General features: G+C 43.9%; 2 long non-coding RNA genes across 2 annotated transcripts; one reads left to right on the top strand and one right to left on the bottom strand.

Annotated features, from left to right (window-relative positions):
- Window positions 1–26,090: 26,090 nt before the first annotated feature.
- LOC144772050 (uncharacterized) lies at window positions 26,091–26,852 on the bottom strand. The gene is made up of 4 exons (XR_013599619.1): window positions 26,747–26,852; window positions 26,443–26,522; window positions 26,284–26,354; window positions 26,091–26,104 (listed from the first exon to the last, which is right to left on the bottom strand). It is a non-coding gene; the product is annotated as an uncharacterized LOC144772050 (long non-coding RNA).
- Window positions 26,853–32,535: 5,683 nt separating this feature from the next.
- Window positions 32,536–33,274, top strand: LOC144772049 (uncharacterized). The gene is made up of 4 exons (XR_013599618.1): window positions 32,536–32,600; window positions 32,689–32,754; window positions 32,849–32,970; window positions 33,195–33,274. It is a non-coding gene; the product is annotated as an uncharacterized LOC144772049 (long non-coding RNA).
- The last annotated feature ends 38,815 nt before the right edge of the window (window positions 33,275–72,089 follow it).

The raw sequence follows: 72,089 nt of genomic DNA, 5'->3' as shown, positions 1-72,089 counted from the left end.
ATATATCCTTATATCGTGTTAAGTTAGCATAGGTACATTTGAGATTTAAACGCCATTTTTCCTTTCTTGCAACTTCTGCACACGACCCTTAATTGTTGACTTAGCTTTCAACCTAGTGGTTTGCCGTGGTGTATGTGAGAATAATATGTTATTGCTCTGATATCAGTTTTGTTTAATAAAACATGTCTGCACGGAGAGTGCTGAAGTTTCAGGAGCAACACGATATGGAATTGTTATGAGGTCTGATCTCCACGCCTTCATAGTCATAACACAAGTGCAGGCTTTGCCAACTTGGGCTTGAGGCGGGATTGATATTGCTTTGCACGAGAATTGTTAACACACTTGATGCGGTGCACATGCAGAGAGAGCTGGTGTATGCTGATGTGATTCCTTCATGCTAGGACACTAAGGTATGGGCCCGCCCTAAAACAACCCAAAGAGACCTTCTTAGCTAATAATATAATATATGTGTTAGGGAGGGTGAGATATAAGTGTTGTTAACTCTTATTCATTACAGCATGTTAACATGCTGTCACCATTCGCTTTTTATGTCTTAGTAACTATGCTGATAATTTTGATACTGATAATAAGTATACTTGTATTATCTAAGATACTGCGCCTGAGAAGACGGCATTAGTAAATAAACATTTCAAATGCACATGTGTCTTCTTTACTCCATGTTCTGGTTTGTAATGATAATATAACGAAAGAGTGTTCATGAGTCCCACGTACCCTGAGGTACTGTAAGTTCATGTTCTGGTTTGTCTAAACATTGGGAGTTTGATATGTCCAATGAGACACTGTAGCTAGCTCGGTAAGGGGTGAGTTGGTTGCTAAGGTAAGTTTTGGGACACCCTAATTTGCCGAGGTTCCACTCCTCTGTGCACAGTTCTGTGTGAGTACAGAAACCCTGCAACACTTTGTATGAGATTGTGCTATGAGATGATTCTGTAGTGGATTGTAATGCACTGGGTTGAGTTGTCCCAGTCGCATTTAGGAGGGAAGTTGAATTGGGCCTGGATCATAGTTTATAATCAATCAATAGATTGAGCTTCCAGTGTCAAGGCAGAGTCGCTGCTCTTGGAAATGGAATGGCTGATTTGGGTAGCTGAGTCAGTGGCTCTACTCCTGGGGTGTGATACTGCTGGAAGCAGGCTGCAAAGTGTTTCAAAATGCAGGCACGTTTGGGGCTGCGTAGTCTTATACTATTATAGGTTAGAGCAATAGCGAATCCACAATTACTTTTTATAATCAATAAATGGTGGCTTGTATTAGCGTCTGGGAATTAGGCAGAATCAACTTACAATGGCCGCTCTTCTTGGAGATAGAGTGCCTGATTCGGGTTGCTGAGTCAGTGACTCTGCTCTTTGTATGAGATTGTGCTATAAGATGATTCTGCAGTGGATTGTAATGCACTGGGTTGAATAGTCCCAGTCGCATTTAGTAGGGAAGTTGAATTGGGCCTGGATCATAGTTTATAATCAATCAATAGATTGAGCTTCCAGTGTCAAGGCAGAGTCGCTGCTCTTGGAAATGGAGGTGCTGATTGTGGTTCTGAAAATTCTGGACTCGTGAAATAAACTTTGTCGTAGTATGACGATTTTGGTATCAAAAGACCGAGAATGGCTAGTACTTTATGTACAAGCATTTTCGCCATATTCCAGCAACGATTTCACCTCGAAATCGTCATTTTCGTCCTGAACCCTTGGCTTCCATTTTGTGTACGGCAGCCATTTTGTGAGTTGCCCTCACATATGCTTATAATACAGCTAAATTAGATTCCAAATGACACGTACACCTTAATTGACTTCTCTCTGACCTGGGCAAGCTGAAACCATTGCCCCAGGCCGAACCTGCCCGGCCAGTTCCTTTCCCAGGGGCCGAGCAAGATAGCATCAAGGCACAACATGCCATAAACCTTTTCATCGCACACACACCCTACCTAAACTTGCTCACACCTGTCCCTGTTTCTCTACATATGTCTTGCTTTACGAGGAGGAGGTGCCCGTTTTTATTGGGGGTATACCGATATCTGATGAAAATGTTGGGCATTGCCGGGTAATTTGTTGTGGGCTGGACGAACTGAAATGTGGGCTTGTCATCATGACTCTGCTTTTTCTTTGTAGTGAAAACATGTGAATGGTCTAATGAAATGTAAAGAATGTTTGCCTAAAGCTTAATATTTTGTATAAAAAGAGAAGCCTGGCTTTGTAAGATTGAGCAGTCTCCTGAGAATATACATACGTTGTACTTCTAGGACGCCTGTTACTTGGTTGCAGCCAATAAATTCGATCTTTGACTTCACCTAGAAGACTCTGAGTTTCTGTGTCTGAATCAGGAAAGTACTAGAGGTCTTTGGGTGTTGTCCCTGGCACCGCTGGGTTACCGGTTCAGTACCGGTTCTGAAAAACCCAGTACCTCAGCTGGCGCCCAACGTTGGGCGATACCAACGGTACCGGTCCAAGCCAGAGGTTCGTGAGAAGCTTCGTGTGAAAATTCTGGAGGAAGGCCGCCACTTCATCGACCCCTGCATGTCGACGTGGTCCGAAAGTCTTTGCTGCGATGTTCCCCGCTTCCCGACGGCTACGAAGGACTGCTGCCCTGGCTATCGCCCTGATTTGGACCCTTGATGTTTGGTAGAGCGAAATGATAGACGAGTCTTCTGGTGACGTCATCGATATCTCAGTTAAGTATAAGTGGAGCGTCTCCCAGTCCTTAGTTGGTTCTTAGTTTTGGGTATCCCTTCGGGATCTTTGATTTGGAACTTGCAAGTACCAAAGCCGAAGGACTCGTGTATTCACGAGAATATCGTAATCGATAATCCTTTGAAGTTTGAAGCTAGACTAGTGAGCGAAGATGCCTGGTCTTAGCAGACTTGGAAATTTGTTTTGTCTTGGTTGTAATAGGGATTCCCGATTGGAGGACTCGTGTCCGGTTCCTCCGATTGGAACTCCAACTTATGAATTGTATGTGAAACATGGAATAGGCCCCATCACATATAATGAAGTGTGGATCAGATACACCAGAAAAGATGGTGTTTTAAAATGGCCCCAATATGGTAGCTTTAACACGGAAATCCTAGATAATCTAGAAGTTAAACTCTTCAAGAAGAAAGCTCGGCCGGCGATGTTTGACTCTTTCCGCCTATGGCGTAAGGAAGCCAAACAGAAAGAAATTGAATTAGCGAAGAAAAATAAGAGAGAAAGGGGTATTTCGATAATGCAAGCTGCTATGCAGTATAAAGATAATGAAGAAGAACAGATGAGTGAGCAGTTGCACAGGCAACGTAAAATGGTAATCGATAAATGTTATCCAGTTTTGCTGCCTCTTCAGCAAGATGCAGCAAAAGACCTTAAAAAAGATCCCCTAATGTCGCATTTGTTGAGTTCGCCACCCCCTTATGCGCAGAATGCTACGGCACCTCTGCAACCTTTAGCTGCACAACCTTTGGTTGTATTGCCTCCTCCTCCTCCACAGCCACCAGCTGTTCTCCAGCTGGTTCCTACTCTTCTGGTGCAGCCTCCTCAAGGGCCACCGGCTTTTACATCTGCTCTGCCTTTACTTCCTACAACTTTGACCACTATATCGACTACCACTCCTGGTACTCCTTCTGACACTGCCTCTGCATCTGCCTTGCCTCCCCCTGCTTTTCCCGCTTGTCTTTTCATCGAATTCTCCCTCTGTTCAACAAAGAGTGACTAGCACAGTCACTAGTCTTCTATATCCTCTCTTTGGAGCAACAAGGGCTACCCCTATCACAGAGCGTAAGCAGTTGCGTAGCCAACTGCCTGATTCTAGGGAGAAGGAAACGTTGAATTATTTAGCACATAAATGGGTTACCGACCCAACGAGGTATGGGCTAGAGTCTGTTATGGATGTCTTCCATCAGTGGGAAGAACCGAAGCAGAGATACGTTTTTGACAAAATGTGTACTTTCCTTTGTGAGGATAGAGAGGAAAATGATTTGGAGCCCAATCCGCCTGAGTTGTGTCATGTACGGTTCGAATTTTGAAAAGGCGCAATTGTGGGTTCAGATGTTAAGAAAGCAGTTGCAACATTGTTGTCATTAAGGACTGAAGGTGTTTCTAGGTCATTGTTTGAGTCTGATTCCTCTGTTAAAAAGAAGGGAAGACAATATTCCATGAGAGAAGTTCCTCCAGTATGGAAGGAAGAAGTAGCGGCTGGTCCTGGTAATGTTCCACCAGCTATACCAGCACATTTTCAGCGTGTTTGGGTACATGTGCCATGGAAGCGAGCTGAAGTATTGGCCCTTAAACAGACATTGCCTGATCCCCGTAAAAATCCTGCAGGGTATTACAAGGAATTGTCACAGACTGCAGGTTCTTGCATTATGAATTTAGCCGACATAGACATGTTGTTTGGAAATGTTGTTCCACAGCCTTTATGGGGAAAGATTCGTCATGCAGATCATGATCAGGAGTTAGGTGACACATGGGCTAATATTACTGCTGCAGATGCCCGACAAGTTGGTGGTGCTAAACCCGAGCCTTTAGTAGCAGAACTCCCTGATAAGATCATTAATTATATGAAAACTTTAATGCCCGCGATGCATGTGAATTGGGATAAATTGTCTGCGTGTAAGCAGAAGAAAGATGAAACGGTATCAGATTTCTTCACCAGGTTTGAAGAAACGTTTGTTGACCACAGTGGTCAAGATATGAGTACAGAAGGTGGTCAACGGTTGTTCGTCGATAAATTTGTGCACAATCTGCTTCCCGAGTTGTGTAAAAAGTTAAAAGATTCAGAAAGTTCTTGGGCAGTTTCCTCTTCAGCACAGATATTGGCTACTGCACAGTACTACGAAAATCGAGACAAAGATGAGAAAGATAGAGCAGAGAAGAAAACTAAAGAGTTGAAAACGAAGGTTCTGTTACAGCAAGCGTACCCGCCACGTGGTGGTCAAAATAGTGGTGCTCAGAGTAACTATCAGAATAACTATCAGCAGCCTCAACAGTTTCAGAGGAACTCGCAAAGAGTCAAGTATACTCAACCACGTGTCCCTGTAGGTCCCAATCAGTGTTCATATTGTAAGGAAGAGGGTCATTTTAAGTATAGTTGTCCTGCTTTATTACAGCGCATGAATGGTGTTTCCAGTGCAAGAGGTCGAGGTATTTCACAAGCACCTAGAGGTAGAGGACGTGGAAATTTTCCCCAGAACGCACGTTCCTTTCCGCCTCAAAATTCAATGAATAGTTTTGACCAGCAGAATAATGCGTCTGGTAGGACGGCTCAGTACTATGCTGATGATTACTATGCAGAAGATGAGCATATGGAAGGTAATGATTGCTTTCCATATGCTCATCTTCTGCATAGTAATCATCAGCATAGTACTGAGCCGTCCTACCAGACGCATTATTCGCATTAGGTAATGATTGCTGATAGCACACACTTGTGGATGGACCCAAGATGGCGGAGTGAGGGTCCGAGCTGGTTGACTCACCTGGAGGATCCGTTCTCCTCTCCTCTCCTCTTCAGGAGTCTATTGTGAAACAAGACGACATGAAGCTTAACAAAGCCTAACGGAATCGCATCGCTCTGAGAAGTGCGTGTCAAAGAAATAAATTACACTCACTAGGACTGCCGACCAAATTTCTTTAGGAAATTTGGCTCGTGCTGCTCGTCTCCCTTGCAGCAAGCGGATGCTCCCTCTTACCGACTCAGCTTGGCTGTTCAGGCGGCTGCTACTTGGACGGATCAGCAACTCCGGGATCGGCTGGTTTGGTCCTACCCTCAGCCGGCGTGTGATTGCCGGCGTACTGTGGCTCAGGGGGATGTCTCCGAAAAAACCGAACCCGACCCAGCTGCGCCAAACAAGGAACAGCAAACAAGCGGTGGTGATGGCGGCCCCCCCCCGTTGCTCCTGCAGTTGCCGTCACCATGCTCACAACAACAGCATTTACCACGGCAGCAGGGGCCTCTTCTTTGTCAAGCGTGGAAGCGTTCACCGAGGATGTTTTACCAGAGAGCAGCGGGGGCCCTGTTCCATCAGAGAAAAAGAAAAACACAGCGGCCACAGCGGCCAAACAGGTACTGAGACCTCCTATTTTTCCAGCGGGGTCACAAACCAAGGGCTCGAATCTTAAGACAGTTAAAACAGGGGGGAGGTCCAGGAGAAAATGTTCCACAACCTCTGAAAGAGCCCATTACTAATCCCAGTGCGATACAGGAGGGGGGAGAAGCAATAATGAGCCCGAGCAGCCGAGATGTCGATACCAGTGTCAAAATCGGTATTGGTGCTGAAAAACCCCTTAATGATCCTCTGAGCGCACAGCTTATGTCGAATGTCAATAAAGGTGACAGTAATGCCGAAACGACAAAGTTATTGTCTAAAGGGAGTAACCTCTCTGTTATTCCTCATGAACCACGGCAAGACTCTGATAATGCTACTCGGACTTGCGAATCAATCCCAAACAGGCTAGAGGGGACACTGGAAACCCAGCCAGAGGGTATCGAATGCACAACGCCAAACGAAACCGCGCTATTTACAACAGCCTCTGCAGATATGGAGATGGACTCATATGAGGACTGCGAGGCTGAAACCGAGCTTGAAGATGACCCGCCCGCTATCCACTGTATGGGGGGGAGCCTCTCTAAGACTAAGACTAAAAATAAGCTAAAACTAAAGAAAAGCAACAAGACTGGCGCTATCCCTAAACGGCCAAAGCCAAAGCCAAACAACAACTTAGCTTTAAGGAAGAGTGTCCCAGACAAGAGCCCGCTTAGAAAATGGATCGAAGCAAAAGGCTTGGTTAAAACCATGACATTAAGGTTATCAGGAGCGAGCCCCACAGATTCCACATTAACACTGATCTCCCCCGACAAGAGCATTCTGATTGACCCGGATAGTACACCCCCTGTAGATCAGATAGAAGAAGTGCTATCTCAATCTCACGTTCAAGAGCTGGATAATGGTTCGCCTGATGTTCCGGAGTTAACATTGACGCACGAAAATTTTGTTATACTCCCAACTACTCAATCGCCCGGCCACGCAATGGTTAGCCCTCCCTCTCTGGCGGAGCTTCCCCCTTGCCCTGTTTTAGTTTCTCCTTCATCTCTAACGCCCAAAAACAGGGGAAACCCATCGGACGAGGAATTATTGACTTCAGACTCAGGCCTAAGAAGGGAAGGAACTAATACCTCCTCTTTGGATGAAATACTAATGATTCTGAGTAAGCAACTGAGCAACCAGCGGGCGGAAGCGCAAGAATATTATCTCCAACTCAGGGAGGATAATAACAAGATGCAATCCTCTTTATCCGACCTCACTACTAGAATTGGGGGGATCTCACAGGAAACCATGGAACTACAGCAACGAGTGGTGCAGGTGGAGGAGTCAAGCACTAATACAGCAGGAGCAGTGGAAAAACATGACGACCAGCTGAAGGAATTACAACTAAAGGTCGAGGACTTGGAGAACAGGCAGAGGCGATCAAACCTAAGACTTTTTGGCATTCCAGAAAGATCAGAGGGCTCAGATCCTAGGGCATACATTGTAGGGGTACTCCAGAAGGCCTTCCCCGATCTGGCAGACTGGGACTGGGATTCGCAAATCCAGCGGGCTCATCGTCTGCCTCTGTTTCAAAGGAATAGAGAAAATCAGCTCCCACGTCCCTTTCTAATTTATTTTGGAAACTTCCTTCTGCGTCAAGCTGTCTGGCAGAGAGCCCGCCCTAACTCTCCAATAGCTGTAGGAGAGTTCTCATTCTTTGCACGATCTGACCTTAGTAGGGATACTATGGATAGGAGGTGGCAGCTCCGTAAATTGATGGATCCCATTAAAGCCTGTGGAGGGCAGGTTTTCCTTCAAGAACCTGCTCGCCTTAAGGTTATGAGGAACGGGCGGACCCACATTTTCAACGATGTTAATGAAGCAGAGTCTTATGTTTCTAGCATCAGCTCTAGCCAGAACCAGAGTCAGACTTAAAACAATTAATACTTAACTTAAGGGTGGTTAATAAGCTATATAAGCTATATAAGGGGTGGTCGGGGAGCACAAGTACACAGAAGTACACAGAAGGGGAAGGCAAAGGTAGGGAAAAAAAAAAAAAAAGGTTAAAAATAAGAAAAAAGAAGAGAAAGAATATTATGTCACACTTCATCTATTGTCCGGTATGCACAACGTTGTTTGTTAAAAGGGGGGGGAGGGCAGGAGTTTTTCAGGGTATGTCACCTCACGTGCTGCCACACCAACGGCAGCTGTCACTGGAAGGTGGTTCTTCCCCGGCTGGGGTGAGAGCCAGGGGGGTGGGAGGAGGGTGGGACTCCCTCTCCGCAAGTTGAGAGCAAGTAGAGTTAGGGGGGTGGGGAAATTCATAAAAAAATGTTTGCTAGCCGACCGGGGTAAATCCGGCAAAGATTCTGATAAAGATTTTAAATCACTGTTTTTTTAATGTTTCATCGATTGTTTTAGATACCCGAGAGACCAAGATTTATTATTTGATTATATGATGAGGGGCCCAGTATTTCTACAAACATTTAAATGCATGTAATAAAATGCCTAGCATGGAACGTAGCAGGTCTTAACAGTAAAAACAAAAGATCTCTGGTGTCTGAAGAGCTGAAACTTCATAATCCTCACTTCTGTTTATTATCAGAAACCCACATCATATGGAAGGATAGGAAATTATTAAGTCAAATGGGGTATGATACCTTGGTTTGTTCTACTTTTGGGAGTCCCACAAGAGGCGTTGCTATTCTTAAAGACAAATGATTCAGGGTTGAAGTATTGCAAACTGCTCACGATAAGGATGGCAGATGGGCTATTGCACAAATTAATTACGCAAACAACAAGTATGTTCTATGTGTGGTTTATGGTTCAAACTTAGACGAACCAATTTATTTTGACCACTTAAATATGAAGCTTTTGGACTGGGAGGGGGAAATTATTATAATGGGGGATTTTAATTGCATCATGGACTACAAAATCGATACAACTAAGTTACATCCTCGTCATAGGATGCACAAGACCAGGATATCTATATTGGACCTATGTCAGACACATAATATTAAAGACGCTTGGAGATATCTGAACCCAACTATACCGGGGTATACATATTATTCAGCGCCTCATAAAATGTGCACCAGATTAGACATGGCTCTAGCTAGCGATAAGCTACTGCAGACTGGCTCCATGACTCTCTGCCCCCGAATAACCTCCGATCATAATGCTTTAATTTTGACATTTGACACATTAAGTATTAGGACACCCCCCAGACCATTCTCTTTCCCTAGACACCTGATTTCAGACCCAGGTTTTGCGATCCAACTCAAAGCCCATCTCAATGAAGTTATAAGCTTTAACAAGAACTCAACAGGCTGTTGTATGGTATGGGACTCATGCAAGGCAAGCATCAGGGGTTTTGCGCAGGCCTATGTGATTAAGCAAAATGCAGAACGAAAGCAACACAAGATCACATTACTTGCTAACATAAACAAACAAGAAGAACTACTGGCCACAGCTCTACAGTTTAACTCCCCAGCAACTATAGAAATTAATTTAAAACTTAGCGAACTGAAAAATGACATAAAATCCAACTTCATTCAAAAAAATAGTGCAAGGATCCATAAATTCAAAATTGCGCAATATGAGGGGGGGGGATAAAATAGGCAAAACTTTCGCCTATAAAGTTGCTGAGGATAGAGCAGATACCCTAATTTCTAATATTCGGGGGCAAGGGAACAAATTATATAATCAGCCGCAAGATATACTTGAGCAATTTGCTGACTATTATAGAAACCTATATTCTCCAGATACTCCAGTAGATACAGACTTAGTTCAAGAATATGTTGATGAACATCCAGTACGTATAGAGAATTTATTAGGCTTGGGCCTACTTTCTGACGACATATCATTGGCAGAACTACACCAGGCCATTAACTTCCTACCGTCTGGAAAAGCGGCAGGAGAGGATACGATACCCTTGGAACTTTATAAAATGTGTAGATCGGAATTAGAACAGCTATTACTCGAAGTCATGCAGTCAATTGGGCTAAATGGAATGGCTCCCAAATCCTGGAATAGGACAAAAATAATTTTTTCTCTAAAGAAAGGTAAGCCTAAGGAGGAGAGAGGGTCATATCGACCCATCTCCCTGATAAATACTGATGCGAAAATATTCGCTAAAATTATGGCACTCAGATTAGCTCCAATTATGCCCAAAATAGTCAATCCACAACAACACGGGTTTATCTCCGGGAGAGACACAACTACACATGTAAATATGGCTATTACGGCGTTCGATGTCGCGGAGACCGAGTCCACCCCACTCGGCATGATCTTATTAGACGCTGAAAAAGCTTTTGACCGAGTGGGGTGGGACTATCTCTGGAGTGTGCTGTCTAAAATCGGTTTTGGGGGAAACTTTTTGAAGGGTATAAAAGCACTCTATGATAAACCAATTGCATGCATTAGTTATGGGGGCCTGCCCTCATCAGATTTTCCCATCATGCGCGGGACCCGTCAAGGATGCCCCCTTTCATATTTTATTTGCCCTTTCACTAGAACCATTTCTGTTAGCCCTCCACTCTCAAATACTGATTGTGCCCTTCAGCTCCGGATCACAAGAGCTGAAAATGACCGCCTATGCGGATGACATCGCCATATACACTACTGACATAGCTAATGCGCTGAAAGGAATATCTATAGAGGCTGAGAAATTCGGGAAGGTGTCAGGCTACAAGCTTAATCGACAGAAGACTCAAGTCATAGCTAATTATTCTCCAAATAGGGCTATCCCTGAGATTTGTAAAGAGGTAACCTACTTAGGGGTCAAACTAACGGCCAGACTACAAGATATTAATAATATAAACTATAACGATTTGATTAAAAAAACCACCCTCCTACTGAAAAAATGGAACAAATTGCCCTTGAATATGATTAGCAGCATTAATCTTATTAAGATGAAGGTTATGCCAAAATTTGTTTATTTATTCCGATCTATTCCACTAGCATTAAATAATAAATTCTTTCAGCACTTAGATGGGATTCTGAGTAGCTTCATATGGAGCTACAAGAAGGCTAGAAAATCACTAAAATTGTTGAAAAATAATACAAACAAGGGAGGGCTGAACTTTCCAGATTTTAAACTTTATTTCTGGTCAGCGTTTTTTACACGTCTAAGCTCTTTAATGTATGGGGACAGAGCTCTTTTTTTTCATTTTTTCATGCTGAAACAAGACTCACAATTCTTTTTATTTAGAGCGAATGATCCGAACTACTACAAGCGGGTGAAGTTTAAGACTGCCAGAGATATTGTTAGGATTTGGGATAATGTACTAAAATTTTGTAAAACAACTTTCTTCCATCCGAAATTGCCATTATGGGGTAACCCAGGCCTTCCGGCCATTTTTACAGATACTATCACTTATAACTGGGCCTCACTAGGGATCAAGGTATTGGCGGATCTGTACGGCACACAGGGCTTTCTAGAATTCAATACGCTTAAACAGATATATGATATACCGGAAGCCACAAGGTATAAACATCTGCAATTACATAACTACTTAATCAACAACAAAAAGATCCAAAATATCACCGAATGTGACATATGGACGTGTCTTTATTCAAACAAAAATAAATCAGTTATTAGCGAAGCCTATAAAATACTTAGTACTTTTAAAACAAACCATTGCGATAAACTGGCCGCGAAGTGGGGTACTCAACTAGGTTTAAATATTACTTCAAATCAGATTGAGCATTCTTTGGCTAATATTAACAACCTTGTACGATCATCTAGCCTTCGCTTACAACAATTTAGAACGACCTGTATGCTCTACTATACACCTGAAAGAATCTCTAAATGGTCCTCCAACGCCTCCTTTAGTAATCGCACTAAGTGCCCTAAGTGTCTAACCGAGGCAGCCAACCTAGTACATATGTTGTATTCTTGCCCCAAACTTAAGACCTTCTGGGAGGATATACAGAATGTTCTTAGATTACAAAATATTACGCTACCCATCATCACGGCGGCCTCGGTCCTACTAGATTTCAATCCTTCTCCACCTCCACAATCAGCCTTAGCCACCATACTTATCTCCTGTGCCAAACTAACCTTGGCTAGGGCTTGGGTTGATTTGGAACCCCCGACGGTTTGGAAGTGGTGGACACTAGTAACAGAGATACACGCCATGGAGTTGGCCTTAGCAAATCTCAGGGGAACACGCTCACTGATCAAATTTAATAGAAACTGGGGTACTTTTCTAGAGTAAAACAACATTCAAACGTCGTTTAATTGTTAACTCGTTTTTTTTTTTTGGGGGGGGGGGTTTCTCTCCCCCCTACAAAGATGAATGTGTCTTTAGTTCGATTTTGTAATAGGAATTTTTTTACTGTCCCCATATATCAAATTATTGGCTTATAACATATACATTCTGATGTCTCTTTTGTACATGTATGAAACAATTTATGTATGTATATTCTTCTTTTTTGTCTTTTTCTGCACTTTTTGTCAGCTGGCAAACAAGAATAAAAATATTAAAAAAATAAAAAGGAAGGTAATGATTGCTAGGACAGCCATAGACAAAGAGAGGGAGTTGTTTCAGTCCCAGTAGATCAGAGTGGACCTTAGGTTGAGGTGATTACATCAGGTGTGTCAGAACCTTTTCTGTTGGATACTGGTGCTACAAAGCGTTCTATTATGCACTCCAAACTCCCTGGCGCACCTTTGTCTGGCGAAATAAATGTTTCAGTACGTTTTTCTGGCGCCCCAGTTAGAAACCCGATTTCTGACCCTTTGTCCCTTTCTGTTGGACCCTGCGAATTCGAAGCACCCCTTATTCTGACGACAGGTTGTGGTGAAAACTTGTTAGGATTGGACTTGTTGAAAAGATTGTATGCGACGTTATATTGTTCTCCTTCAGGAGTACAACTTACACTAGGTAAGAAAGTGGTTTCCTCAATGTATTTGTCGAAGGACAAACTTCCAACAGAATTGTCATTTCTCCCTAATATTCTTTGGGCTACTGGTCCTAATGATGTGGGTCTTTTGGAAACACCGCCATATGTTGTAACATTGAAAGCCAATATTAAAATGGCACGCATTCCTCAATACAAAATTTCTAGTGAAGGTGAGAAAGCTTTGCTAGCGATCATTTATGATCTGATTGAAAAAGATGTGATTGAAGAGACAAGAGGCAACATTTGCAATAGTCCTGTTCTGCCTGTTTTGAAACGAACTGACCCTTCCCAGCCACCCGTTTACCGATTTGTGATTGATCTTAGAGAGGTGAATAAAATAGTTGTGCCACAATTTCCAGTTGTTCCTGACATTACTGCCCTATTCACTATGATTCCAGCTTCCGCGACCTGGTTTTCGGTGATTGACTTGAAGAATGCTTTCTTCAGCATCCCGATTGCTGAGGAGAGTAGCTATATTTTTGGCTTCAGTTTAGGAGGTCGAAGCTTCCGCTTTAAACGCGCTCCCCAGGGCTACTGTGAAAGTCCATCAATATATAGTCAAGCTCTAAAAACACAGCTTGATACGATCGTTTTACCTGATGGTGCTACCCTTGTCCAGTATGTTGATGATTTGCTTATTGCTGCAGATACTGAGGAAATCTGTAAAGAAGCCACATTGTCATTGTAGCGTCATTTGTGTGATTTACATCACAAAGTGTCTCTCTCAAAATTGCAATATTGTCGACAAGAAGTGACCTACTTAGGTCATCTCTTAACGAAAGGAGGGAAGTAAACTGACCCCAGAAAGAATTCAGGCAATAGCGAAATTGAGTGTGCCAAGAACACAGAGAGAAGTGCGTGCTTTCTTGGGTATTACATCGTACTGTAGACAATGGATACCAAATTTTTTGTTATTGGCCAAACCTTTGGTGGCATTAACTTGTAAAGATACACCGAATCCCGTCCCATGGTCTGAAGAGTGTCAGAAAAGTTTTTCCGAATTGCGTGATGCATTATGTTCGGCTCCTGTGTTGGGTACCCCCGACTACAGTAAGACCTTTACATTGTATGTCCATGAGAAAGATGGTTGTGCATTATCAGTGTTGACACAGTTGTTCGGAGACAAGCAGCGTCCATGCGCGTATTTTTCGTCGACTTTGGATCCGGTAGCTAAAGCACTGCCAAGTTGTTTAAGAGCAACAGCGGCAGCAGCTGTTTCTATTTGACAGTCTGCTGGTTTAGTGATGAATAACAAGTTAATTGTGATGGTTCCCACATGCAGTGGACACGTTGTTAAACAGAACCAAGACACAGCACTTAACTAGTGCTTGATTGTCAGGTTACGAGTTGACATTGTTAGCGAGCCATGTGCATATGAAAAGATGCAACACACTTAACCCAGCTACGTTGTTGCCGATTGTGGAGGAATTAGATGATTCAGAACAGCATGATTGTTTTCTTAGATCAGAAGAAGAAACGAAAGGGAGAATAGACCTCCAGGATACTCCCCTTGCAAAGTGTGATGGTACATTATGGGTGGATGGTTCATGCTTCAAGCTTCCGAATGGTGATACGACTGCAGCATATGCTGTCACGACTTTGCATACAATTGTTGAAGCTGCACGTATCCCACATAATTCAGCTCAAGCAGCAGAGTTGATTGCACTTACAAGAGCATGTGTGTTGTTGAAAGTAATGAAAGTGACCATCTATACCGACAGCCAGTATGCATTTGGTGTGGCTCACAGTTTTGGACGATTGTGGAAAGAACGTGGGTTCCTGACTTCGCATGGAGCTAAGATTCTGCATGGTCAGTTGGTTAATGAGCTTCTTGAGTCACTTACTTTGCCGTTGCAAGTTGCGATTGTGAAATGTAGCGCACACAAGAAGGTGACTGATGATGTTGGTCGTGGAAATGCATTTGCTGACGAAATCGCGAAAGAAACAGCGAGGAATGTGATGAGCCGAATGTATGTTGCGGGCCCTGCAAGATGGATTGGCGACGTTGGAATGTGTGAAGACACGATAGAGAGTGTGAAATCTATTCAAGCTGAAGCTACAGAGAAAGAGTTGAGTGTGTGGAGAGAAAGTACGGGTAAAATGGATGCCAATGGTTGTTGGATTGAATTGTCAGAGCATCAGAGATGGTTGTTACCCGATGCGTATGTGCTTGCAGTGGTTACGATGGCCCATGGAATGGCTCACATCCGTGTGAAAGGGATTTGCAAGTTGTTGGCTCCGGTATGGCAAAATGCTGGAATTCCCAAGTGTGCAGAGAATGTGGTCAAGAATTGCATGGTGTGTCTGAAATACAATCCTGGTAGGGGAACCCCAACTCCAACTGGTCATTTTGCACCTCCTACGTATCCATTCGAGGTTTTGCAGCTAGATTTCATCCACATGGAGAGGTGCAACAATTTAAAATACGTACTCGTTGTTGTTTGTGCCTTTTCAAGATGGGTGGAAGCCTACCCCCTAAAGGACAATACTGCCCTATCCACAGCTAAAGCCCTTGTGAAACAGTTCTTCCCCAGATTCGGAATGCCTAGAATGGTCTGGAGTGACAATGGGAGTGAATTTGTGGGTCGAGTGATGAAGAAAGTATGTGAAGGGCTAGGCATTCATCAGAAATTTCACGCTGCAAATCACCCCCAATCAGCTGGATTAGTAGAATGTTACAATGGCACGCTAAAGTTAAAATTGGCCAAAATTCAAGCGAGCTCTGGTCTTAAATGGCCTGACGCTCTCCCTTTAGCACTCCTATCAACCAGAATGACTGTGCATTCGCGAGTGGGACTTAGTCCTTACAAGATAGTTTTTGGCCGCCCAGCCAACATATGGGGAGTGCCAAGGCCCACAAAATTTAGTGAAATCGAACACCCTGTTTTGCTTGACTACTTGTACAAATTGACGGCTAAATTGCGTGTTTTACATCAACAGGTGCATGATACACTGCCTCAGGTCTCTGAAGCTCCAGGACATCAGATCGATCCTGGATCCTGGGTTCTAGTGAAAAACTTTCAGCGAACAAAGAACGACCAGCCCTGGTGGACCGGCCCACACCTCGTCCTTCTTTCAACGAGATCAGCTGTTCGAGTGGAAGGAAAGAAGCACTGGATCCACGGTGTACATTGCAAGAGGGTGCCTTTTCTTCTGCCGTACGACCTGTGGGTCCAGGAGGGTGTCGCCGACTCAGAGACTGAAACTGTGCCTCGTTTTCTGCCTTTCAGTGATGCACGTATAAAAGGAACAATTTCTGAGAAGGAAAGTGACAAGCTCTTGCAAGCAGCTGTGCCGCCGTCAATTCGATTGAACACTACTGAGCCTGGCCTCTTGTTTCAAGATCAGACAATACCGGGAAAACAAAGATACAATCTGAGGCCGAGAACTATGAACTAATAAAATTGTCTTTCTAAGAACTATTTTTGAAAGTGCAGCTCTCCCATCTGAGAAACTTTTGTATTTTTGTTTTTCGAACCACCATCTGGGTTCCGCTGTAGGGTCGCGGTTGCCCAAAGTCTTTGGGGTGCAGCTGAAGACGTTAGGTCGACAGTTCTGGTTGGTCTAAGGGAGTTGCCCTGGACTGACAGAAGCATTCCTTAGCATAGAACACCCAACCATCGCGAGCAGCATATTATAGAGGATGGAGTTTTTCGAGATGGAGAGATCTGCCAAAGAAACGAACTTTAAAAGCAGAATATGTAAAATGATGACAAAGAAAAGCTTTTTGATATTGTGCATTTTCATGTTATTCAGTGTGATGATATTTTTAATAGGATATGTTTTATTCTCTTTTCGAGTAACATTTGCACCCACTACATCGCCTACACCTCCTCTTTCTACTGTTTCCTCTAATTCTTTTCAGCCCCTTCCTGAACACGAATCAGCTAGGAGATTACAGTTTATTAATAACTCCTTTGTTCAGCTTTTGCCCCAGCACCAACTAGTAATGAACACGACTAACTGTTGGGTGTGTGGTCTTATGCCTCACACAACGGATAAAGGTATTCCCTATCTGGTCCTGCCATTCAGCCACAATGGTTCTGTGTGGGCATACAGAACAATGTTCATCTATGCACATGAAGTCTACCCCCTACGTTCTGTAACAGACAATCCTAAGAATAGTGCTCTAGTTAAGGGTATAGTAGACATGATTAAGGAAGATATTTCCTATGAGACTATCCCGATAGATGAGACACTAGTATACATAGGATGGAACGTGACCGGATATGGAGCTACTCTGAGTGAGAAACAGCAAGCTAAGAGATCTTCCCCGATTTGGATTGTACCCCATCAGGGTCACCTGTGTCTGCAAGGTACTGGCAAGAATCCCAGAGCTCAGTTAGGGAAGAGTGTCTGTACTGAAACATATGTTTTTGCATCTCAGACTTCCCCTTCGTTCTTAGCAGCTAAGGGTACCTATTTCATCTGTGTGATAATCAAAGGAGAGAGTAAGGGTTTTTCCACAAACATCCAGTTGTGGACCAGGATTACTCCTATTCCCCTTGGGCAAGTATTTTTTGAAACAAATAAAGGAGTATCTCCTGCAGATTATAAGGTCAATAGTCTGGAGGATAGATATAATGGCATAAAAGGAAAGAAATTTCCTTTTCTTTAAAACCCCTCACTCACCAGCCTGGCGGTGACATGCTTCATCATCGGGGTCCACCCTGGTGGCCTAGCGTCACCAGGGTGTGCTTCGACACCTGAACTACAGTGGAGCGGGTTGTGACTGTAGGTGCAAAAAAGAATAAATGTTAAAAATTGTCCTGGTTTACCTCAAAAATAACTTTATTATAGAGTAACTGAACAATGTTAAAAATAATGGTGAGATGGTAGTAGGCAAGTTACGACCCACTCATCTCTATATGTGTTGGTGTGCATTGGTCGACATGTTTCTACCATAGGGACAGTGCCCGGTTTCTTCAGGACCAAAAACAGGTGGACGGGAGGTGTGGGCCCCCTAAAAGGCTCACCCTGCCCTGATCCCCTGTTGAACCCTCCGGCAAATTGCTCGGGGTGTGTGTGCTCAGCTAAATAAGTGAGCAAGCAAAAGAAAAAAGAGACCTGTAGAGAAAAAGGAATAAAAGCAAGTGTCAATTGTGGACATATTTACTCTCCTGTTACGTCGTGGAGTGTCTCTATTTAGTGAATTATCATGCCATATAGATATCGTTTTAGCCCTCCGGGTGAGAAATGGTGGCATCCGAGGATGCTGAGCATAATCGATTGATCAATATATACGTGCATCGCTGCATGCGTTATGCTTGGCGTAGTTTTTATGCCACCTTGGCGGCGTGCTTATCCGCTAGTGGTTAGCACATCAATCAGGGTGATGGGGCTGTGCTTATTGTCAGGCTGAACACCTTGGTGCGCTTAATTAATGGTGGCTATGAGTAAACAGTGCTATGGTAGCGTGCGCTTAGTACGTATTTAGTCGTTTCGTGAAAGTAACCGTAACAATCAACAAACAAGACTAACATACATATAACATTTAAAGTACACATGGGCATGGTGGCGTGAGTTCAGGCTTACTTAATTCAGAGCTCTTATGCGCTTCATCGGGCAGGGCGTAGGCTCTTCGCAACAGATGAACACATTCTGCAATTGCGGAATATATGGGAAAAGGGTTTGAGCGTGTGGCCGGGTTGCGGGAAGCGAGGCGCAATCCGAGTGAGTGTCTCGGGTGTTTCAGCGCGTCCGCTGCAAAGGGTGTGGGTGTACTTACAGTTATCCGGCATAGCGATTAGCTAGAGACCTACTGCCATGGTTCCCTGCTCGGCTAGTAGAGCCGTTCACTGCAGATTGTAATTGTAGGCGTTGGCCGCTTCCGGGGTGGGCGTGGCCGGAAGCACGTCTGGGGGCGTGGCCAAGTGACTGAGCGTGATGACGCTGCTGTTGGCAGTCACACCCCTACAAGAGGTAAACAACGCTCGTGTGAGCGGCGGAGAATGTGCACATGGGCTTTGGGAATAAAGGAGTAGCTGCCCTCTAGATACAGGGGAGGCGAGTAGAGCTGGCTGACAGGCAGTGCCCGTAGGGGGCGAAGGGGCTAAAAAAATTTGCCTAGTCAGTTCCGCTGGCACTGTGGATGTAAAATAAAGTTTTGAAATCGGTGCAAGTAGCACTGGCGATGTTGGAGGGAGATCATTGCCCTGCTCTATCAGGGGAAAGAGTAGTGCCACTTAGGGTGTAGTGCCACTATGGGAATGGGGCCATTACTGGACATAGACACTAAAGGGTACTGGGAGCTCAGATGGGCAGACTCTAAGTCTTGTGAAATGGAGCCTGTTTCAGGGTTGTGGTTGCTTGGCAGGTGGTAAGATAGCCCATACTTAGGAGCCCGGGGAGCTCGTGACTAGTGAATAGTTTATTTAAGGACGGTGGCCCAAGGAATATTATCGTTAAGGCCCGTCTTATGGCTGGAAAGTCTGTAAATCCAACGCTGTTCCTTCTCAAACAGTCGTGCTTGCACATTGGGACCTGGTTGGATTTGCTCAATGACAGTCCATCGCATGTCATTCGGGGTATGGCATGTCGTCAGAAAATGGTCCGTTAGTCTGGTGTTATTCTTCTTGCATCTCACTGTGCTTCGGTGTTCTGATATGCATAGTTTCACTTTTCGGGTTGTCATTCCTATATAAGGAATCCCACAGGTGCATCTGATCAGGTAAATAACATTGGTACTGTTACAGTTAGTGTGCGATCTCTGTACCCATGTTTTTCCTGGTTCTAGATCCAGGGTTTTTGTGTTGGCAGTAAGGTGGCAGACGCTACAGTCCCCACATCTGGAATGTCCAGTAACTGGTGGGAGGCCCCATATTGCAGTGATGGTGGGGTTGGTGTCATTGGCTGTAGTTCTCGGCCGGGTGTTGACCAAGCTGTCCTTCAGGCTGCGTGCCTTTTTGTACGAAAACAAGGGTTTTTCCCAGTTGAATTTCCCAGTGCAGAGTATGGACCAGTGTTTTCGTATGCTTTTACTCACTAGATTTGATGCTGCATTGTATGTTGTAACGCATGTGAGTGGCATGTTTTCCATAATTCTGGGTGTGTCCTCGAGTAGAGCTTCTCTCGGTTGGTTCCTTGCTCGTTTCTGACATTTGTTGATAATTGTCTGTGGGTAGCCTCGATTTGCGAGTTTGATAGTGAGATCTTGTGCCTGTTTCTTGTAATCAGATATTTTGCTGCAGTTCCTTCTTAATCGCAAGTACTGTCCATAGGGTAAGTTTTCCCTGAGTGGGCGAGGATGGAAACTGTCAAATTTCAAGAGGTTATTTTTCGCAGTGGGCTTAAAGTGTGTTTTGGTTATCAAGCTCTCATTCTCTTTTTGGATTACTATGTCCAAGAACACCATCTCGTTTGGGTCTATACTGTGTGTGAATCGTAGATTTGGATCACAGGTGTTAAGCCAAGTGATGAATGACATAAGTGTCTCTCGTGGTCCTTGCCATATGGTGAAGACATCGTCTATGTAACGCCGCCAGAATTTTATGTGACAACCGAAGGGATTGTTCACTGACAGGACGAATTTCTTCTTGAAATCGTAGACGTAGAGCCCCGCTACACTGGGGGCAAAAACACTGCCCATGGAAGTCCCCCCTGTTTGGAGGTACAGGGTGCCCTGATATTCAAAAAAGTTCCTTTTTAGGGCTAAGGTTGCGCAGTTGACAATGAATTCCCTGGGCGTGCGATAGTTCCACTCATGATTGTCAAGTGTTTGTCTCAGTACCTCTATTGTTGCATCTTGTGGAATGTTAGTATAGAGGCTTTCTATGTCTAGGCTAACCAAAATGTAATCCTCTTCTACTTTGATGTTGTTTAACAAGGTCAGTAGGCTTTTGGTGTCTCTTAAGTATGTGCTGATTCCTTGTACAATTGTTTTCAAGAAGAAGTCACAATATCTGGATAGTGGTTCTAGTAATGATCCTATTCCAGATACGATCGGCCTTCCTGGTGGTGGAAGTTTGCCTTTGTGCATCTTAGGCACCACATAGAAATAAGGGATCTTGCCCTCAGTCGTGCTCAGGTAGTCGGCTTCCTGTTTTGAGATGTCTCCAGCGGTCTCTGCTGTTTCTACCATATTGGTAATCTCAATGCGTAGATCCTCACTCGGGTCTACTGGCAGGATTTGGTAGTTGTTGGTGTCACTTAGTAGGCGTTTACACTCTGTGTCATAGTCCTTTGCATTCATAACCACCAGGCCTCCGCCTTTATCAGCCGGTTTGATAACTATGTTGTTATCGTTCGTCAAATTTGATAGTGCTTGGTTCTCAGCCTTGCTGGTGTTCTTAAATTGAGCCTTTTGTGTCATAGTTTCAATGTCATTGAACACAGCCTGTTCAAAGGTGCTGATTTCCACCGGGATACAGTGTGGTGGTGGTGTGAAGGTAGATCTCGGTCTTAGACCAGTCTCGTTGGTTGTTTCATTAGGCTCAACCGGGGTGTTCTTCTCAAAGAAAGCTTTGAGTTTGAGTTTGCGGAAGAAGCCTGCTAGTTCACAATGTAACTTGAACTTGTCAAGAGCTGCCGTCGGCACAAATCCTAGTCCTTTATTAAGGACCTCAGTTTCTGTGATGGTTAGTGTACGTGAGGATAAGTTAGTCACTAACTCCTCGCATTGCTGGGGCCTGCGCTGTTCGCTGCCGACTTGCTCCTGGTGATGCTGCCCGTTGTGTCTTCCTCCTCCCAGTGTACATTGTTCCCTCGTCTGTTGCGTCCTCTTCCGCGCCTGCCTCTGTTTTGAAAAGGAGGGCGGAATTGGTTTTGTGGAAAGGGGAATTGTTGGAAGGGTGGTTGCCATCCATACATGGGGAACTGGGGTGGTTGTTGGAACGGGTGCATTTGGGGATGCTGAAAAGGATGTTGCATCGGGTGATTGTACTGTGGCCACTGGTAGTGTCCTCTGTATTGTCCTTGTTGTCTTTGTCGTGGTGTTCCATTGTTGGATCCCGCACTGCTATTGGAGCTGTTGGAGTTGTTACTTGATGCATCAGAGTCCTGTTCTGTTGTTACAGTGGCTTTGTACTCTGGGTCAGAATAGGGGTAAACCTTCACAAACGAAAATTTCTTCAGATCTTTTTGAAACTTTTGTACCTTCTGTTGTGTGAGATTATCCCGATATTCATTTATTTCTTTGTTCAGATCGTCCAATTTTTTCTTATAACCAGTAATAGTGGCTTTTATTTGGCTTTCTGTTAATTGGATCTCTATCTGAATTTTCTCCGATAGGCGCACGGCTGTTTTTAGGATTAGTATTATCCAATCGTGCGTGCAGTGCCACGCAATATGGGCCCAGTCTTTTCTAAATTCAGCATCGTCAAGGAAGATACGTGGGGCGTTGGTAACTAGTAAGCCTTTTGGGGCTATGCTGTTCGTAAAGTACTCCTTCAGGATCGTGCCATGTAGGATGGTTCTAATACGGTTCCGCTTCATCTCCGTTAGCTTCTCCCAATCAGATGTTTGGGAGATGGTATGGCTGATGTTTGCATCAGCAAAAACACTGAGGTCACCCATGATTGAATCTATTTCTTCCGAAGAATAAGTTAAGCCAGGATTCTCAGCCATGGTAGCCGTGGTGTGTACTTGGTGGATTTTACGGATATAAAATACACTCTCGCAGCTGTGCGCTGCCAGGAAATGTGATAATCAAAGGAGAGAGTAAGGGTTTTTCCACAAACATCCAGTTGTGGACCAGGATTACTCCTATTCCCCTTGGGCAAGTATTTTTTGAAACAAATAAAGGAGTATCTCCTGCAGATTATAAGGTCAATAGTCTGGAGGATAGATATAATGGCATAAAAGGAAAGAAATTTCCTTTTCTTTAAAACCCCTCACTCACCAGCCTGGCGGTGACATGCTTCATCATCGGGGTCCACCCTGGTGGCCTAGCGTCACCAGGGTGTGCTTCGACACCTGAACTACAGTGGAGCGGGTTGTGACTGTAGGTGCAAAAAAGAATAAATGTTAAAAATTGTCCTGGTTTAACTCAAAAATAACTTTATTATAGAGTAACTGAACAATGTTAAAAATAATGGTGAGATGGTAGTAGGCAAGTTACGACCCACTCATCTCTATATGTGTTGGTGTGCATTGGTCGACATGTTTCTACCATAGGGACAGTGCCCGGTTTCTTCAGGACCAAAAACAGGTGGACGGGAGGTGTGGGCCCCCTAAAAGGCTCACCCTGCCCTGATCCCCTGTTGAACCCTCCGGCAAATTGCTCGGGGTGTGTGTGCTCAGCTAAATAAGTGAGCAAGCAAAAGAAAAAAGAGACCTGTGGAGAAAAAGGAATAAAAGCAAGTGTCAATTGTGGACATATTTACTCTCCTGTTACGTCGTGGAGTGTCTCTATTTAGTGAATTATCATGCCATATAGATATCGTTTTAGCCCTCCGGGTGAGAAATGGTGGCATCCGAGGATGCTGAGCATAATCGATTGATCAATATATACGTGCATCGCTGCATGCGTTATGCTTGGCGTAGTTTTTATGCCACCTTGGCGGCGTGCTAATCCGCTAGTGGTTAGCACATCAATCAGGGTGATGGGGCTGTGCTTATTGTCAGGCTGAACACCTTGGTGCGCTTAATTAATGGTGGCTATGAGTAAACAGTGCTATGGTAGCGTGCGCTTAGTACGTATTTAGTCGTTTCGTGAAAGTAACCGTAACAATCAACAAACAAGACTAACATACATATAACATTTAAAGTACACATGGGCATGGTGGCGTGAGTTCAGGCTTACTTAATTCAGAGCTCTTATGCGCTTCATCGGGCAGGGCGTAGGCTCTTCGCAACAGATGAACACATTCTGCAATTGCGGAATATATGGGAAAAGGGTTTGAGCGTGTGGCCGGGTTGCGGGAAGCGAGGCGCAATCCGAGTGAGTGTCTCGGGTGTTTCAGCGCGTCCGCTGCAAAGGGTGTGGGTGTACTTACAGTTATCCGGCATAGCGATTAGCTAGAGACCTACTGCCATGGTTCCCTGCTCGGCTAGTAGAGCCGTTCACTGCAGATTGTAATTGTAGGCGTTGGCCTCTTCCGGGGTGGGCGTGGCCGGAAGCACGTCTGGGGGCGTGGCCAAGTGACTGAGCGTGATGACGCTGCTGTTGGCAGTCACACCCCTACAAGAGGTAAACAACGCTCGTGTGAGCGGCGGAGAATGTGCACATGGGCTTTGGGAATAAAGGAGTAGCTGCCCTCTAGATACAGGGGAGGCGAGTGGAGCTGGCTGACAGGCAGTGCCCGTAGGGGGCGAAGGGGCTAAAAAAATTTGCCTAGTCAGTTCCGCTGGCACTGTGGATGTAAAATAAAGTTTTGAAATCGGTGCAAGTAGCACTGGCGATGTTGGAGGGAGATCATTGCCCTGCTCTATCAGGGGAAAGAGTAGTGCCACTTAGGGTGTAGTGCCACTATGGGAATGGGGCCATTACTGGACATAGAAACTAAAGGGTACTGGGAGCTCAGATGGGCAGACTCTAAGTCTTGTGAAATGGAGCCTGTTTCAGGGTTGTGGTTGCTTGGCAGGTGGTAAGATAGCCCATACTTAGGAGCCCGGGGAGCTCGTGACTAGTGAATAGTTTATTTAAGGACGGTGGCCCAAGGAATATTATCGTTAAGGCCCGTCTTATGGCTGGAAAGTCTGTAAATCCAACGCTGTTCCTTCTCAAACAGTCGTGCTTGCACATTGGGACCTGGTTGGATTTGCTCAATGACAGTCCATCGCATGTCATTCGGGGTATGGCATGTCGTCAGAAAATGGTCCGTTAGTCTGGTGTTATTCTTCTTGCATCTCACTGTGCTTCGGTGTTCTGATATGCGTAGTTTCACTTTTCGGGTTGTCATTCCTATATAAGGAATCCCACAGGTGCATCTGATCAGGTAAATAACATTGGTACTGTTACAGTTAGTGTGCGATCTCTGTACCCATGTTTTTCCTGGTTCTAGATCCAGGGTTTTTGTGTTGGCAGTAAGGTGGCAGACGCTACAGTCCCCACATCTGGAATGTCCAGTAACTGGTGGGAGGCCCCATATTGCAGTGATGGTGGGGTTGGTGTCATTGGCTGTAGTTCTCGGCCGGGTGTTGACCAAGCTGTCCTTCAGGCTGCTTCTTTCCTTCCTTCGGTTGTCACATAAAATTCTGGCGGCGTTACATAGACGATGTCTTCACCATATGGCAAGGACCACGAGAGACACTTATGTCATTCATCACTTGGCTTAACACCTGTGATCCAAATCTACGATTCACACACAGTATAGACCCAAACGAGATGGTGTTCTTGGACATAGTAATCCAAAAAGAGAATGAGAGCTTGATAACCAAAACACACTTTAAGCCCACTGCGAAAAATAACCTCTTGAAATTTGACAGTTTCCATCCTCGCCCACTCAGGGAAAACTTACCCTATGGACAGTACTTGCGATTAAGAAGGAACTGCAGCAAAATATCTGATTACAAGAAACAGGCACAAGATCTCACTATCAAACTCGCAAATCGAGGCTACCCACAGACAATTATCAACAAATGTCAGAAACGAGCAAGGAACCAACCGAGAGAAGCTCTACTCGAGGACACACCCAGAATTATGGAAAACATGCCACTCACATGCGTTACAACATACAATGCCAGTGCTGATATGCATCAATTAAACAAATAATGTACCAACCAGAACCTGAACAGAAAATTCAAGGACGGGAATTGCTATTTAATAGCTTTTTATTTCAATTTTTTTAAGAAAGATAGATTTCTGTTTTTTAAATGGTCAAAAACAACGTATTCAAAAAGGAGGGACACATACAAGTGGGGAAACTTACGATTTTTCTTCACACATTCGCTATTACACCCATATCACAGGCATTCAACAAACTTTCACACCATTCAGGGAAAAGACTATAGGAACATACATTATACTCTTAAAAACCATACATTTATAATTTCTACTTCTCAAAAAAACCATAAAGCCACACACTGCGAACACAGTATTATAATAATCAAAAAAATGACTTTTTTCAAGTGTACATTCGTTTCAAAATAATTTTTTTGACTTTCAACAATTCTTCGTAATGTACAGACGGGCTGGAAGAATTAATTAGACGACCAAGCCGTTTTCGCAGGTATATTGTGGCACAAAGCCTACGCGTTTCGAATCCCAATTGTTCTCTTTAGGATTCTCTTCAGAGCCTCGAGTACTATCTAGACAGAACACAATCAAAAATGAGACACAAACAGTGAATTAATAAAACATAAATGCTAGGTGACAACCACAACAACAAATAAGCAGATCAGGGTTCACCTTTTAAACAATTTTTTGATGTAGACCAACTCTCAAGAAACCCACTCAGGTTGCCCAACCCACACTCTCTGAGGCTTACCAATGGAGGAAAAAACGAGAGAACATCCAGATGGTGGAGGAGGGTCGTTAATAAGGAGCAAGGAACCGTATCTGCAAGATGGAGGAACATGTCTTAATTCAGTTCATTCAAAAGATTGAAATGTAGACTAAGAGCCCACAGCAAGTCGGTGATACTTGCCTTAATAAGGTGTTTGTGCTGTTTACGGTGTTCCAATTGAAGACCAGGGCAGTGCACGGATGTGGTCAAGATGCAGCTGTCTATGTATTTTAAAAAAATAAAAATAAGAATATCTGAGAGTTTTATTCTTATTTAGGTATGCCTTTGCATTAACTGGGAATGCGTTCGCTGAACATTCAAGTTTAGCACTTAATAAAGAAGAGAGGCTTCATGATGTCACAAAAGCTGAGTGCGACGGAGTTGTGGCATAAGAAATGCACTATTTGCCGTCGTGTCTTAATCGGCAGGCAAGATTTTTCCTTACCTGAAGTGAATTTCAGGCTACTGCTGGCAGTCTGGCAGAGGCACGCCTGCAAGCACTTTTTTTCTTTCTTCTGTGCCGATGGGGATTGAATTGGACGACCGAATTGCGGCGTCTTTTACATTTCTGTAACAGGATACAGGGGTAATCAAAAGAAAGTCGTGGAGGGCTACATAGCGGATGATAGCGGCACTGTTAAGCATTTTAATTCGGGGCTCACCGTGATGTATATAAACTCCCGGATAACTGGCTCGGATTTAGGCTGTAGCCGACGCCATGCCGTTCACTAGATATAATTACAAAAAGACACATTTTAGTGTCTACACTCTAATAAATATATCAGCGTGGGTGTCCAGCTAACTGGCAGTACTTACTTAGTTCTCAGGAAAAACGACGTAAATCAGCTGGCGTTTCTGGTAGCACTGCTTCTTCGCCCATGCGCATAGCATACCGTGGCGAGACACTTTCCAGTTTATAAAGGGGCATGACGGGAAGCACTGCCTGCTCCTTAAAGGGACACCGTACACAGGGTGGTATTACCGCGTTTTGAGGCAATCTAGCACCCACTGGGGCTGTAATATTTCTCTCACTCACCCGGGGTGTCACCTCCATGCGTGGAACTATCCGATTTCAAAATCACAGCTCCATTAGACACAATACATGCAAGATCAAGAAGGCCACTTTGAAATTGAGTGGCAAAATTCAGGGTAATGCATGTGCTGTGTATTTACAATTTGAAGATTTCACTGAATTCATTCAGACCAGAGATCGCTGTATCAAATTTCACAATTAAAAAGGCTTCCCGTTTGGAGAGTTGTACGTTAACATCACCTCCACGGGGGTCCTTCTCAATTCTTGATATTACAGTCCATTTGAGATCACTAATTGCATGTTGCATTTTTGTCCAATGTTGGACCAATGGGGCGTTTTCTACTTTATTCTTGAGTCTTGATTTGTGCTGGGAAATGCGTTGACGCACTTCTTGACTGGTTTTTCCTATGTATAATTGCTGGCAGGGGCATATAATGCCATAGACCACACACTTAGACTTACAATTGCTGAAGGTGTTATGTTTCCAGTAGATCCCGTTATGCTGGAATAGGGAACCTTCAATTGTGGATTCGCAACAAAGACAAGTTCCACATCTGTGGTGTCCAATTATGGGTGGCAAGCGCATCATTTGGCGCAATGTGGGTGGTCTGGGAGCAGGCATAGCTGCACGGACAATATGGTTGGCAATGTTGTTTTCCTTTTTAAAGGCAAACAGAGGTGGATCTTTAAGGCTCTCATCTAAGTTTTCAACTAGATGCCAATTTTGTCCAATGATCCGTTTTAGCTGGTTAGCATTGGGGCAAAAAGTGGTGACACATACCTGTCGCTTTACATTGGTCTTTTCTTTGCGTTCTAGTAGTGCTTCCCGTGGTGTCCACCGAGCTCTCTTCATGCAGTTTTTAACTAGCCTTTTGGGGTAACCCCTATCGCATAACTTTGATATCAGTTTATCAGCGTGATGGTTGAAGTCCTCCTTAAACGTACAGTTCCGGCGGACTCGCAGGAACTGCCCGTAAGGAAGATTTTCTTTTAGGCTTCTGGGGTGGTGGCTATTGAACATTAGAGATTTGTTGCGGTCAGTAGATTTTACAAATAATGTGGTGGCCAACTTGCCTTCTTTTGGGAAAACCTCAACATCAAGGAATGAGATTCTGCTGGTAGACTGGGTTAGGCTGAACTTGATATCTGCAGTCCTGGAATTTAGCCATTGATGAAAAGCTGTTAAAGTGTCATCATCTCCTGTCCATATCATGAACACATCATCAATAAATCGGAGCCACGCTCCGATATATTGATGGAAGGGATTGTTAGAGTGTATATAGGTATCCTCGTACATAGACATGAAGAGCACCGCCAGCTCCGGCGCAAAGGGGCAGCCCATAGCCACCCCTTTGGTTTGGTAGTAGAATTCACCGTTGAAACAAAAATAGTTTCTCTTGAGGGCAAATGATGCAAGTCGTACCAAGAATTCAGTCGGTACTTGCACTGGACGTGATCTTTGATCTAGAAAGTGTGACAGGACCGCTACTGCTTCATCCTGCGGGATCTGTGTGTACAGCGATGTCACGTCTAAGGTGACTAAAATATCACTGTATTCACGGTAGTTGATGTTAGCCAGTTTATTTATGAAGTCTGTGGTGTCTTGTAGGTAGGATCGCACCTGACCCATAAATTCCTTTAAGAAACAGTCCACGTATTTGGCAATCGGCTCAAGCAGAGAGCCACATCCTGCCACGATGGGCCTGCCTGGCGGGTTGTTCGGATCTTTATGGATTTTGGGCAATACGTAGAACATCGGGATTTTGGGGTACTTGATTTTTAGGTATTCCAGCTCTTTAGGACCAACAAATCCTTGATCAAATCCTTCCTGTATTAAAATGAATAACTCATTTTGAAGGTCTGTCGTAGGGTCTTTGCCTATCTTGCGGTAGCAGTTGACATCATCTAGCTGCCGCATTACTTCGATGGTATAATTGTCGGTGTCCCATATAACTATGGCACCGCCTTTGTCGGCCTGTTTAACTATTATTGAGGTGTCATTCTTTAAGTTGTTTAATGCAGTCATCTGCTGTTTGGTGGTGTTGAATTGTATAAACTTCCTCTGTTTTTCTATGGCTGAGATAGCAGAAAGGACACTTCTTTCGAAAGTCACAAGTTCTTTCGGAATTTTATTCACAGGGGGGCAGAAGGTAGATCTATTTCTCAAACCAGTGACTTCCACCGGTCTTTGTGTGGAACTATCACTAAAAAATAGGGTGAGCCGTAGTTTTCTACAAAATTCAATGAACTCAGACTTCATTTTCACGAAGTCGGTTCTTTTTGAAGGTACAAACGATAAACCTTTTGCCAAGATGTCTTCCTCTTCTCGTGTAAGAACCTTCTTTGACAGGTTGAAAATGGGCGACGCTTTTAATTTTTGTAGTGCTGGCGTCGTGTCTTCATCTCCCATGGTATCGTAAATCTCGCCCTGCCTCTCCCTAAAAAATGAGGGTTAGAGGATTGCCCTTGTTGCTGTTGGTTGGCGTTCCAATTTTTATTTCGGTTAGGGCGGTTGTAATTGCCACTAGTATCACTATCTGTCCCTGACGACGATGTATCTGAGAAAGAGATAAACTGTTTCCTAGATCTCCCTTGGTTATCCGAGAGAAAGCGTCGTGATTCTGCTTTCGAGTAAAAGTCCCCTTGGAGATACGGGTATATATTCTCCAATGAAAAGTTTTTTTTGTCTTTCTCGAATTGATTACTTTTCTGTGTTATAGTGTAATCTTTAAACTCTTGTATCTCTTTCGCTACTTTCTCTAGTAATGTTTTAGCATCAGCTATGGTAGGGTTAATACTGATCTCAGCCGCTAATTTGGCAATTTCTGCTAGTTCTTCCTTTGAAATTCTTACAGCAGTCTCTACCGTTAGGACCATTAGGTCTCTGCTGCATTTAGTTTCTATGAATGAAAAGCCTTTTTTGAAAATAGGGTCCTCTGTGAAGATAACTGGTATATTTTTAATTTGTAACCCACCTGGGATCGTACCTTCCTTAAGATGTTGTAACAGGAAGTGTCCGTGGAGGTCTGTCCTGATCTGTTTCTTTTTTAAGCGAAGCAACTTATCGGCCTCGTTAGATGATGTCGCAGTCTCACTTAAGGTAACCGACGCGAATATGGGAGGGTCACTGATGAGGTTCCTGATGTGGTCTTCTGAGTATGCAAAGGTGTCCTTCTCTGCCATTTATTTATAAATGAAAAAAGAGGAAAGAAACCAGTTTAAGACACTAAACAAAAAAGTACAAATAACAATGAAAATAATACTAATACTAATCACACGTGTACAGGAACTGAAACAAGTGGATACTTAATGTAAGGAGGGAAATCTTCAACCTACACTTCAAAATGAATGAAGTTCACACAATACCTCGCGGGCCTGCGCCTGCTATAATAATTGGAAAGCAACTACGGGTGGGCTCTAATCAGCAAGGCTGAGCCAAATTATCAAAAAACAAAAATAGAACGCCAGTGCTGATATGCATCAATTAAACAAATAATGTACCAACCAGAACCTGAACAGAAAATTCAAGGACGGGAATTGCTATTTAATAGCTTTTTATTTCAATTTTTTTAAGAAAGATAGATTTCTGTTTTTTAAATGGTCAAAAACAACGTATTCAAAAAGGAGGGACTCATACAAGTGGGGAAACTTACGATTTTTCTTCACACATTCGCTATTACACCCATATCACAGGCATTCAACAAACCTTCACACCATTCAGGGAAAAGACTATAGGAACATACATTATACTCTTAAAAACCATACATTTATAATTTCTACTCTCTCCCTTCCATCAATATATCGGAGCGTGGCTCCGATTTATTGATGATGTGTTCATGATATGGACAGGAGATGATGACACTTTAACAGCTTTTCATCAATGGCTAAATTCCAGGACTGCAGATATCAAGTTCAGCCTAACCCAGTCTACCAGCAGAATCTCATTCCTTGATGTTGAGGTTTTCCCAAAAGAAGGCAAGTTGGCCACCACATTATTTGTAAAATCTACTGACCGCAACAAATCTCTAATGTTCAATAGCCACCACCCCAGAAGCCTAAAAGAAAATCTTCCTTACGGGCAGTTCCTGCGAGTCCGCCGGAACTGTACGTTTAAGGAGGACTTCAACCATCACGCTGATAAACTGATATCAAAGTTATGCGATAGGGGTTACCCCAAAAGGCTAGTTAAAAACTGCATGAAGAGAGCTCGGTGGACACCACGGGAAGCACTACTAGAACGCAAAGAAAAGACCAATGTAAAGCGACAGGTATGTGTCACCACTTTTTGCCCCAATGCTAACCAGCTAAAACGGATCATTGGACAAAATTGGCATCTAGTTGAAAACTTAGATGAGAGCCTTAAAGATCCACCTCTGTTTGCCTTTAAAAAGGAAAACAACATTGCCAACCATATTGTCCGTGCAGCTATGCCTGCTCCCAGACCACCCACATTGCGCCAAATGATGCGCTTGCCACCCATAATTGGACACCACAGATGTGGAACTTGTCTTTGTTGCGAATCCACAATTGAAGGTTCCCTATTCCAGCATAACGGGATCTACTGGAAACATAACACCTTCAGCAATTGTAAGTCTAAGTGTGTGGTCTATGGCATTATATGCCCCTGCCAGCAATTATACATAGGAAAAACCAGTCAAGAAGTGCGTCAACGCATTTCCCAGCACAAATCAAGACTCAAGAATAAAGTAGAAAACGCCCCATTGGTCCAACATTGGACAAAAATGCAACATGCAATTAGTGATCTCAAATGGACTGTAATATCAAGAATTGCAAAGGACCCCCGTGGAGGTGATGTTAACGTACAACTCTCCAAACGGGAAGCCTTTTTAATTGTGAAATTTGATACAGCGATCTCTGGTCTGAATGAATTCAGTGAAATCTTCAAATTGTAAATACACAGCACATGCATTACCCTGAATTTTGCCACTCAATTTCAAAGTGGCCTTCTTGATCGTGCATGTATTGTGTCTAATGGAGCTGTGATTTTGAAATCGGATAGTTCCACGCATGGAGGTGACACCCCGGGTGAGTGAGAGAAATATTACAGCCCCAGTGGGTGCTAGATTGCCTCAAAACGCGGTAATACCACCCTGTGCACGGTATCCCTTTAAGGAGCAGGCAGTGCTTCCCGTCATGCCCCTTTATAAACTGGAAAGTGTCTCGCCACGGTATGCTATGCGCATGGGCGAAGAAGCAGTGCTACCAGAAACGCCAGCTGATTTACGTCGTTTTTCCTGAGAACTAAGTAAGTACTGCCAGTTAGCTGGACACCCACGCTGATATATTTATTAGAGTGTAGACACTAAAATGTGTCTTTTTGTAATTATATCTAGTGAACGGCATGGCGTCGGCTACAGCCTAAATCCGAGCCAGTTATCCGGGAGTTTATATACATCACGGTGAGCCCCGAATTAAAATGCTTAACAGTGCCGCTATCATCCGCTATGTAGCCCTCCACGACTTTCTTTTGATTACCCCTGTATCCTGTTACAGAAATTTAAAAGACGCCCAATTCGGTCGTCCAATTCAATCTCCATCGGCACAGAAGAAAGAAAAAAAGTGCTTGCAGGCGTGCCTCTGCCAGACTGCCAGCAGTAGCCTGAAATTCACTTCAGGTAAGGAAAAATCTTGCCTGCCGATTAAGACACGACGGCAAATAGTGCATTTCTTATGCCACAACTCCGTCGCACTCAGCTTTTGTGACATCATGAAGCCTCTCTTCTTTATTAAGTGCTAAACTTGAATGTTCAGCGAACGCATTCCCAGTTAATGCAAAGGCATACCTAAATAAGAATAAAACTCTCAGATATTCTTATTTTTATTTTTTTTAAATACATAGACAGCTGCATCTTGACCACATCCGTGCACTGCCCTGGTCTTCAATTGGAACACCGTAAACAGCACAAACACCTTATTAAGGCAAGTATCACCGACTTGCTGTGGGCTCTTAGTCTACATTTCAATCTTTTGAATGAACTGAATTAAGACATGTTCCTCCATCTTGCAGATACGGTTCCTTGCTCCTTATTAATGACCCTCCTCCACCATCTGGATGTTCTCTCGTTTTTTCCTCCATTGGTAAGCCTCAGAGAGTGTGGGTTGGGCAACCTGAGTGGGTTTCTTGAGAGTTGGTCTACATCAAAAAATTGTTTAAAAGGTGAACCCTGATCTGCTTATTTGTTGTTGTGGTTGTCACCTAGCATTTATGTTTTATTAATTCACTGTTTGTGTCTCATTTTTGATTGTGTTCTGTCTAGATAGTACTCGAGGCCCTGAAGAGAATCCTAAAGAGAACAATTGGGATTCGAAACGCGTTTTGCTTTGTGCCACAATATACCTGCGAAAACGGCTTGGTCGTCTAATTAATTCTTCCAGCCCGTCTGTACATTACGAAGAATTGTTGAAAGTCAAAAAAATTATTTTGAAACGAATGTACACTTGAAAAAAGTCGTTTTTTTGATTATTATAATACTGTGTTCGCAGTGTGTGGCTTTATGGTTTTTTTGAGAAGTAGAAATTATAAATGTATGGTTTTTAAGAGTATAATGTATGTTCCTATAGTCTTTTCCCTGAATGGTGTGAAAGTTTGTTGAATGCCTGTGATATGGGTGTAATAGCGAATGTGTGAAGAAAAATCGTAAGTTTCCCCACTTGTATGTGTCCCTCCTTTTTGAATACGTTGTTTTTGACCATTTAAAAAACAGAAATCTATCTTTCTTAAAAAAATTGAAATAAAAAGCTATTAAATAGCAATTCCCGTCCTTGAATTTTCTGTTCAGGTTCTGGTTGGTACATTATTTGTTTAATTGATGCATATCAGCACTGGCGTTCTATTTTTGTTTTGTTTTTTGATAATTTGGCTCAGCCTTGCTGATTAGAGCCCACCCGTAGTTGCTTTCCAACAACATACAATGCAGCATCAAATCTAGTGAGTAAAAGCATACGAAAACACTGGTCCATACTCTGCACTGGGAAATTCAACTGGGAAAAACCCTTGTTTTCGTACAAAAAGGCATGCAGCCTGAAGGACAGCTTGGTCAACACCCGGCCGAGAACTACAGCCAATGACACCAACCCCACCATCACTGCAATATGGGGCCTCCCACCAGTTACTGGACATTCCAGATGTGGGGACTGTAGCGTCTGCCACCTTACTGCCAACACAAAAACCCTGGATCTAGAACCAGGAAAAACATGGGTACAGAGATCGCACACTAACTGTAACAGTACCAATGTTATTTACCTGATCAGATGCACCTGTGGGATTCCTTATATAGGAATGACAACCCGAAAAGTGAAACTACGCATATCAGAACACCGAAGCACAGTGAGATGCAAGAAGAATAACACCAGACTAACGGACCATTTTCTGACGACATGCCATACCCCGAATGACATGCGATGGACTGTCATTGAGCAAATCCAACCAGGTCCCAATGTGCAAGCACGACTGTTTGAGAAGGAACAGCGTTGGATTTACAGACTTTCCAGCCATAAGACGGGCCTTAACGATAATATTCCTTGGGCCACCGTCCTTAAATAAACTATTCACTAGTCACGAGCTCCCCGGGCTCCTAAGTATGGGCTATCTTACCACCTGCCAAGCAACCACAACCCTGAAACAGGCTCCATTTCACAAGACTTAGAGTCTGCCCATCTGAGCTCCCAGTACCCTTTAGTTTCTATGTCCAGTAATGGCCCCATTCCCATAGTGGCACTACACCCTAAGTGGCACTACTCTTTCCCCTGATAGAGCAGGGCAATGATCTCCCTCCAACATCGCCAGTGCTACTTGCACCGATTTCAAAACTTTATTTTACATCCACAGTGCCAGCGGAACTGACTAGGCAAATTTTTTTAGCCCCTTCGCCCCCTACGGGCACTGCCTGTCAGCCAGCTCCACTCGCCTCCCCTGTATCTAGAGGGCAGCTACTCCTTTATTCCCAAAGCCCATGTGCACATTCTCCGCCGCTCACACGAGCGTTGTTTACCTCTTGTAGGGGTGTGACTGCCAACAGCAGCGTCATCACGCTCAGTCACTTGGCCACGCCCCCAGACGTGCTTCCGGCCACGCCCACCCCGGAAGCGGCCAACGCCTACAATTACAATCTGCAGTGAACGGCTCTACTAGCCGAGCAGGGAACCATGGCAGTAGGTCTCTAGCTAATCGCTATGCCGGATAACTGTAAGTACACCCACACCCTTTGCAGCGGACGCGCTGAAACACCCGAGACACTCACTCGGATTGCGCCTCGCTTCCCGCAACCCGGCCACACGCTCAAACCCTTTTCCCATATATTCCGCAATTGCAGAATGTGTTCATCTGTTGCGAAGAGCCTACGCCCTGCCCGATGAAGCGCATAAGAGCTCTGAATTAAGTAAGCCTGAACTCACGCCACCATGCCCATGTGTACTTTAAATGTTATATGTATGTTAGCCTTGTTTGTTGATTGTTACGGTTACTTTCACGAAACGACTAAATACGTACTAAGCGCACGCTACCATAGCACTGTTTACTCATAGCCACCATTAATTAAGCGCACCAAGGTGTTCATCCTGACAATAAGCACAGCCCCATCACCCTGATTGATGTGCTAACCACTAGCGGATAAGCACGCCGCCAAGGTGGCATAAAAACTACGCCAAGCATAACGCATGCAGCGATGCACGTATATATTGATCAATCGATTATGCTCAGCATCCTCGGATGCCACCATTTCTCACCCGGAGGGCTAAAACGATATCTATATGGCATGATAATTCACTAAATAGAGACACTCCACGACGTAACAGGAGAGTAAATATGTCCACAATTGACACTTGCTTTTATTCCTTTTTCTCTACAGGTCTCTTTTTTCTTTTGCTTGCTCACTTATTTAGCTGAGCACACACACCCCGAGCAATTTGCCGGAGGGTTCAACAGGGGATCAGGGCAGGGTGAGCCTTTTAGGGGGCCCACACCTCCCGTCCACCTGTTTTTGGTCCTGAAGAAACCGGGCACTGTCCCTATGGTAGAAACATGTCGACCAATGCACACCAACACATATAGAGATGAGTGGGTCGTAACTTGCCTACTACCATCTCACCATTATTTTTAACATTGTTCAGTTACTCTATAATAAAGTTATTTTTGAGTTAAACCAGGACAATTTTTAACATTTATTCTTTTTTGCACCTACAGTCACAACCCGCACCACTGTAGTTCAGGTGTCGAAGCACACCCTGGTGACGCTAGGCCACCAGGGTGGACCCCGATGATGAAGCATGTCACCGCCAGGCTGGTGAGTGAGGGGTTTTAAAGAAAAGGAAATTTCTTTCCTTTTATGCCATTATATCTACCTATTTCATCTGCCATGATAGAGCCTATACATGGTTGCCCCCTGACTTTTCGGGCACATGTTTTGTTTCGTTCCTGCTGCCTCCCACCTACACAGCAGCGGCAGACTACCACAAAACAAGGATAGTTAGAGGTGTCTTGAGTAAAGAAGACACTGCAGGACAAGAATTTGGGGACTTCGTAAAGGGTTTTCTGCCGTTCTGGGAAACCATGGGTAACGGCAGGAACATAAGGCAATTGACAAGGGTGGTTGAATCCACCGTGGTTGAAACTGCCGGTGCCCTTAGTAACTTGACTGCTGAGCTCCAGTCGGATCGTCTTATGACCCTTCAGAACAGGGTCGCGTTAGATGTCATACTTGCAGACCGAGGTGGGGTATGTAAATTGATCCAATCGAGTTGCTGTGTTTTCATTCCAGATAACGCTCCAACAGTGTACCAGGCCATCTCCAAACTGCATAAGATTTCCGAATCTATTCATGTGGATAAAGGAGATTGGTCGTTGATGGGATGGTTTTGGGAACTGGTATTCGCCTGAGGATGGAAAATTCTGATGGTCATTGGGATGGTCTTAGCCATTCTTTTCCTGTTCTGTCTGTGCGTGCAGTGTGCTCCTGCAATATGTGGCCTCTGTGCTACATCATGTGTAAGGAAACCTGTATCAAGAGATGAGCTAAGTACTAGGATGATGTTACAGCAACATCTCAATGACTTTAGGAATATAGACCCGGACTCAGATTAGCATGAGGATAGGTTAAATTGCCTATGCAAGGGCAAAAGGAGGGTTTGTGGTTCTGAAAATTCTGGACTCGTGCAATAAACTTTGTCGTAGTATGACGATTTTGGTATCAACAGACCGAGAATGGCTAGTACACTATGTACAAGCATTTTCGCCATATTCCAGTAACGATTTCACCTCGAAATCGTCATTTTCGTCCTGAACCCTTGGCTTCCATTTTGTGTACGGCAGCCATTTTGTGAGTTGCCCTCACATAGGCTTATAATACAGCTAAACTCGATTCCAAAGGACACGTACACCTTAATTGACTTCTCTCTGACCTGGGCAAGCTGAAACCATTGCCCCAGGCCGAACCTGCCCGGCCAGTTCCTTTCCCAGTGGCCGAGCAAGATAGCATCAAGGCACAACATGCCATAAACCTTTTCATCGCACACACACCCTACCTAATCTTGCTCACACCTGTCCCTGTTTCTTTACATATGTCTTGCTTTACAAGGAGGAGGTGCCCATTTTTATTGGGGGTACACCGATATCTGATGAAAATGTTGGGCCTTGCCGGGTAATTTGTTTTGGGCTGGACGTACTGAAATGTGGGCTTGTCATCATGACTCTGCTTTTTCTTTGTAGTGAAAACATGTGAATGGTCTAATGAAATGTAAAGAATGTTTGCCTAAAGCTTAATATTTTGTATAAAAAGAGAAGCCTGGCTTTGTAAGATTGAGCAGTCTCCTGAGAATATACATACGTTGTACTTCTAGGACGCCTGTTACTTGGTTGCAGCCAATAAATTCGATCTTTGACTTCACCTAGAAGACTCTGAGTTTCTGTGTCTGAATCAGGAAAGTACTCGAGGTCTTTGGGTGTTGTCCCTGGCACCGCTGGGTTACCGGTTCAGTACCGGTTCTGAAAAACCCAGTACATCATGATTTGGGTAGCTGAGTCAGTGGCTCTACTCCTGGGGTGTGATGCTGCTAAAAGCAGGCTGCAAAGTGTTTCAAAATGCAGGCACGTTTGGGACTGTGTAGTCTTACACTATTATTGGTTAGAGGTATAGCGAATCCACAATCAGTTTTCATAACCAATAAAAAGTTGCTTGTATTAGCGTCCGGGATTTAGGCAGAATCAACTTACAATGGCCGCTCTTCTTGGAGATAGAGGGCCTGATTTGGGTTGCTGAATCAGTGACTCTGCTCTTCGTATGAGACTGTGCAATGAGATGATTCTGCAGTGGATTGTAATGCACTGGGCTGAGTAGTCCCAGTCGCATTTAGGAGGGAAGTTGAATTTGGCCTGTATCATAGTTTATAGTCAATCAATAGATTGAGCTTCCAGTGCCAAGGCAGAGTCGCTGCTCCTGGAAATGGAGGTGCTGATTTGGGTAGCTGAGTCAGTGGCTCTACTCCTCGGGTGTGATGCTGTTGGAAGCAGGCTGCAAAGTGTTTCAAAATGCAGGCACGTTTGGGGCTGGGTAGTCTTATACTATTAAAGGTTAGAGCAATAGCGAATCCACAATTACTTTTTATAATCAATAAATAGTGGCTTGTATTAGCATCTGGGAATTAGGCAGAATCAACATACAATGGCCGCTCTTCTTGGAGATAGAGTGCCTGATGGGGTTGCTGAGTCAGTGACTCTGCTCTTTGTATGAGATTGTGCTATGAGATGATTCTGCAGTGGATTTCAATGCACTAGGTTGAGTTGTCAAAGTCGTATTTAGGAGGGAAGTTGAATTGGGCCTGGATCATAGTTTATAATCAATCAATAGATTGAGCTTCCAGTGTCAAGGCAGAGTTGCTGCTCTTGGAAATGGAGGTGCTGATTTGGGTAGCTGAGTCAGTGGCTCTACTCCTAGGGTGTGATGCTGCTGGAAGCAGGCTGTAAAGTGTTTCAAAATGCAGGCACGTTTGGGGCTGCGTAGTCTTATACTATTATAGGTTAGAGGTATAGCGAATCCACAACCAGTTTTTATAATCAATGAATGGATGTATGACATCACAACGCATGCTTTTACATCGCATGCCTTTACAACGCTGTTTTTACAACGCATGCCTTTACAACGCATAGTGCTTTGGGGCGCTGGATAGTGAATAGTTTAATTTACTATTCCAACTCCAGTCCCCGTGGATAGTAGGGAAGGTGTTGGATAGTAAATTAAACCTATTCCCTATCCTAGAGCGCCCCCCAGCACAATGCGTTGTAATGGTTTGCGTTGTAAAAGTTGCATCGTAAAGGCACTGCGTGGTAAAAGTTGCGTTGTAAAGGATGTTTCCCTCAATAAATAGTGGCTTGTATTAGCGTTCAGGATTTAGGCAGAATCAACTTACAATGGCCGCTCTTCTTTGAGATAGAGTGCTTGATTTGGGTTGCTGAGTCAGTGACTCTGCTCTTTGTATGAGATTGTGCTATGAGATGATTCTGCAGTGGATTGTAATGCACTGGGTTGAATAGTCCCAGTCGCATTTAGATGGGAAGTTAAATTGGGCCTGGATCATAGTTTATAATCAATAAATAGATTGAGTTTCCAGTGTCAAGGCAGAGTCATTGCTCTTGGAAATGGAGGTGCTGATTTGGATAGCTGAGTCAGTGGCTCTACTCCTCGGGTGTGATACTGCCGGAAGCGAGATGCGAAGTGTTACGAAAGGCAGGCAGGTTTGGGTCTGAGTAGTCACATAGTATTATAGGTTAAAGGTCTAGCAAATCCACAATCAGTTTTTATAATCAATAAATAGTGGCTTGTAGTAGCGTCCGGGATTTAGGCAGAATCAACTTACAATGGCCGCTCTTCTTGGAGATAGAGTGCCTGATTTGGGTTGCTGAGTCAGTGACTCTGCTCTTTGTATGAGATTGTGCTATGAGATGATTCTGCAGTGGATTGTAATGCACTGGGTTGAGTTGTCCCAGTCGCATTTAGGAGGGAAGTTGAATTAAGCTTGGATCATAGTTTATAATCAATGAATAGATTGAGCTTCCAGCGTCAAGGCAGAGTCGCTGCTCTTGGAAATGGAGGTGCTGATTTGGGTAGCTGAGTCAGTGGCTCTACTCCTGGGGTGTGATGCTGCTGAAAGCAGGCTGCAAAGTGTTTCAAAATGCAGGCACGTTTGGGGCTGTGTAGTTTTACACTATTATAGGTTAGAGGTATAGCGAATCCACAATCAGTTTTCATAACCAATAAAAGGTGGCTTGTATTAGAGTCCGGGATTTAGGCAGAATCAACTTACAATGGCCGCTCTTCTTGGAGATAGAGTGCCTGATTTGGGTTGCTGAGTCAGTGACTACGCTCGTTGTATGAGATTGTGCTATGAAATGATTCTGCAGTGGATTTTAATGCACTGGGTTGAGTAGTCCCAGTCGCATTTAGGAGGGAAGTTGAATTGGGCCTGGATCATAGTATATAATCAATCAATAGATTGAGCTTCCAGTGTTAAGGCAGAGTCGCTGCTCTTGGAAATGGAAGTGCTGATTTGGGTAGCTGAGTTAGTGGCTCTACTCCTGGGGTGTGATGCTGCTGGAAGCAGGCTGCAAAGTGTTTCAAAATGCAGGCACGTTTGGGGCTGTGTAGTCTTATACTATTATAGGTTAGAGCAATAGCGAATCCACAATTACTTTTTATAATCAATAAATAGTGGCTTGTATTAGCGTATGGGAATTATGCAGAATCAACTTACAATGGCCGCTCTTCTTGGAGATAGAGTGCCTGATTTGGGTTGCTGAGTCAGTGACTCTGCTCTTTGTATGAGATTGTGCTATGAGATGATTCTGCAGTGGATTTTAATGCACTGGGTTGAGTTGTCCCAGTGTCATTTAGGAGGGAAGTTGAATTGGGCCTGGATCATAGTTTATAATCAATAAATAGAGTGAGCTTCCAGTCTCAAGGCAGAGTCGCTGCTCTTGGAAATGGAAGTGCTGATTTGGGTAGCTGAGTCAGTGGCTCTACTCCTCGGGTGTGATGCTGCTGGAAGCAGGCTGCAAAGTGTTTCAAAATGCAGGCACGTTTGGGGCTGGGTAGTCTTATACTATTATAGGTTAGAGCAATAGCGAATCCACAATTACTTTTTATAATCAATAAATAGTGGCTTGTATTAGCATCTGGGAATTAGGCAGAATCAACATACAATGGCCGCTCTTCTTGGAGATAGAGTGCCTGATTGGGTTGCTGAGTCAGTGACTCTGCTCTTTCTATGAGATTGTGCTATGAGATGATTCTGCAGTGGATTTCAATGCACTAGGTTGAGTTGTCAAAGTCGCATTTAGGAGGGAAGTTGAATTGGGCCTGGATCATAGTTTATAATCAATCAATAGATTGAGCTTCCAGTGTCAAGGCAGAGTTGCTGCTCTTGGAAATGGAGGTGCTGATTTGGGTAGCTGAGTCAGTGGCTCTACTCCTGGGGTGTGATGCTGCTGGAAGCAGGCTGTAAAGTGTTTCAAAATGCAGGCACGTTTGGGGCTGCGTAGTCTTATACTATTATAGGTTAGAGGTATAGCGAATCCACAACCAGTTTTTATAATCAATGAATGGATGTATGACATCACAACGCATGCTTTTACATCGCATGCCTTTACAACGCTGTTTTTACAACGCATGCCTTTACAACGCATAGTGCTTTGGGGCGCTGGATAGTGAATAGTTTAATTTACTATTCCAACTCCAGTCCCCGTGGATAGTAGGGAAGGTGTTGGATAGTAAATTAAACCTATTCCCTATCCTAGAGCGCCCCCCAGCACAATGCGTTGTAATGGTTTGCGTTGTAAAAGTTGCATCGTAAAGGCACTGCGTGGTAAAAGTTGCGTTGTAAAGGATGTTTCCCTCAATAAATAGTGGCTTGTATTAGCGTTCGGGATTTAGGCAGAATCAACTTACAATGGCCGCTCTTCTTTGAGATAGAGTGCTTGATTTGGGTTGCTGAGTCAGTGACTCTGCTCTTTGTATGAGATTGTGCTATGAGATGATTCTGCAGTGGATTGTAATGCACTGGGTTGAATAGTCCCAGTCGCATTTAGATGGGAAGTTAAATTGGGCCTGGATCAGAGTTTATAATCAATAAATAGATTGAGTTTCCAGTGTCAAGGCAGAGTCATTGCTCTTGGAAATGGAGGTGCTGATTTGGATAGCTGAGTCAGTGGCTCTACTCCTCGGGTGTGATACTGCCGGAAGCGAGATGCGAAGTGTTACGAAAGGCAGGCAGGTTTGGGTCTGAGTAGTCACATAGTATTATAGGTTAAAGGTCTAGCAAATCCACAATCAGTTTTTATAATCAATAAATAGTGGCTTGTAGTAGCGTCCGGGATTTAGGCAGAATCAACTTACAATGGCCGCTCTTCTTGGAGATAGAGTGCCTGATTTGGGTTGCTGAGTCAGTGACTCTGCTCTTTGTATGATATTGTGCTATGAGATGATTCTGCAGTGGTTTGTAATGCACTGGGTTGAGTAGTCCCAGTCGCATTTAGGAGGGAAGTTGAATTGGGCCTGGATCATAGTTTATAATCAAACAATAGATTGAGCTTCCAGTGTCAAGGCAAAGTCGCTGCTCTTGGAAATGGAGGTGCTAATTTGGGTAGCTGAGTCAGTGGCTCTACTCCTGGGGTGTGATGCTGCTGGAAGCAGGCTGCAAAGTGTTTTAAAATGCAGGCATGTTTGTGGCTGTGTAGTCTTATACTATTATAGGTTAGAGGTATAGCGAATCCACTATCAGTTTTTGTAATCAATAAATAGTGGCTTGTATTAGCGTCCGGGATTTAGGCAGAATCAACTTACAATGGCGGCTCTTCTTGGAGATAGAGTGCCTGATTTGGGTTGCTGAGTCAGTGACTCTGCTCTTTGTATGAGACTGTGCTATGAGATGATTCTGCAGTGGATTGTAATGCACTGGGTTGAGTAGTCCCAGTTGCATTTAGGAGGGAAGTTGAATTGGGCCTGGATCATAGTATATAATCAATCAATAAATTGAGCTTCCAGTGTCAAGGCAGAGTGGCTGCTCTTGGCAATGGAAGTGCTGATTTGGGTAGCTGAGTCAGTGGCTCTACTCCTGGGGTGTGATGCTGCTGGAAGCAGGCTGCAAAGTGTTTCAAAATGCAGGCACGTTTGGGGCTGCGTAGTCTTATACTATTATAGGTTAGAGCAATAGCGAATCCACAATTACTTTTTATAATCAATAAATAGTGGCTTGTATCAGCGTCTGGGAATTAGGCAGAATCAACTTACAATGGCCGCTCTTCTTGGAGATAGAGTGCCTGATTTGGTTTGCTGAGTCAGTGACTCTGCTCTTTGTATGAGATTGTGCTATGAGATGATTGTGCAGTGGATTTTAATGCACTGGGTTGAGTTGTCCCAGTCGCATTTAGGAGGGAAGTTGAATTAAGCTTGGATCATAGTTTATAATCAATGAATAGATTGAGCTTCCAGCGTCAAGGCAGAGTCGCTGCTCTTGGAAATGGAGGTGCTGATTTGGGTAGCTGAGTCAGTGGCTCTACTCCTGGGGTGTGATGCTGCTGAAAGCAGGCTGCAAAGTGTTTCAAAATGCAGGCACGTTTGGGGCTGTGTAGTTTTACACTATTATAGGTTAGAGGTATAGCGAATCCACAATCAGTTTTCATAACCAATAAAAGGTGGCTTGTATTAGAGTCCGGGATTTAGGCAGAATCAACTTACAATGTCCGCTCTTCTTGGAGATAGAGTGCCTGATTTGGGTTGCTGAGTCAGTGACTGCTCTTTGTATGAGATTGTGCTATGAGATGATTCTGCAGTGGATTTTAATGCACTGGGTTGAGTTGTCCCAGTCGCATTTAGGAGGGAAGTTGAATTGGGCCTGGATCATAGTTTATAATCAATAAATAGAGTGAGCTTCCAGTGTCAAGGCAGAATCATTGCTCTTGGAAATGGAGGTGCTGATTTGGGTAGCTGAGTCAGTGGCTCTACTCCTGGGGTGTGATGCTTCTGGAAGCAGGCTGCAAAGTGTTTCAAAATGCAGGCACGTTTGGGGCTACGTAGTCTTATACTATTATAGTTTAGAGCTATAGCGAATCCACAATTAGTTTTTATAATCAATAAATAGTGGTTTGTATTAGCGTCCGGGATTTAGGCAGAATCAACTTACAATGGCCGCTCTTCTTGGAGATAGAGTGCCTGATTTGGGTTGCTGAGTCAGTGACTCTGCTCTTTGTATGAGATTGTGCTATGAGATGATTCTGCAGTGGATTTTAATGCACTGGGTTGAGTAGTCCAAGTCGCATTTAGGAGGGAAGTTGAATTGGGCCTGGATCATAGTTTATAATCAATCAATAGATTGAGCTTCCAGTGTCAAGGCAGAGTCGCTGCTCTTGGAAATGGAGGTGCTGATTTGGGTAGCTAAAGTCAGTGGCTCTACTCCTGGGGTGTGATGCTGCTGGAAGCAGGCTTCAAAGTGTTTCAAAATGTAGGCACGTTTGGGGCTGTGTAGTCTTATACTATTATAGGTTAGAGGTATAGCGAATCCACAATCAGTTTTTATAATTAATAAATAGTGACTTGTAGTAGCATCTGGGATTTAGGCAGAATCAACTTACAATGGCCGCTCTTCTTGGAGATAGAGTGCCTGATTTGGGTTGCTGAGTCAGTGACTCTGCTCTTTGTATGAGATTGTGCTATGAGATGATTCTGCAGTGGATTTTGATGCACTGGGTTGAGTAGTCCAAGTCGCATTTAGGCGGGAAGTTGAATTGGGCCTGGATCATAGTTTATAATCAATCAATAGATTGAGCTTTCAGTGTCAAGGGAGAGTCGCTGCTCTTGGAAATGGAGGTGCTGATTTGGGTAGCTGAGTCAGTGGCTCTACTCCTTGGGTGTGTTGCTCCTGGAAGCGGGTTGTGAATTGTTTCGAAATGTAGGGAGTTTCAGGGCTGTGTAGTCTCATACTATTATATGTTAGAGGTATAGCGAATCCACAATCAGTTTTTATAATCAATAAATAGTGGCTTGTATTAGCGTCTGGGATTTAGGCAGAATCAACTTACAATGGCCGCTCTTCTTGGAGATAGAGTGCCTGATTTGGGTGGCTGAGTCAGTGACTCTGCTCTTTGAATGATATTGTGCTATGAGATGATTCTGCAGTGGATTTTAATGCACTGGGTTGAGTAGTCCAAGTCGCATTTAGGAGGGAAGTTGAATTGGGCCTGGATCATAGTTTATAATCAATCAATAGATTGAGCTTCCAGTGTCAAGGCAGAGTCGCTGCTCTTGGAAATGGAGGTGCTGATTTGGGTAGCTGAAATCAGTGGCTCTACTCCTGGGGTGTGATGCTGCTGGAAGCAGGCTTCAAAGTGTTTCAAAATGCAGGCACGTTTGGGGCTAGTAGTCTTATACTATTATAGGTTAGAGGTATAGCGAATCCACAATCAGTTTTTATAATGAATAAATAGTGACTTGTAGTAGCATCTGGGATTTAGGCAGAATCTACTCACAATGGCCGCTCTTCTTGGAGATAGACTGCCTGATTTGGGTTGCTGAGTCAGTGACTCCGCTCTTTGTATGAGCTTGTGCTATGAGATGATTCTGCAGTGGATTGTAATGCACTGGGTTGAGTAGTCCCAGTCGCATTTAGGTGGGAATTTGAATTGGGCCTGGATCATAGTTTATAATCAATAAATAGATTGAGCTTCCAGTGTCAAGGGAGAGTCGCTGCTCTTGGAAATGGAGGTGCTGATTTGGGTAGCTGAGTCAGCGGCTCTACTCCTTGGGTGTGTTGCTCCTGGAAGTGGGTTGTGAATTGTTTCGAAATGTAGGGAGTTTCGGGGCTGTGTAGTCACATACTATTATATGTTAGAGGTATAGCGAATCCACAATCAGTTTTTATAATCAATAAATAGTGGCTTGTAGTAGCGTCCGGGATTTAGGCAGAATCAACTCACAATGGCTGCTCTTCTTGGAGATAGAGTGCCTGATTTGGGTTGCTGAGTCAGTGACTCTGCTCTTTGTATGAGATTGTGCTATGAGATGATTCTACAGTGGATTGTAATGCACTGGGTTGAGTAGCCCCAGTCACATATAGATGGGAAGTTGAATTGGGCCTGGATCATAGTTTATAATCAATAAATAGATTGAGCTTGCAGTGTCAAGGCAGAGTCATTGCTCTTGGAAATGGAGGCGCTGATTTGGGTAGCTGAGTCAGTGGCTCTACTCCTGGGGTGTGATGCTGCTGGAAGCAGGCTGCAAAGTGTTTCAAAATACAGGCACGTTTGGGGCTGTGTAGTCTTATACTATTATAGGTTAGAGGTATAGTGAATCCAAAATCAGTTTTTATAATTAATAAATAGTGGCTTGTAGTAGCATCTGGGATTTAGGCAGAATCAACTCATAATGGCCGCTCTTCTTGGAGATAGAGTGCCTGATTTGGGTTGCTGAGTCAGTGACTCCGCTCTTTGTATGAGCTTGTGCTATGAGATGATTCTGCGGTGGATTGTAATGCACTGGGTTGAGTAGTCCCAGTCCCATTTAGGTGGGAATTTGAATTGGGCCTGGATCATAGTTCATAATCAATAAATAGATTGAGCTTTTATTGTCAAGGCAGAGTCGCTGCTCTTGGAAATGGAGGTGCTGATTTGGGTAGCTGAGTCAGTGGCTCTAATCCTGGGGTGTGATGCTGCTGGAAGCAGGCTGCAAAGTGTTTCAAAATGCAGGCACGTTTGGGGCTGTGTAGTCTTATACTATTAGAGGTTAGAGGTATAGCGAATCCACAATCAGTTTTTATAATCAATATCAAGTGGCTTGTATTAGCGTCCGGGATTTAGGCAGAATCAATTTACAATGGCCGCTCTTCTTGGAGATAAAGTGCCTGATTTGGGTTGCTGATTCAGTGACTCCGCTCTTTGTATGAGAATGTGCTATAAGATGATTCTGCAGTGGATTGTAATGCACTGGGTTGAGTAGTCCCAGTCGCATTTAGGAGGGAAGTTGAATTGGGCCTGGATCATAGTTTATAATCAATCAATAGATTGAGCTTCCAGTGCCAAGGCAGAGTCCCTGCTCTTGGATATGGAGGTGCTGATTTGGGTAGCTGAGTCCGTGGCTCTACTCCTGGGGTGTGATGCTGCTGGAAGCAGGCTGCAAAGTGTTTCAAAATGCAGACACGTTTGGGGCTGCGTAGTCTTATACTATTATAGGTTAGAGGTATAGCGAATCCACAACCAGTTTTTATAATCAATAAATAGTGGCTTGTATTAGCATCCGGGATTTAGGCAGAATCAACTTACAATGGCCGCTCTTCTTGGAGATAGAGTGCCTGATTTGGGTGGCTGAGTCAGTGACTCTGCTCTTTGTATGAGATTGTGCTATGAGATGATTCTGCAGTGGATTTTAATGCACTGGGTTGAGTAGTCCAAGTCGCATTTAGGAGGGAAGTTGAATTGGGCCTGGATCATAGTTTATAATCAATCAATAGATTGAGCTTCCAGTGTCAAGGCAGAGTCGCTGCTCTTGGAAATGGAGGTGCTGATTTAGGTAGCTGAAATCAGTGGCTCTACTCCTGGAGTGTGATGCTGCTGGAAGCAGGCTTCAAAGTGTTTCAAAATGCAGGCACGTTTGGGGCTAGTAGTCTTATACTATTATAGGTTAGAGGTATAGCGAATCCACAATCAGTTTTTATAATGAATAAATAGTGACTTGTAGTAGCATCTGGGATTTAGGCAGAATCTACTCACAATGGCCTCTCTCCTTGGAGATAGACTGCCTGATTTGGGTTGCTGAGTCAGTGACTCCGCTCTTTGTATGAGCTTGTGCTATGAGATGATTCTGCAGTGGATTGTAATGCACTGGGTTGAGTAGTCCCAGTCGCATTTAGGTGGGAATTTGAATTGGGCCTGGATCATAGTTTATAATCAATAAATAGATTGAGCTTCCAGTGTCAAGGGAGAGTCGCTGCTCTTGGAAATGGAGGTGCTGATTTGGGTAGCTGAGTCAGCGGCTCTACTCCTTGGGTGTGTTGCTCCTGGAAGCGGGTTGTGAATTGTTTCGAAATGTAGGGAGTTTCGGGGCTGTGTAGTCACATACTATTATATGTTAGAGGTATAGCGAATCCACAATCAGTTTTTATAATCAATAAATAGTGGCTTGTAGTAGCGTCCAGGATTTAGGCAGAATCAACTCACAATGGCTGCTCTTCTTGGAGATAGAGTGCCTGATTTCGGTTGCTGAGTCAGTGACTCTGCTCTTTGTATGAGATTGTGCTATGAGATGATTCTACAGTGGATTGTAATGCACTGGGTTGAGTAGCCCCAGTCACATATAGATGGGAAGTTGAATTGGGCCTGGATCATAGTTTATAATCAATAAATAGATTGAGCTTCCAGTGTCAATGCAGAGTCATTGCTCTTGGAAATGGAGGCGCTGATTTGGGTAGCTGAGTCAGTGGCTCTACTCCTGGGGTGTGATGCTGCTGGAAGCAGGCTGCAAAGTGTTTCAAAATGCAGGCACGTTTGGGGCTGTGTAGTCTTATACTATTATAGGTTAGAGGTATAGTGAATCCAAAATCAGTTTTTATAATTAATAAATAGTGGCTTGTAGTAGCATCTGGGATTTAGGCAGAATCAACTCATAATGGCCGCTCTTCTTGGAGATAGAGACCTGATTTGGGTTGCTGAGTCAGTGACTCCGCTCTTTGTATGAGCTTGTGCTATGAGATGATTCTGCAGTGGAATGTAATGCACTGGGTTGAGTAGTCCCAGTCCCATTTAGGTGGGAATTTGAATTGGGCCTGGATCATAGTTCATAATCAATAAATAGATTGAGCTTTTATTGTCAAGGCAGAGTCGCTGCTCTTGGAAATGGAGGTGCTGATTTGGGTAGCTGAGTCAGTGGCTCTAATCCTGGGGTGTGATGCTGCTGGAAGCAGGCTGCAAAGTGTTTCAAAATGCAGGCACGTTTGGGGCTGTGTAGTCTTATACTATTAGAGGTTAGAGGTATAGCGAATCCACAATCAGTTTTTATAATCAATATCAAGTGGCTTGTATTAGCGTCCGGGATTTAGGCAGAATCAACTTACAATGGCCGCTCTTCTTGGAGATAAAGTGCCTGATTTGGGTTGCTGATTCAGTGACTCCGCTCTTTGTATAAGAATGTGCTATAAGATGATTCTGCAGTGGATTGTAATGCACTGGGTTGAGTAGTCCCAGTCGCATTTAGGAGGGAAGTTGAATTGGGCCTGGATCATAGTTTATAATCAATCAATAGATTGAGCTTCCAGTGCCAAGGCAGAGTCCCTGCTCTTGGAAATGGAGGTGCTGATTTGGGTAGCTGAGTCCGTGGCTCTACTCCTGGGGTGTGATGCTGCTGGAAGCAGGCTGCAAAGTGTTTCAAAATGCAGACACGTTTGGGGCTGCGTAGTCTTATACTATTATAGGTTAGAGGTATAGCGAATCCACAACCAGTTTTTATAATCAATAAATATTGGCTTGTATTAGCGTCCGGGATTTAGGCAGAATCAACTTACAATGGCCGCTCTTCTTGGAGATAGAGTGCCTGATTTGGGTTGCTGAGTCAGTGACTCTGCTCTTTGTATGAGATTGTGCTATGAGATGATTCTGCAGTGGATTTTGATGCACTGGGTTGAGTAGTCCAAGTCGCATTTAGGAGGGAAGTTGAATTGGGCCTGGATCATAGTTTATAATCAATAAATAGATTTTGCTTCCAGTGTCAAGGCAGAGTCGCTGCTCTTGGAAATGGAGGTGCTGATTTGGGTAGCTGAGTCAGTGGCTCTACTCCTGGGGTGTGATGCTGCTGGAAGCAGACTGCAAAGTGTTTCAAAATGCAGGCACGTTTGGGGCTACGTAGTCTTATACTATTATAGGTTAGAGCTATAGCGAATCCACAATTAGTTTTTATAATCAATAAATAGTGGCTTGTATTAGCGTCCGGGATTTAGGCAGAATCAACTTACAATAGCCGCTCTTCTTGGAGATAGAGTGCCTGATTTGGGGTGCTGAGTCAGTGAGTCTGCTCTTTGTATGAGATTGTGCTATGAGATGATTCTGCAGTGGATGTTAATGCACTCGGTTGAGTAGTCCAAGTCGCATTTAGGAGGGAAGTTGAATTGGGCCTGGATCATAGTTTATAATCAATCAATAGATTGAGCTTCCAGTGTCAAGGCAGAGTCGCTGCTCTTGGAAATGGAGGTGCTGATTTGGGTAGCTGAAGTCAGTGGCTCTACTCCTGGGGTGTGATGCTGCTGGAAGCAGGCTTCAAAGTGTTTCAAAATGCAGGCACGTTTGGGGCTGTGTAGTCTTATACTATTATAGGTTAGAGGTATAGCGAATCCACAATCAGTTTTTATAATTAATAAATAGTGACTTGTAGTAGCATCTGGGATTTAGGCAGAATCTACTCACAATGGCCGCTCTTCTTGGAGATAGAGTGCCTGATTTGGGTTGCTGAGTCAGTGACTCTTCTCTTTGTATGAGATTGTGCTATGAGATGATTCTGCAGTGGATTGTAATGCACTGGGTTGAGTAGTGCCAGTCGCATTTAGGAGGGAAGTTGAATTGGGCCTGGATCATAGTTTATAATCAATCAATAGATTGAGCTTCCAGTGTCAAGGCAGAGTCGCTGCTCTTGGAAATGGAGGTGCTAATTTGGGTAGCTGAGTCAGTGGCTCTACTCTTGGGGTGTGATGCTGTTGGAAGCAGGCTGCAAAGTGTTTTAAAATGCAGGCACGTTTGGGGCTGTGTAGTCTTATACTATTATAGGTTAGAGGTATAGCGAATCCACAATCAGTTTTTATAATTTATAAATAGTGGCTTGTAGTAGCATCTGGGATTTAGGCAGAATCAACTCATAATGGCCGCTCTTCTTGGAGATAGAGTGCCTGATTTGGGTTGCTGAGTCAGTGACTCCGCTCTTTCTATGAGCTTGTGCTATGAGATGATTCTGCGGTGGGTTGTAATGCACTGGGTTGAGTAGTCCCAGTCCCATTTAGGTGGGAATTTGAATTGGGCCTGGATCATAGTTCATAATCAATAAATAGATTGAGCTTCCAGTGTCAAGGCAGAGTCGCTGCTCTTGGAAATGGAGGTGCTGATTTGGGTAGCTGAGTCAGTGGCTCTACTCCTGGGGTGTGATGCTGCTGGAAGCAGGCTGCAAAGTGTTTCATAATGCAGGCACGTTTGGGGCTGTGTAGTCTTACACTATTATAGGTTAGAGGTATAGCGAATCCACAATCAGTTTTTATAATCAATATCAAGTGGCTTGTATTAGCGTCCGGGATTTAGGCAGAATCAACTAACAATGGCCGCTCTTCTTGGAGATAAAGTGCCTGATTTTGGTTGCTGATTCAGTGACTCTGCTCTTTGTATGAGAATGTGCTATAGGATGATTCTGCAGTGGATTGTAATGCACTGGGTTGAGTAGTCCCAGTCGCATTTAGGAGGGAAGTTGAATTGGGCCTGGATCATAGTTTATAATCAATCAATAGATTGAGCTTCCAGTGTCAAGGCAGAGTCGCTGCTCTTGGAAATGGAGGTGCTGATTTGGGTAGCTGAGTCAGTGGCTCTACTCCTGGGGTGTGATGCTGCTGGAAGCAGGCTGCAAAGTGTTTCAAAATGCAGGCACGTTTGGGGCTGTGTAGTCTTATACTATTATAGGTTAGAGGTATAGCGAATCCACAATCAGTTTTTATAATTAATAAATAGTGACTTGTAGTAGCATCTGGGATTTAGGCAGAATCTACTCACAATGGCCGCTCTTCTTGGAGATAGAGTGCCTGATTTGGGTTGCTGAGTCAGTGACTCCGCTCATTGTATGAGCTTGTGCTATGAGATGATTCTGCAGTGGATTGTAATGCACTGGGTTGAGTAGTCCAAGTCGCATTTAGGAGGGAAGTTGAATTGGTCCTGGATCATAGTTTATAATCAATAAATAGATTGAGCTTCCAGTGTCAAGGCAGAATCATTGCTCTTGGAAATGGAGGTGCTGATTTGGGTAGCTGAGTCAGTGGCTCTACTCCTGCGGTGTGATGCTGCTGGAAGCAGGCTGCAAAGTGTTTCAAAATGCAGGCACGTTTGGGGCTGTGTAGTCTTATACTATTATAGGTTAGAGCTATAGCGAATCCACAATTAGTTTTTATAATCAATAAATAGTGGCTTGTATTAGCGTCCGGGATTTAGGCAGAATCAACTTCCAATGGCCGCTCTTCTTGGGAATAGAGTGCCTGATTTGGGTTGCTGAGTCAGTGACTCTGCTCTTTGTATGAGATTGTGCTATGAGATGATTCTGCAGTGGATGTTAATGCACTGGGTTGAGTAGTCCAAGTCGCATTTAGGAGGGAAGTTGAATTGGGCCTGGATCATAGTTTATAATCAATCAATAGATTGAGCTTCCAGTGTCAAGGCAGAGTCGCTGCTCTTGGAAATGGAGGTGCTGATTTGGGTAGCTGAAGTCAGTGACTCTACTCCTGGGGTGTGATGCTGCTGGAAGCAGGCTTCAAAGTGTTTCTAAATGCAGGCACGTTTGGGGCTGTGTAGTCTTATACTATTATAGGTTAGAGGTATAGCGAATCCACAATCAGTTTTTATAATTAATAAATAGTGACTTGTAGTAGCATCTGGGATTTAGGCAGAATCTACTCACAATGGGCGCTCTTCTTGGAGATAGAGTGCCTGATTTGGGTTGCTGAGTCAGTGACTCTGCTCTTTGTATGAGATTGTGCTATGAGATGATTCTGCAGTGGATTGTAATGCACTGGTTTGAGTAGTCCCAGTTGCATTTAGGTGGGAAGTTGAATTGGGTCTGGATCATAGTTTATAATCAATAAATAGATTGAGCTTCCAGTGTCAAGGCAGAATCATTGCTCTTGGAAATGGAGGGGCTGATTTGGGTAGCTGAGTCAGTGGCTCTACTCCTGGGGTGTGATGCTGCTGGAAGCAGGCTGCAAAGTGTTTCAAAATGCAGGCACGTTTGGGGCTGTGTGGTCTTACACTATTATAGGTTAGAGGTATAGCGAATCCACAATCAGTTTTTATAACCAATAAAAAGTTGCTTGTATTAGCGTCCGGGATTTAGGCAGAATCATCTTACAATGGCCGCTCTTCTTGGAGATAGAGTGCCTGATTTGGGTTGCTGAGTCAGTGACTCTGCTCTTTGTATGAGATTGTGCTATGAGATGATTCTGCAGTGGATTGTAATGCACTGGGTTGAGTAGTGCCAGTCGCATTTAGGAGGGAAGTTGAATTGGGCCTGGATCATAGTTTATAATCAATCAATAGATTGAGCTTCCAGTGTCAAGGCAGAGTCGCTGCTCTTGGAAATGGAGGTGCTGATTTGGGTAGCTGAGTCAGTGGCTCTACTCCTGGGGTGTGATGCTGCTGGAAGCAGGCTGCAAAGTGTTTAAAAATGCAGGCACGTTTGGGGCTGTGTAGTCTTATACTATTATAGGTTAGAGGTATAGCGAATCCACAATCAGTTTTTATAATTAATAAATAGTGACTTGTAGTAGCATCTGGGATTTAGGCAGAATCTACTCACAATGGCCGCTCTTCTTGGAGATAAAGTGCCTGATTTGGGTTGCTGAGTCAGTGACTCTGCTCTTTGTATGAGATTGTGCTATGAGATGATTCTGCAGTGGATTGTAATGCACTGGGTTGAGTAGTCCCAGTCGCATTTAGGGGGGAAGTTGAATTGGGCCTGGATCATAGTTTATAATCAATCAATAGATTGAGCTTCCAGTGTCAAGGCAGAGTCACTGCTCTTGGAAATGGAGGTGATGATTTGGGTAGCTGAGTCAGTGGCTCTACTCCTGGGGTGTGATGCTGCTGGAAGCAGGCTGCAAAGTGTTTCAAAATGCAGGCACGTTTGGGGCTACGTAGTCTTATACTATTATAGGTTAGAGCTATAGCTAATCCACAATTAGTTTTTATAATCAATAAATAGTGGCTTGTATTAGCGTCCGGGATTTAGGCAGAATCAACTTACAATGGCCGCTCTTCTTAGAGATAGAGTGCCTGATTTGGGTTGCTGAGTCAGTGACTCTGCTCTTTGTATGAGATTGTGCTATGAGATGATTCTCCAGTGGATTTTAATGCACTGGGTTGAGTAGTCCAAGTCGCATTTAGGAGGGAAGTTGAATTGGGCCTGGATCATAGTTTATAATCAATCAATAGATTGAGCTTCCAGTGTCAAGGCAGAGTCGCTGCTCTTGGAAATGGAGGTGCTGATTTGGGTAGCTGAAGTCAGTGGCTCTGCTCCTGGGGTGTGATGCTGCTGGAAGCAGGCTTCAAAGTGTTTCAAAATGTAGGCACGTTTGGGGCTGTGTAGTCTTATACTATTATAGGTTAGAGGTATAGCGAATCCACAATCAGTTTTTATAATTAATAAATAGTGACTTGTAGTAGCATCTGGGATTTAGGCAGAATCTACTCACAATGGCCGCTCTTCTTGAAGATAGAGTGCCTGATTTGGGTTGCTGAGTCAGTGACTCCACTCATTGTATGAGCTTGTGCTATGAGATGATTCTGCAGTGGATTGTAATGCACTGGGTTGAGTAGTCCCAGTCCCATTTAGGTGGGAATTTGAATTGGGCCTGGATCATAGTTCATAATCAATAAATAGATTGAGCTTCCAGTGTCAAGGCAGAGTCGCTGCTCTTGGAAATGGAGGTGCTGATTTGGGTAGCTGAGTCAGTAGCTCTACTCCTGGGGTGTGATGCTGCTGGAAGCAGGCTGCAAAGTGTTTCGAAATGCAGGCACATTTGGGGCTCAGTAGTCTTACACTATTATAGGTTAGAGGTATAGCGAATCCACAATCAGTTTTTATAATCAATATCAAGTGGCTTGTATTAGCGTCCGAGATTTAGGCAGAATCAACTTACAATGGCCGCTCTTCTTGGAGATAAAGTGCCTGATTTGGGTTGCTGATTCAGTGACTCTGCTCTTTGTATGAGAATGTGCTATAAGATGATTCTGCAGTGGATTGTAATGCACTGGGTTGAGTAGTCCCAGTCGCATTTAGGAGGGAAGTTGAATTGGGCCTGGATCATAGTTTATAATCAATCAATAGATTGAGCTTCCAGTGTCAAGGCAGAGTCGCTGCTCTTGGAAATGGAGGTGCTGATTTGGGTAGCTGAGTCAGTGGCTCTACTCCTGGGGTGTGATGCTGCTGGAAGCAGGCTGCAAAGTGTTTCAAAATGCAGGCACGTTTGGGGCTACGTAGTCTTATACTATTATAGGTTAGAGCTATAGCGAATCCACAATTAGTTTTTATAATCAATAAATAGTGGCTTGTAGTAGCATCTGGGATTTAGGCAGAATCTACTCACAATGGCCGCTCTTCTTGGAGATAGAGTGCCTGATTTGGGTTGCTGAGTCAGTGACTCTGCTCTTTGTATGAGATTGTGCTATGAGATGATTCTGCAGTGGATTGTAATGCACTGGGTTGAGTAGTGCCAGTCGCATTTAGGAGGGAGGTTGAATTGGGCCTGGATCATAGTTTATAATCAATCAATAGATTGAGCTTCCAGTGTCAAGGCAGAGTCGCTGCTCTTGGAAATGGAGGTGCTGATTTGGGTAGCTGAGTCAGTGGCTCTACTCCTGGGGTGTGATGCTGCTGGAAGCAGGCTGCAAAGTGTTTAAAAATGCAGGCACGTTTGGGGCTGTGTAGTCTTATACTATTATAGGTTAGAGGTATAGCGAATCCACAATCAGTTTTTATAATTTATAAATAGTGGCTTGCAGTAGCATCTGGGATTTAGGAGGAATCAACTCATAATGGCCGCTCTTCTTGGAGATAGAGTGCCTGATTTGGGTTGCTGAGTCAGTGACTCTGCTCTTTGTATGAGATTGTGCTATGAGATGATTCTGCAGTGGATTTTAATGCACTGGGTTGAGTTGTCCCAGTCGCATTTAGGAGGGAAGTTGAATTGGGCCTGGATCATAGTTTATAATCAATCAATAGATTGAGCTTCCAGTGTCAAGGCAGAGTCGCTGCTCTTGGAAATGGAGGTGCTGATTTGGGTAGCTGAAGTCAGTGGCTCTACTCCTGGGGTGTGATGCTGCTGGAAGCAGGCTTCAAAGTGTTTCAAAATGTAGGCACGTTTGGGGCTGTGTAGTCTTATACTATTATAGGTTAGAGGTATAGCGAATCCACAATCAGTTTTTATAATTAATAAATAGTGACTTGTAGTAGCATCTGGGATTTAGGCAGAATCAACTTACAATGGCCGCTCTTCTTGGAGATAGAGTGCCTGATTCGGGTTGCTGAGTCAGTGACTCTGCTCTTTGTATGAGATTGTGCTATGAGATGATTCTGCAGTGGATTGTAATGCACTGGGTTGAGTTGTCTCAGTCGCATTTAGGAGGGAAGTTGAATTAAGCCTGGATCATAGTTTATAATCAATCAATAGATTGAGCTTCCAGTGTCAAGGCAGAGTCGCTGCTCTTGGAAATGGAGGTGCTGATTTGGGTAGCTGAGTCAGTGGCTCTACTCCTGGGGTGTGATGCTGCTGTAAGCAGGCTGCAAAGTGTTTTAAAATGCGGGCATGTTTGTGGCTGTGTAGTCTTATACTATTATAGGTTAGAGGTATAGCGAATCCACTATCAGTTTTTGTAATCAATAAATAGTGGCTTGTATTAGCGTCCGGGATTTAGGCAGAATCAACTTACAATGGCGGCTCTTCTTGGAGATAGAGTGCCTGATTTGGGTTGCTGAGTCAGTGACTCTGCTCTTTGTATGAGATTGTGCTATGAGATGATTCTGCAGTGGATTTTAATGCACTGGGTTGAGTAGTCCTAGTCGCATTTAGGAGGGAAGTTGAATTGGGCCTGGATCATAGTATACAATCAATCAATAGATTGAGCTTCCAGTGTCAAGGCAGAGTGGCTGCTCTTGGAAATGGAAGTGCTGATTTGGGTAGCTGAGTCAGTGGCTCTACTCCTGGGGTGTGATGCTGCTGGAAGGAGGCTGCAAAGTGTTTCAAAATGCAGGCACGTTTGGGGCTGCGTAGTCTTATACTATTATAGGTTAGAGCAATAGCGAATCCACAATTACTTTTTATAATCAATAAATAGTGGCTTGTATTAGCGTCTGGGAATTAGGCAGAATCAACTTACAATGGCCGCTCTTCTTGGAGATAGAGTGCCTGATTTGGGGTGCTGAGTCAGTGACTCTGCTCTTTGTATGAGATTGTGCTATGAGATGATTGTGCAGTGGATTTTAATGCACTGGGTTGAGTTGTACCAGTCGCATTTAGGAGGGAAGTTGAATTAAGCCTGGATCATAGTTTATAATCAATCAATAGATTGAGCTTCCAGTGTAGAGGCGGATTCGCTGCTCTTGGAAATGGAGGTGCTGATTTGGGTAGCTGAGTCAGTGGCTCTACTCCTGGGGTGTGATGCTGCTGAAAGCAGGCTGCAAAGTGTTTCAAAATGCAGGCACGTTTGGGGCTGTGTAGTCTTACACTATTATAGGTTAGAGGTTTAGCGAATCCACAATCAGTTTTCATAACCAAAAAAAAGTGGCTTGTATTAGCGTCCGGGATTTAGGCAGAATCAACTTACAATGGCCGCTCTTCTTGGAGATAGAGTGCCTGATTTGGGTTGCTGAGTCAGTGACTCCGCTCGTTGTATGAGATTGTGCTATGAGATGATTCTGCAGTGGATTTTAATGCACTGGGTTGAGTTGTCCCAGTCGCATTTAGGAGGGAAGTTGAATTAAGCCTGGATCATATTTTATAATCAATCAATAGATTGAGCTTCCAGTGTCAAGGCAGAGTCGCTGCTCTTGGAAATGGAGGTGCTGATTTGGGTAGCTGAGTCAGTGGCTCTACTCCTGGGGTGTGATGCTGCTAAAAGCAGGCTGCAAAGTGTTTCAAAATGCAGGCACGTTTGGGGCTGTGTAGTGTCATATAGCTACTGTATATCTTTATAATGCGTTAAGTTAGCATAGGCACATTACATGTTTAAACGCCATTTTTCCTTTTGCTGCTTCTGCACACGACACTTAATTGTTGATTTAGCTTTAAACCTAGTAGTTCGTTGTGGTTTACATGAGAATAATATGTTATTACTCTGATATCAGCTTTGCTTAATAAACTATGTCTGTACAGAGAGTGCTGAAGCTTCAGGAACAACACGATACTGAATTGTTATGAGGTCTGATCTTCGCGCCTTCATAGACATAACATAAGTGCAGCTTCTGCCAACTTTGGGCTTTAGGCGGGTTTTATATTGCTTTCCTTGAGGCACACAAACACACTTGATGCTGTTCGCATGCAGAGAGAGCTGGTGTATGCTGATGTGATCTCTTCATTCTAGGATCCTGAGGTATGGGTCCGCCCTAATTCAAACCCAAAGAGACCTTCTTAGCTATTAATATAATATGTGTGTTAGGGAGGGTGAGAAATAAGTTTTGTTAACTCTTATTCATTACAGCATGTTAACATGCTGTCACCGTTTGCTTTCTATGGACTAGTAACTATGCTGATAACTTTGCTACTGATAATATGTTTCCTTGTATTATCTAAGATACTGCGCCTGAGGAGACGGCATTAGTAAATAAATATTTCAAATGTTCACGTGTCCTCATTTACTCCACGTTCTGGTTTGAAATGATTGTATAACGAAAGAGTGCTCATGTGTTCCACGTAACCTGAGGTATTGTAAGCTCATGTTCTGGTTTGTCTAAACATTGGGAGTTTGTTATGACCAATGAGACACTGTAGCTAGTTCGGTAAGGGGTTTGTTGGGTACTAAGGTGAGTTTTGGGTCACCCTAATTCGCTGAGGTTCCAATCCTCTGTGCACTGTTCTGTGGGAGAACAGAAACCCTGCTACATGGCGCCCATACGTAGGTGGACTTATATCATGACACTCGAGTAGTGTATCGTTCAAACCTTAACCCCTTCACTGTCGTTTCCGGAAAACGGTGGTGTCGGTGAAACCTACCTATTTTTTTAAATAGGTCTTTTCAAGCTTGATTCTATCTAAAACGGTTTCTTTTGAATTACTAACCAGTTGTGCTACAAAGTTTCCTTTGTTTTTTCAGTAGTTGCGGTGCAATCATGGCGCAGGCTGTGGCCATCCCGCAGCATAGTCGCATTGCGGTGCGCAACCATTTACAGGCTTACCAAGTCCCGTTAGATGGCTTGGCTGTGATTTTGGTGGTGCGTGCAGATCCGGCGTACCCTTTCGAACTGTTTTATTCGTGGGTAACGTTTCCGGGAGTGGACGCAAATTCTGGTGTGTTCCACACCTACACGCCCTCACCTGTACCGGCTGAATATACACCGTACAGGGCACTGGAAATACCTATTGATCATTGGCAGCATCGCGTTTGGTTTGATGGCGCCCTACCCCACCCTTTGTCCGCTGCGAGGTTGGGTCCATTGTCCATTCCAGGCACAAATTGGCCTGCATTGGGTGGATTCACCCCGCACCCGAATAACGGCGCTTGTCCCTTGGCGGATATTCGCAGACTACATGTTATCTCGATTGCCGTGATTCGTGCATTAGTGCAATACATAGGTCGTCATCTCCCGGGAGGTCTCCGGGGGGTCCGGCCGTTCAAACGGAACATGGCGGTTTAAGACTCAATCCTGTTATGGTCAATTCCATTTTTGGTAAGCGACCCGATGATAAAGATGATTTCCCTTTCTGGCTTGCCGAGAAATTTGACCAACTGGAGGCTGTGTTTCCGAATTCTACTCCTGCTGATAAACATAGAATGTTGACGATTACTTTGCCTAAGGATTTAACTCCTGAACTCGTTGACTGTGAAAGTTGGGGGAAAACTTTTGCGGCCGTTTATATGAGGTGTTTCGGCACCCCGTCTATGTCCGTACTGCCTACGATCGTTAAACGTGTTCAGGATGATCACGGACCGGAAGCAGCGGTTGAATTGAGTATGCGCCTGTGTGGTTCTTTTGAGATTGTTAGCGATCTCATCTTCTCCAATATAAAGGGAGATGCGGTGAACTTTCAGGTGTCGAATGCTTTGGCTGCTCTGCCCGATGCCGAAAAACCCCGACAGTTAGCGAAGATTGTTGTGGCCGCATATAAAACTATAGGTCGCACAAGTAAAGGTCTGAAATATTGTCCTATCAAGGAGAAAAAACAGCCACAGGGGCAGTCTGCTACAGCAGATGTCCAGCCCAAGTCCAATAAACAGAATTGGCCTAAAAAACAGAAACAGGGGAAGCAACAACAGCAGACTCAGGATTCGTATCCTGCGCCACAAGTTCCTGCGCCGACAGAGAGAGTATATGATTTGCGCGATCGCGCGATGATTAAATCACCTGATCGATTTCAGGTTTCTGAACAACGCTCTCCTCGTTCCTTTCAGGACTCATCGGCCCCGAAGACCGGTGGTGAAGGAGGCGGTAGGGGACGTGGTGGCCAACAAGGACGTGGCCAGTCCCGCCAGACAGACGGCGCAGCGAAGCAGGAGGATTCTACGCCAAAAAGACCGCAGTTTGCGAAAAAGAAAGTCGCGGCCTTAACAGCGCATCGATATGCCACAGATAGTGAGAACGCGGCTTCGGAATCTGACGTGGGCTCTGACCTTGCTGGACAGCGCGGCGGAGATTACCATAGTGAGAGAGGCACTGCGTCCACTACTGAGGGTGACAGCGACTGATGTCTACGTTGTAATAGAAACAGCAGATACGAGACTTGCTCCCCCTGAAAGACTTTATGAAATTGTCCTGTTAATTGAAGGTGACATACAGCATACCGTCAAAGGGGTATTTTGGGAAAATCTGTCTTCTACGTATGATATTTTGCTTTCGGAGGCTGACTGGCCCCCACCTTTTGTGCTCGCGGCGCCGTGAGGGGAGGAGGTGATCCTCCCCAGTTTCGCGAACACTGTCTCGAAAGAGCATGCGCAGCATTTTGCAGAAGAGTGGGCTCGGGCTCTCGCACCGGCTCTGTACCGTAACCAATGTGGTTGGGACAAATTGTCCCCATGCCACGAAATTCCGTTGCGGTCCCAGCCGCAGCCTCAACCTCAATATCCCATTCGGCGTGAAGCCAAAGCTTCAGTCGCGGAAATCCTTGAACAATTGGAATATCAGGGAGTTATTGAAACGTGCAAAAATGAGCTGGGAGTGCTTGTTTTATCTCAGACTCAATCAGAAATTTTAATCTTCAAAAGAAACATACATCAATTTACAATTCAAAAAATATAGTATTCTTCTTGATGTTCAGTTCAAAAATACAGTTTTATTCTTGATGTTCAACAGCCGACGCGTTTCGTCCTAGAGGCAGGACGTCATCAGGGCTGCAAATGCAAAACACATAATACAGATGCATCAGTACATATGTACAATCTCAATCCTATGCGTACAATCTCAATCAGTAATGACCTGAAAACATAACTCAAATCTCTTAAAAACCAATCATTGTGATACAGCTCAGGGTGCCGTGTGGTACTTTACAAAGAATTTAATAACTTCACACTATTAGAAAAAACAATAATAACAGATAAATAAGCGGGCACTTCTAAACAAAGACTAGGAAAAAGAGGCTATGCCAAAAAAGATCTAGCAAGGGCGAGTGACAAAGTGTCAAAGATAGACAGAGCCACTACTCTGTCTCCAAAAAAGAAAGAGCCAGTTAGGCACAAGCCTTCCTTTGTTACAGCATACTGCGTGCAAAGAGATAAAATCAGGCAAGCACTCAGTAGGAATTGGACTTTGTTGAAAGGTGTCCCAGGTTTGGCTACCATTTTGGATGACAAACCTTTAATAACGTTTAAGAAATGTCCAACAATTAGGGACAAGGTCTCAACGAATTATATTCGTCCGATAGTGAAGCAAACCAAGGATTGGCTCCCTACTCAGCCAAAAGGCTTTTATGTCTGTGGGGCATGTGTTATATGCCCGCACGGTATGAACAAAACTAAAACTTTTGGATTTGATGGTATTAGACGATTTCATGTTAATGAATTTATCAACTGCAATAGCGTAGGAATAGTTTATGCCATAATATGTTGCTGTAACAAAGTGTACATAGGGAGTACGAAAAGACCCCTCAAATTGAGAATACAGGAGCATAGACGAGCAGTCATTAACCGAGATACGAGATCTCCACTCTATGCACATATGGAAAAGGAACATGGTTCCAGCATTGACTTTAAATTTCATGGCATAGAAAAAGTGTCTCAACATGTGAGAGGTGGAGATTGGGAATTACGAATTCGTCAAGCAGAAGCACGTTGGATAATCAAATGTCGTACAAAAATGTGTGGTTTAAATATTGATTCTGAACTACATCACTTTTTGGCATAGTCGAGAGTAAAACATGATATGTGATAGACCAATGTGATTTAATTTAGCCTGTTTAAATAAGGAATGTCCTAACAGGCATTTTTAGCATTTAGAATACTATATTTTTTGAATTGTAAATTGATGTATGTTTCTTTCTTTTGAAGATTAAAATTTCTGATTGAGTCTGAGATAAAACAAGCACTCCCAGCTCATTTTTGCATTTGTTTAGTTGAATCTGGGGTAGGATGATGCCCCAGTAGTTGGTGGAGTGTTATCACTAATTTGATGTACTATCCCTAGTGCACCTATTATACCCTACGTCGTCCAAAAATCTTTCTGTATAAACAGTTATTGAAACGTGTGTGTCACCGATGAATAATCCTCTTTTTACTGTGACCAAACCTGACGGATCGTATCGTTTGGTATTGGATTACCGGCATTTGAACTCGCATTGCCGTAACTGTGCAGTACAGAATACTCACGGCTCTGCCCTGGTGGATGGTCTCGTGCGTAAGCGTTTTAAAACAACGCTTGACATATCCAACGGTTTTTATGCCCACAGATTGGACAGCTTCAGCTCCCAATGGACCAGTTTTACATGCGCTGGAGTCCAAAAACAATTCCGGCGTCTCCCAATGGGCTATAAGAATAGTCCTGGTATATTTACCGCACGCATTGTCTCTATTTTGGAGGCACTCGACCCGGATGCTTGTTCGTATGTGGATGACATATATCTCACAGACAACGAAATTTGTGAGCATCTGTGTCGTGTGAATTCTATTATTTATAACTTTGCAGACATGGGTTACAAATTTAACTTTGCAAAATCGCACATTGCTGAGCACACAGTGTTGTTTCTGGGCTATGAGCTCCACAATGAAGGTCGAGGTTTGGCACCTCACTTCTTGGAGAAATGCGCACAGTTGTGCGCCCCTACTACACTGAAGAAATTACAGTCTTTACTGGGCTTTTTAAATTTCGGGAGGACATACATTCCGGAATATGCCCAGCGTATCAAGCCTTTGTATGCTTTGATACAACCAACTTTTTCCAAATCATGCTGGCTGCCTGAGCATTCAGCCATCTTGCAGTCCTTGCAGGCTGATCTGCTCACTTCTAAGTTCTTACTGACTCGTGATAACCATACCAACCTGGTGATAAGAATAATACCGGGGACAGTGGGTTTCACGTACCTCACTTTTAATGAAGGAGACACAGTACCTATTGCTTACAAGTCACACTTGTACACTTCGGCTGAGATGCGGTTTCCCACTGTGGAAAAGGTTTTAACAGCTGTGCAGATGGCTATTCTTAAGGAACGGGCTCTGTCGCAGGGCAAACGCATGTTGGTTGTTACACCCTGTCCTCATTTGGAGGCAGTCACGAAAGCCAGTGTACCAAATTCAAAAGCTTTGCACCCTCGTGGATTCAGTGGGCTGCGTCCTTGACGTCCACGGATGTCACGTTTATTTTTGACGCCTCGTTGCGGTCGCAAGAGTACTTGCAGTATGAGTTTGTTCATCCTGCTCCTCTAGCTATGCGACCTTTGGAGGACTTCCATTGTATCATTTACACTGATGGTTCAGCGCAGGTTGCGCATGGCTCTAAACATGCCTACGTTTCCGCTTGCGCCATTGTGGTCGGTGCTATGTTGAACGATGAGTTCATTTCCAGGGAAGTGCACACACTGCCACTGGGCGATTGCACCGCACAATTGGCAGAGCTTTGTGCTCTCTTACTAGCGTTGGAGTACGCAGATCCTAGTGTTACTACTCTTATTGTAAGTGATTCTTTCTACTGTGTCCAGTCTTACAATGAAAACTTGTTCTTTTGGATTCAGAATGACTTTCGTGATTCCAAGGGTAGCACAATAAAACATAAGATGTTCTGGGTTCGAGTGGCCGAGCTTAAGGCTACGTTGCCGCTCGTTTTTGTAATTCATACTCTTGGCCACCAGCGTGTTGGAGTCCACGCTGTCGGTAACTCGCTTGCTGATGAAGCAGCGAAATCAGCGGTGTCTACATACTTAGTTGCAGCAGTTACACGGTCCAAAAGTAAGATTGATAGTGACATCTTGGCAGCTGTTGCTGCCATTGAGAAGGGAGGTAAACATCCTACGGGGTTCCCTTCGAAGTACACATACCACTTAAGTCCCGAAAAGGTTCCTTATGTGAAAATTCCTGGTGTTGGGGAACGTTTGATTCTCAACTCGAATCGCAGGGCTGACTTGATTACAGCGGCTCATGATGGTGTGGCGTCTGCGCATGCGGGCGTCTCAGCCACTGTAACTCATTTACAACAACGTTTCTGGTGGCGGGAACTGTACATACAGACGCGTGATTATGTCCTTCTTTGTGACATTTGTCAGCAGATTAAACCTTCGACTGCTGCGCGTCCGCCACAGACACAGTTGTACATTTCTAATAAACCGCTGGGTTGTGTTTACTTAGATCACTGCGGTCCTTTTTCATCTGATACTGCGTATAAGTACATCGTAGTTGCAGTTGATTCATGCACACGCTTTGTGTGGGTCTGGCCCCATCGCAGCGCTGATTCACGGACTGTCATTAGAGATTTGCGCATCTTTGTAGGGATTTTTGCCTGTGGTACCTTCCATTCGGATCAGGGTCCGGCTTTCGCCTCTAAGGCGTATAAGGATGCCATGAATTCGATGGGGGTCCAAGTCAAGTTTTCGTCTCCCTACAGACCTGAGGGTAATAGTGTAGTGGAGCGAATGAACCGTGATTTAAAGCAATCTTTGACAGCTCGAGTTATAGGCACTGGCAGAAACTGGCTAGCCCACCTCTATGGCGTGCAGCATGCTCTTAATAATCTCCCTAGAAGGTCTCTGGGTGGGCGGACCCCATACGAAATGCTCTTTGGCATCAAGATGTACGTGCCTGACCTTGACGGTCTAGACTTCGTGGCTCGCGCCACTACCTTTGACGTAGATGAACATTGTAATGTATTACAAAAGACCAGAGACAGTCTTGCTAAGGAACATTTGCCCTCCACGTCGGATGTTGCGTTGCAGATCCCGGTGGTCGGCTGGCTACCCCAAGTTGGAGAACTGGTTCGAGAGAAGATCGACAACAAGAAAGAATTTGGTCCTTCCTATCGAGCTCCGGTTCCAGTACTTGGAGTGAAGGGCACGAGAACAGTCATTTTACCACCACTTCCTGGTCGTAAGGAAAACAGGTTTATCTCAATTGACAATGTCAAGATACACAGAGTGGCCGATTCTTCTTAGCATGACACCGGCTGTTTCCTGTCCTTCCATTGTGAGAAATTCAGTTTTGCCCACTGCTTCTAATCATGAAACTGAAGTGGCAATCAAGTTGCCTGCTATTTCCAGTCCTTTATTAAGTACTTTGCCCGGTACAGACCTTGCTGAAATTGACTATACTTACCCCACTGACTTGTCCATGCCTGACCTGCAAGCCCGTTTGGCCACAGAATCCAGATTTTCATTTGACACTGGTTCCAATGCCTCAAAAGTACCCTCACGTTTTGCAGTTTATGCCAGCTTGTTTAAAGAACATTTTTTAATTCCCCCTTGGACATATATTTGGCTGGTGCTTTTTTCAATTTACCTTTTTATGTCAATTGGGTTTGTGTTTTATTTTTTCCGACTTATGAATGGACACTATGTCGAAGAAAGAACATGCATTCGACATCTAAATGGAACTTTGGCCCCCCTTTCCTCATCGCATTCTACCCACAGATTGAAAAGAGACTTGACATTTGTTAACATCACTGCTTGGCCTGTCCTAGATGGGATAGTGTGGGATGCCGTTAGGTTTCAAATTCATGGCCCTACCGAGGTTGTTAATGTCCCCAATGTGCTTAGAGTTAACATGGGGGATGTGGTGAAACAAAACATACGTTCTGATGATTGGGATGTACAGGCCGTAGAGTCTTTGTTTTCTGATTTGAAATACTATGCTGCCTTTGATGCGGAAGATTTGTACTTAGAATCGGCTAATTATGGTGATTTGATTTGCTTTCAACATTTTGGCAATCACTTCTTACATAAAACAGCATCAAAAAGGAATCCTGTACATTATACACAATGGGAACATTGCCCAGCCCCTAAACAAGGCAGTTTGAGTACTTTTTTGAAAAAGTACACTTATTTTACTGACTTCAATCAGTCCAATCCCGAGTCCTTTTATTTCAAAATGACACAGAAGCCTATGTCCAAGGTTAGACTTACCGATACCAAATTATTGTATTCGAAATACTTTCTTGATCAGCTGGCTGTTGGCGGCTATGAATTATGGAAGGAAACTATTGACTTAAAATCAGTTTGGGGTTCTAAAAACTGGCAGGTACAAGGCACTGAGGCTTTGGTAAAATTCATCCTTTAACATATCCAGTATGGATCCAAAAGGTTGGCTGATGTGGCACAGAAGTGCCGATTCATGCCAGCACCGTTTTCTAGGTTTATCTGATGGCTTTACACAGGTCAGACCTGATCCACGTTTTGAAACTGAGCATTCTGTCACGACTTACTCTGTGGGCAAATTGTGTCAGAATTGGCTGAAACATTCAACGTTGTCTGCAGTTAAATTACATCTTGCAAAGCTGAATGATGATGTAGATTTAAATGATTTCATAAAGGGCCCGGCTAGTGGTAGATCAAAGAGATGGATATATGCTGTTTACAATGAAATCTGGAAGACATCACAGATTGAGGCTGCAACACGCCTTAGAGCTATAGATCAAGCCAATCTAGAAAAAGTGCTTGCTGTGGTAGATAATAGTATTAACATGCTTTCTTCCCACATTTACACTTTAGATAATATTGTGTCTTCTGTAGTGGATATTGTGCATGATGAAGTGTCTGTGTTGTACCATGGTCAGAATCAATTACCTTCTATCATGCAATTCGCATGGACCCTTCAAACGTTGAAAGCTGGCAAGGTGCCATGGACCTACATGAATGTTTCTTCTCTCTTTGCCCCCTTTAATTTGACTGACAAGCAGCGCTTGCTTTCCATGGAGATGCTTCATTTTCTATGTTACATATTGAGAGATTGGAGTCCTTGCCTTTTTCGGTGGCAGAGGCCAACGCTGCAACGTGGCTTATCCATGGTTTAATAACTTTACCTTTTGCATTGTATAAATTTACAAATTGTATGCGATATGTTGCCATAGGTCGCTATGAACTGTTAGGTAGTGCATTTCTCCATGAAGTCTGGTCCCTTCCTTTCACTTATAGATGTTTGAAAGACGGACAGGAGGTTTATTTGAATGGGGAGGAGTGTACAGAAACACCAGACCATTCGCTAATGTGTAGGCATATACAATTGCACGGTTCTTGTAACCAGGACCGGCCTAACTTAGCCTGTGTTTTGAAAGGGACTCCAGTGCCTGCAATCACCCCGACTTTTACCTTGTTGGGAAACGGAAGTTATTTACTTTTAAATAATGAAGATTGTTGCGGGTTAATTAGAGGTGTAGCTTATGTGGCCACCGTAACTGAACGTGTAGTTTGCTGCAGAAATGTCCTGTACCCACCCACACATGAAAATAGGGAGGTTTCCATTTGGTCACGCATCCCAACCTTGAAAGCAGAATTCAGCGGCATGAGCAGAATAAGGGCTCTATTGTCCCAGAAAGAAGTGGCCTTGAGTTCGGCTAAGGAAACTTTCGGTCTTCACATAGCTAATACCCGTACTGAAGTTCAGGCTCTTTTAAACACTGATTTACCGTTGCATTTCAGCGAGATGGTACATTCTATCTTTAACGCATCCTCCACAACTGGCCTGGCGCATTTTTTTAAATCTGTTAGCAGTGGTCTTGTAACTTCATTTGAAAAAAATCTTTGGAGTCATCCCTGCTTTCTTCCATTCCATTTTTTCGAGTTTGTTTGGTGGATTCCCGGTTATCCTGGCACTAGCGGCAGCCGTTCTAGTGATTATTTGCTTCCTTAAATATGGATGCCCCACATGTGGAAGGAGCAGACCAGCCCCTCCTGGCGCTGTTTCGCAACCGGATGCTTGAATATTATGGCACGCTGCCGCTTGCGATTTTAAACACGGCATATGGATTATCGTTTCGATTTTCCTACTTCACCTGTGCCCAGCCTGTGTTTCATTGCCTAAGCTGTGATTTTGACTGGGCCATTGATTTGTGTCTCTGCGGACCGGTTTCTCCTGAAGTCGTCTTTAATCAGCTGATGAGTCCCATGGTTAATCACGAGTTGGTTTGTACTGGCGACAGGATTATGGCCTTAGCAGCGATGCATGGACTAATGGGTCCTTGGAACATTCTTACAGCGGCGCAAGATTTCTTGGCACTGAGCTTTCTTGAAAACCCACCGAGTTGTCCTCTGATGGTAATAGAGGCTCCAGTTTTGGGAGAACACGTCTGTTCTTTTCCTCTTTTGAAATGGATGGCTGAACTGTTTTCGGATGAAGACGGTGATTTCCTTTTGGAGGCTGTTGCTGCATATTTTGCATATTCGGTCTTGCCTTAATGAACCTTATTGGTTTATGATGATGCCCCATTTTTTTGCTTTTTCACCTCCCAGTCCTATTGGCTTGAGTGCTGTTGAACTCTGACATTGACACTTTTTTAATTTGGTTTGATTACTGTAGTTTTGTTTTATAATTATAAGGTTGTTCATGGTTGTTGAACTCTGCTTTCATGAAGTTGCCCTTATCTTATCTTATCTTATCCGTTCTTGGATCATGGGGGGGTGTCATATAGCTACTGTATATCTTTATAATGCGTTAAGTTAGCATAGGCACATTACATGTTTAAACGCCATTTTTCCTTTTGCTGCTTCTGCACACGACACTTAATTGTTGATTTAGCTTTCAACCTAGTAGTTCGTTGTGGTTTACATGAGAATAATATGTTATTACTCTGATATCAGCTTTGCTTAATAAACTATGTCTGTACAGAGAGTGCTGAAGCTTCAGGAACAACACAATACTGAATTGTTATGAGGTCTGATCTTCGCGCCTTCATAGACATAACATAAGTGCAGCTTCTGCCAACTTTGGGCTTTAGGCGGGTTTTATATTGCTTTGCTTGAGGCACACAAACACACTTGATGCTGTTCGCATGCAGAGAGAGCTGGTGTATGCTGATATGATCTCTTCATTCTAGGATCCTGAGGTATGGGCCCGCCCTAATTCAAACCCAAAGAGACCTTCTTAGCTATTAATATAATATGAGTGTTAGGGAGGATGAGAAATAAGTGTTGTTAACTCTTATTCATTACAGCATGTTAACATGCTGTCACCATTTGCTTTCTATGGACTAGTAACTATGCTGATAACTTTGCTACTGATAATATGTTTTCTTGTATTATCTAAGATACTGCGCCTGAGGAGACGGCATTAGTAAATAAATATTTCAAATGTTCACGTGTCCTCATTTACTCCACGTTCTGGTTTGAAATGATTGTATAACGAAAGAGTGCTCATGTGTTCCACGTAACCTGAGGTATTGTAAGCTCATGTTCTGGTTTGTCTAAACATTGGGAGTTTGTTATGACCAATGAGACACTGTAGCTAGCTCGGTAAGGGGTTTGTTGGGTACTAAGGTGAGTTTTGGGTCACCCTAATTCGCTGAGGTTCCAATCCTCTGTGCACAGTTCTGTGGGAGAACAGAAACCCTGCTACAGTAGTCTTACACTATTATAGGTTAGAGGTATAGCGAATCCACAATCAGTTTTCATAATCAATAAAAAGTGGCTTGTATTAGCGTCCGGGATTTAGGCAGAATCAACTTACAATGGCCGCTCTTCTTAGAGATAGAGTGCCTGATTTGGGTTGCTGGGTCAGTGACTCTGCTCTTTGTATGAGATTGTGCTATGAGATGATTCTGCAGTGGATTGTAATGCACTGGGTAGAGTAGTCCCAGTCGCATTTAGGAGGGAAGTTGAATTGGGCCTGGATCATAGTATATAATCAATCAATAGATTGAGCTTCCAGTGTCAAGGCAGAGTCGCTGCTCTTGGAAATGGAAGTGCTGATTTGGGTAGCTGAGTCAGTGGCTCTACTCCTGGGGTGTGATGCTGCTGGAAGCAGGCTGCAAAGTGTTTCAAAATGCAGGCACGTTTGGGTCTGGGTAGTCTTATACTATTATAGGTTAGAGCAATAGCGAATCCACAATTACTTTTTATAATCAATAAATAGTGGCTTGTATTAGCATCTGGGAATTAGGCAGAATCAACTTACAATGGCCGTTCTTCTTGGAGATAGAGTGCCTGATTTGGGTTGCTGAGTCAGTGACTCCGCTCTTTGTATGAGCTTGTGCTATGAGATGAATCTGCAGTGGATTGTAATGCACTGGGTTGAGTAGTCCCAGTCTCATTTAGGTGGGAATTTGAATTGGGCCTGGATCATAGTTTATAATCAATAAATAGATTGAGCTTCCAGTGTCAAGGCAGAGTCACTGCTCTTGGAAATGGAGGTGCTGATTTGGGTAGCTGAGTCAGTGGCTCTACTCCTGGGGTGTGATGCTGCTGGAAGCAGGCTGCAAAGTGTTTCAAAATACAGGCACATTTGTGGATGTGTAGTCTTATACTATTATAGGTTAGAGGTATAGCGAATCAACTATCAGTTTTTGTAATCAATAAATAGTGGCTTGTATTAGTGTCCGGGATTTAGGCAGAATCAACTTACAATGGCGGCTCTTCTTGGAGATAGAGTGCCTGGTTTGGGTTGCTGAGTCAGTGACTCTGCTCTTTGATTGAGATTGTGCTATGAGATGATTCTGCAGTGGATTTTAATGCACTGGGTTGAGTTGTCCCAGTCGCATTTAGGTGGGAATTTGAATTGGGCCTGGATCATAGTTTATAATCAATAAATAGATTGAGCTTCCAGTCTCAAGGCAGAGTCACTGCTCTTGGAAATGGAGGTGCTGATTTGGGTAGCTGAGTCAGTGGCTCTACTCCTGGGGTGTGATGCTGCTGGAAGCAGGCTGCAAAGTGTTTCAAAATGAAGGCACGTTTGGGGCTTTGTAATCTTACACTATTATAGGTTAGAGGAATAGCGAATCAACTATCAGTTTTTGTAATCAATAAATAGTGGCTTGTATTAGCGTCCGGGATTTAGTCAGAATCAACTTACAATGGCCGCTCTTCTTGGAGAGAGAGTGCCTGATTTGGGTTGCTGAGTCAGTGACTCTGCTCTTTGTATGAGATTGTGCTATGAGATGATTCTGCAGTGAATTGTAATGCACTGGGTTGAGTAGTCCCAGTCGCATTTAGGAGGGAAGTTGAATTGGGCCTGGATCCTTGTATATAATCAATCAATAGATTGAGCTTCCAGTGTCAAGGCAGAGTCGCTGCTCTTGGAAATGGAAGTGCTGATTTGGGTAGCTGAGTCAGTGGCTCTACTCCTGTGGTGTGATGCTGCTGGAAGCAGGCTGCAAAGTGTTTCAAAATGCAGGCACGTTTGGGGCTGCGTAGTCTTATACTATTATAG

This window comes from Lissotriton helveticus, chromosome 8 (assembly GCF_964261635.1).
Source record: "Lissotriton helveticus chromosome 8, aLisHel1.1, whole genome shotgun sequence".
Classification (NCBI taxonomy): Eukaryota; Metazoa; Chordata; class Amphibia; order Caudata; family Salamandridae; genus Lissotriton; species Lissotriton helveticus.
Note: the sequence above shows the minus strand (reverse complement) of the source record. Positions and strands in the feature narration are given on the sequence as shown.